At 46.9% G+C, this 72,089-nt stretch overlaps 2 protein-coding genes across 2 annotated transcripts; one reads left to right on the top strand and one right to left on the bottom strand.

Annotated features, from left to right (window-relative positions):
- The first annotated feature begins 20,452 nt into the window (after positions 1-20,452).
- LOC123069048 (uncharacterized) lies at positions 20,453-23,709 on the top strand. Its single transcript, XM_044491785.1, has 5 exons — positions 20,453-20,773; positions 20,876-21,110; positions 21,201-21,581; positions 21,682-22,057; positions 22,150-23,709. The coding sequence occupies exons 1-5, from the start codon at positions 20,606-20,608 to the stop codon at positions 23,507-23,509; spliced, it is 2,520 nt and encodes an 839-aa protein (XP_044347720.1). The 5' UTR covers positions 20,453-20,605; the 3' UTR covers positions 23,510-23,709.
- A 24-nt stretch (positions 23,710-23,733) lies between these two features.
- LOC123069049 (coleoptile phototropism protein 1) lies at positions 23,734-28,406 on the bottom strand. The gene is made up of 3 exons (XM_044491786.1): positions 27,347-28,406; positions 24,374-24,697; positions 23,734-24,296 (listed from the first exon to the last, which is right to left on the bottom strand). The coding sequence occupies exons 1-3, from the start codon at positions 28,127-28,129 to the stop codon at positions 24,048-24,050; spliced, it is 1,356 nt and encodes a 451-aa protein (XP_044347721.1). The 5' UTR covers positions 28,130-28,406; the 3' UTR covers positions 23,734-24,047.
- Positions 28,407-72,089: the final 43,683 nt, after the last annotated feature.

The raw sequence follows: 72,089 nt of genomic DNA on the forward strand, positions 1-72,089 counted from the left end.
TGCTCGAATTTCTTTTTGTAACCCATCGATGAAATGCGTGACAAAGTATGAGGGCTTCCAAGACTCATGGTGTGCTGTAAGGTTATGCATGAACTGGGTAAATTTTTCGGCGTACTCAGCCACCGAGCCACTCTGTCGCAGCCTGTTAAACTGACGCAAGAGGGACTGGAATTCCTCGCGCCCGAACTGCACACAGACCGCTTCGGCAAAAGTGCCCCAATCAGTGTATATCATGTGAGCCTTGGTAGATTGCAACCAAGATAAAGCCCCGTCGATGAAGTACATCGCGGCGCAGCTCACCCATGTATCTGGGCTAAGGGTACACACTCTGAAATACGCCTCGCATTTCAGCCGCCAAGCTCGAGGGCCATCCCCATCGAACAGCGGAAAATCGAAACGCGGTGGTGGTGGAAATCTGTGATAGTTGCGCTCCCCAAAGAATGAACTCTCCCCGAATGGAAACTGAGAATTGTGCGTACCCGTGACCGGAGGCGCCCTCGGGGTGTGCTCCCCCGGTGACATCCCCCGGTGGATGGTAGCCCTGTCGTGGCCCATTGGCCCGTGGCCGTCGCCACCCGCAGCCGGTAGTGGCTCCCCCACCCGATGGAAGGGCTCGTCCGCCACATGACCGGGAATTGGCGGCAGATCCACCAGCCGGATCGGAGGTGGTTGAAGGAGCAGGGGCGGCTGGTGCTGTGACGGCGCTTGCGAAGGGCCTGTTGGTGGAGGAGCGCGCAACAGCACGGCGGGATCCGTCGCCTTGCCCTTATCCCGCAGTTGCGCGCGCAGATCGCCCACCTCCGCTCGCAGATCCTCGACTGATTGCTCGATCGTCGGTCTCCATCCTTGGAACTCGAGGACGACCGGATGGATGTCGTCGATCTTCGCCGTCATCGCGGCGATAGCCGCCGTCAGATCGGCCAGCGCCTTGCTGTGCTCTTCCATGGTGATGGCCTTGCCGCTTCTCGTCTGGATGATCGAGGGAAAACGCCCCGCCAGGTTCGATCGATTGGTGGAGTGGTGGAAGAAGGCTCTGATTACCAAAATGTTACGCTCTCAGTGGATCTAATACAAGATTGTCTCGGAACTACACCAAATCTGAAGTAACTAGGGTTCTAAAGAGAGGGGGAGGGGAAGGAAGCCGCCGCCGCCGAAGAATTGCCAACTAAATCCTGCCTGCCTTCCTCCAGAGACTCCTCCCGATAAGTAGCCTAGGTCACCCACTTGTGGGCTGGGTAGCGCTCGCTGGGCCTTCTCACCCTCTTGCCTGGTTCCTGGGCCTCGTCTCCCGCTGGGCTCTTCATAGCAGTGGCAGGGTGGGCCGTAACATACAGTGAGTCTCACTCTCTCTCTCCTTGTCCAGCTACCATCTTAATAGGAAGATCAAATGAACCTAGCATATACGTACGTCCTTGAAAGTAGCATATACATGCAGCACCCTCTTATCAAACATCTCTGGACATCTTACATGCATGAAAATCTAGGAACCTTTGGTTTGTTGGCTATGTCTTGTCATGCTGAAAGTCTGACCACCCATCCAGCGCCACATGGATGTATTTTCCTTGGTCAATCTTTTCACATGGATGCCTCATTTTTGTGATAGGTTAAACTTTACAATCGTTTTTACGGCAGGGAATCAACCCATCACCCACAGGAAGTTAGCTTAGTTTCTCTCGGTGCTCCCGATTCAAAAGAATTAAAGGTGACCGCCTCAAAGTAGTCCAAAGAGAACCTTGCAAGTCCAAGAGAGAACCAGCAAGGTGTCTTGAAGAATATTTTTACCTTTACCATTAACAATATTGAATGGTTTCAGACACGCACACGAAGGGATAATCACCAGATATACCTAGCTAGCCGGGATGGGAATCACATCATCCTCTGCTACTTGCACTAACAAAAACCAAAAGGAGGCAAGCAAATTCATCATAAACCTAATTTATCACGTCCAAAGAAACCATATCATGCAGAGATGCTCGCACACACAGTGGCCACCTTTTGTTTTCTGGGGTTCCAGTTCCAGTGAATGATTCCTGCATGATTAATCAACGGAGAGGACATGGTAAAAGGGGTGCTAAAGCATATACTCCACACACAACTTCAAGCCCTCAAAGATATGCAAAGATTCTTCCCTCTTTGCTTTGAAAAGGGTGGCGCATCCCTTCACACACAAGCTCCTCCCCTTCTTCTTCCTCACTACCATGGCTCATATTAGCAGTTTGTGTGTGCAAGAACACATGTGTGTATATGCCTCAAGAACTACCACGTACTGGCACTGGCGGTGCACTTTGCATTCACAAGGGAATATATTAGCATGGGTGAAGCAAGGAATATCTTAGGCTTTGGAGGGTATCAACATACAGCACACACAAAGAAGGACAAAAGGGAGGAGACATGGGGTGTGCTTTAGAGAGAGAAAGAGAGCGGTGTGAGTGAGAATCTCCCCTGCTGCTACTACTCCTAGCTTTTTGAGGAAGTGGGCAGGAAGCTAAGAAGATTCCTCTCTCTCTCTCTCTCTCTCTCTCTCTCTGTCTAGATCTCTCTATTCCCATACACACAGCTTGTATGATACTACCAGGGGTAGAGAGAGAGTGAGAGGGGGGGGGGGGGGAGAAAGGTGTGTGTGAGAGTATTTGGATGGTGCATCGAATTCCCTGTGCAATAATTAGGGTTGGTCGCTTTCCTGGGGCAGTCTTCAGGTACAAGACTCCAATCCCTGCCTTTTCCCGGGATTCTCTATCTGTACGAACATTAGCTAGTATGGTACTTACGTATACCACATGCATGCATCCTAAGCTTGAAGACGTACATACCTACCTATGTACCCACCCATGAAATTACAAACTTAAATATCTTCTTTTAACCGCAAAATAAATTATGTATCTTTTATGCATGCAAACAAAGAGTCGACGTGTTCAGGAAAGGTCCTGAACACATTTTAAGCTGACGTTTGACAGTCTGTTTAGCAACATTTAGAGCATGCTAGCTGATTCTTTAAAAAACTTTAACTCCTTATATTTTTAAATTTGTGGATTTCAACCTGACAAACCCTTATCCGGTGTAACTCTTCAAAAATTATAAGTCCCGCGTTGGCTGGCCCTCAAATATACTCGGCCACAACCACTTCTCAGGATAATTTCGATCCGCGCCCGCGCCGGCCATCTCCCCCCGCTGGCACTGCATTGACGTTGGTGTTACCTCCGGCGTCCACATGTAGTAGCCTCCGCCGCCATCCCGCACTTCGATTCGCCCGCCGCTCGTCACCGTCACCGAAATTGACACATATCCCTGGCGTCGCCACTTTGAGCCCGTGGATGAAAAAACCAACCATCGAGCTTGTTGTTCCAAAATGGACCTAGCAAATAACGAATATGACGCAAATCAGCCACGGAGGAGCTAGGCGGCGTCAAAATCATAGCAAGGCTGGCGAAATTCCAAACAAGGCAATTCGGCCACGACGAACTTGGCGAGCGACCGGCGAGCACGGTTTCAGGAGAATCTTCCAGCTCAAAGCCCTGTCGTCCACCCCTAGCCTTGGCATCGCTTCAACCTCGCCGGCCAAGGCTCTCACCTCCTCCGCACGCAAAGTGTTTGAAGAATTTACTAGGTGCATTTTTTTTTGGCTTTTTCACTATTTTTCCCTGTTTTTGCTATCAAATTCAACCTAGAATGCGATGTTCTTTGACGAATCTTTGTCGGACGACAAGGAAGAAGACGATGATGATTTTAAAAGGCCATTATCATGATCGTTAACAAGAACTTTCAGTGATCAAGACTAGGACCACGGTTCGGTCATTTGTACATCAATCAAAATAGAGAAGCTTATGAAGGATTACTTCAATCCCAATTCAACCTATCCGAAGAAGTATTTCCTTCAGTGATTTCGAACGCATCGAAGTCTCTTCCTCACCATTGCAAAAGTTGCGGAGAAGCATGATCCATGGTTTAAACTAAGTAGGAGGGCATCGGGAGATAAGTGTGAGCCCATTGATGAAGTGTGTCGCAGTTGTTCAAGTGCTTGCCCGTGTTCGGTCGATGCCATTGATGACTATTTCTGCATTGAGAAAGATTCAATCTTCGAGGTCGTTCAAAGATACACACAAACCGTGATTGGGATCTATGAGCTGGAGTACTTGAGGGCACCCAATGATGAAGACACCAAGAAAGTCTTGGGTTTGAGTAAAGAACGAGGATGGTCTGGGATGCTTGGATCAATTGATTGCATTCACTATACATGGAAAAATTGTCTTGTGGGAAGGAAAAATCACTACAAAGGTCAGTCCAAAGATCAAGGAATCTCTTGAGGCAGTTGCATCAGAGGATCTATGGATTTGACATTCATACTTTGGATTGTCTAGCTCTCATAATGACCTAAATGTGTTGTCGAGATCAATAATGTTCGGAAGGCTTGTTGCTGAAGATACTCCTCCTTGCAGTTATGTTGGCAATGGTCATTTGTACAAGATGGGCTACTACCTTGTAGATGGTATCTATCCTCCATGGGCACTTTGTGAAGACAACCCCGCTTCCTCAAGGCAACAAGAGATCCCACTTTGCAATGTGTCAAGAGTCAGCAAGAAAGGATGAAGAGAGATCTTTTAGTGTGCTTCAGATGCTTTTTGCCATTATTCATGGCATTGTCGAGTATTGGAACCCACGAATCCTATCAAAAGTTATGACATGTTGAATCATCTTGCATAACATGAACATTGAAGATGATAGAGTCATGCCAGAAAACTTAAGGTACATTTCCAATGGAGATCCTGTTGAGGTGGAACACCATCCAAAAAGGATACAGAGATTTCCCACATCGCATAACGTACTAAAAACCAAGAAGTTCATACCTAACTCCAAGATGATTTTGTTGAGCATCAATGTGCACTCCATATCACTTGATGGTTGTGCTTCTGTCATGCTCTTTCTTCATTATGACTCGTTTGTGTGTTTGAATTTGAATAATTTGATTAGTAAACTTTAAATTTGTAATATCCATGAACTATGTGAAGCTTGTGTAAGATCGAAGTAGGTCTAGAGGGGGTGATTAGACTATGTGACAAACAAAAACCTAGCCTTTTCCCAATTTTAGTTGTAGGCAAGTTTTAGCAACAATCACAAGTCAAACAACAATCTACACATGCAAGTCTAGAGTAGTAGGTAGAAGAAAGTAAAGACTTTGCATATGAACGTAAAGGTTGGGATCAAAGATATCAAACGCAATGAAGACACGTGATTTTTGGCGTGGTTCTGATAGGTGATGCTAATTGTACATCCACGTTGATGGAGACTTGAACCCATGAAGGGTAATGGTTGTGCCAGTCCACAGAGGGCTCCACCCATGAAGGGTCCACGAAGAAGCAACCTTGTCTATTCCACCATGACTTACACCCAAGGACTAGCCTCACTTAGGGTGGATTTTCACGAAGTAGGCGATCTCCTTTCCCTTACAAACTCTTTGGTTCAACTCCACAAGGTTGGAGGCTCCCAAGTGACACCTCACCAATCTAGGAGACACCACTCTCCAAAAGGTAATAGATGTTGTTGTTGATGATGAACTCCTTGCTCTTGTGCTTCAAAAGATAGTCTCCACAACACTCAATCACTCTCTCACAAATTTGGCATGGTGATGGGAGAAGGATTGAAGTGGAAAGCAACTTGAGGGGGCTAGAAATCTAGGGTCAAATGGTTGGAGTGGAATGCCTTGATCTCAACACAAGTGTAGGTGGTTCTCTCTCAGAAAATGGATATGGCAAGTGTAGTTTTGTCTTGGTTGCTCTCTCTGAGAGTATGGTGTTTATGGGGTATTTATAGCCATCACCAAAGATCTAGACGTTATAAACTTTATGCATAACTCGTTGAGACCGAAAGTAAATCTCGGTGGGACCAACCTCTGCAAAAGATTCTAATATTAGACGTTTCGGTTTGACCGGATGAATCCACTCAGTCGGACTGATATGTGATGACCTAAGTAGACTCCTCATCTCGGTAATTTTAGTCGGTTCATCTCGATAATTCTGAGGTGAACACAATGGGTTAGAGAAACTTAGTCGCTGCACTTCGGTGGGACCGAATGTCATCTCGGTAGAACCGAGTTTCTAAGGTTAGGATTATGCCATTGTCTAGTGTATCTTGGTGGGTCCGGACAGGAGCATTTTGGTTGGACCGAGATTGGACTTAGGGTTCTAGACAGATTGGAATGTGGGAAAGTGGATGAGGGTTTTTGTCGTGGTTTTATCACGACAAATGCCCGTGAAAGGACTTAGGTGTGGAGCCATCGCAACGTATGTTAGCTTGAAGGGGTTGAACGGGACGAAGGACATGAGTTTACCTACATTCGGCCCCTCTCAACGAGGTAAAAGCCTACTTCCTGCTTTGTGTTGTATTGATTGAGTATCGATTACAATGGAGCGGAATCGCTTAACCTAGCTCTCGATCAATTGTAACTTGAGTTAACCCGCCGCAGGGTCTCACCTTTATATACACAGGTCGAGGCCCTGGCTTACAAGAGTCCCAGTCGGATCACACAACATGACCAACTTGGGTTCTAAGTCGCTCTGCCTTGCTAGGCAAGTCACCATCGGGCGGCTCACATCTCCGGGTCACAGCGCCCTCCTCCAGGTCTTGGGCCTTCAGTTGATCCTTCTGGTAAACCGCCTCCAGTCTTCACATCTTATCTCCTTGGGCCTATTTGGGCCTTCACTTATGAGTCGCCAGTAGTGTAACCTGACTTCTCCTGGGCGAGTCACACCTAGGGGTTATATCCCCAACAGTTTCGGAGCAATTTCTTCAAGCACTTGAGTGAATGACTCATGATCAACGCCTCATCCGCTTTTACTAGTATTGGCTTTCCTATGGATTCAATGTGATCTTTGATCACTTAGCCAAAAATGTAGAGTCTTCAAGCCTTTGCCAATGTATATCCTTAGCATTTTGACGGGTCTACAATAACATGTCCTTGCCATGCCTACATTGAACTTTCCTGAAATGATCTTTGAATAAGCATCAGCTCAATGATGTATATGTTGTTATCAATTACTAAAACCACCTGAGGATTAGTTGCACTTTGAGCTTCATTATTAAATTTGGATTTAATATGTGTGCAAATATGTAGTTGAAATGTAGTACGCAAACCAATACTTAGAAGAATTGATGAAGATATTTTTTAGAGAGTGAAGCTAAATTATAAGGGATTGTCTACAGATGCTCTTAGGCTAGGAAATTGCATAAGTGAATCTCTGGACAGAATAGGAGTGGCAAATAGATTTTTACTCCCATTTCCTTATTTGATTTATGATAGAAATTAATCTAGGATGGGGAGCAACCCAAGAATTACCAAGGTCCCCATGAGAATAGATCAATGTGAGTCGGCTCCCTCAACTCTCATTCCCCTTCCCACTTAAATTTTCATCCCACTAATCAATCGGTAGATTCTTAATAGCTTCACGCCTCAACTCCCATTCCCCATCTCTGATTCCCGCGAACCAAACACGTGATGATGACTTTTTTTCTCGCCAATTGAAGTGTAAAGACTAAAGACTAGTTAATTATTGAAAAAGAGTGAAAACCGAGATTACACATGCATAAAGACACAACATCCTCTTCTAAGCATGCCACCAGGGTACCAACGAATGCTCAACACACACGGTTAAGAAACTATCCATTGTGGCCATTGAGCAGCGTCATTGTCACCACCCACACTCTGATCTCTTGACTTTGATTTAACTTTATGAAAACACCAACACACCGATAACCACGACAAAAAATCCATGTCGCCCCTTCCAAAAAGTATTCAACTGATGTGTCAACCATGAGATAACTCCATTTCTGACAGCAAAATTTGCAAGAGGAAGTTGCAAGCCCCGCACCAACCTAGTCCGATCTAATAGATGGAGAGTGCTTCCGACCAAATGAACCTTCACAATCATCGACGCCTTGTTGTCTTTCCCACCCAACTCTCGAAGCATCATAAAATAGCAAAATCTAGCAACATGCATAGACCGAACTAACACACTGGACCACCGACATTGAAATCCATATCATGGTCTATGTTCGCTCACCAACATCGTCAATATCGCATAAATTGCGACATCATCTTTGACAGGGTACTCCCCACTAGTCCTTATGGCTAGTGCCATCTCCTAACAGGATGCCCCCGAGGAGGGGGCTATGCAGACGCACCAAAGCCACTCCTAGCGTAGGAAAGGAGCATGCTTCACCCCGACAATGCCAAAGACGGTAATGATAATCCCACGCATCATCAACATCATCTCCTATAGATACACGCCAAAGACAAGGCCTTCACCCCGACTTTCCATCGTATTGCTCGGACATGTGCCACTTAAATCCAAGCCCGACCAGTCCACCTATTTGCCACTAGCCTAAACCAGGAACGTCGCAAAAGCACCCTTGCTCCTTGAAGTTCTTCATCATGGCTTATAACTCGACCTAGCAAACGTATATAGACCATATCTAGAGCCCACATCCTGCCCATCTTGATGGTCATGCCTAGTCAGCAATGCTACTCGCAAGTCGAAACGAGTCGAGTTTGTCTAAATTTGCGAACCGCCGCCACCTACGATCAACCCAATGCTGGAGTGACATAGATTTCCATCCTGCTAGTTTTCGGTTCCGCGTGCAAGGAAGCCATGTAGGCTAGCAAGGCCCGCCGCCACCACGGCCAAACCATATGATAACTATGGTTTGCCGCCCCTAGTCGCTTTGCTGGAGCGACAAGGATCCATTGTAACTTTTGAAAGTCCACGTCCATATTTTCACCTAGAAATAAACATAAAATCCTCAAACCAAGAATTTAGTCAAGCTATCTACCAGAAAAGATGTGACTGACCGCGATGGCTAGCCAATTTCCCACACCCTCGTTTCCTCTGTCAAAATTACGTTGACATTTCTGCACGAAGAAGTGTGATCTGAGTTCGAAAAAAAGTGCATGCAGCCGTCGCGAAAGTTCTCTCTTCATTTTTTGACTGGTCATCCAAGTTCTCTAATTCAAGATGGGCAGGTTGGTCCATGATTCCAAGTCAAGAGGATCATCCAAGTACCTGTACAAGCACCGCAGGTACAGGAGCGGTGCGCTCTGACCGCCCGTTGTGCAGTGCGGTGCAGAGCGCGCAGAGCGGCTTTCGGCACTTTCTCCTCGTGACACGCGTCGTCCTGCGGATGGCCCCCACCAAATCGTCCCGTGAATAACTGAATATGCATCCCTTTTGTCCGGCGCCCACCACCGACCCCAGCGAATATTCTCCACGAGATTTCCCGCTGCCCCAACCCCATACCGACTGCTGCACTCTACCCTAGCGCTACGCCTTTGTCTCTCTCTCGTCTCGCAAAAAATTTCTCGCTCTCCTTTCCACGGCAATTTTTTCGCTTTGTTTTTTCCTTCCTATATACTCCGCCCATATCCCGAGCGCTTTGTATCCCCTTGAGGCTCGCGCCAGCACACGCCAACGCGATCTCGATCCTTGATTCGTCTCATCAGAGTTTCTTCAGTTTTATATCTAAACCGAGACGATCGACGTGGTGGCTCTGAATCTTGCTGATAATCTTACGTTGTGTGCCTAGAATTCAGAGTTCAGCCACCTCGGTTCCACAATGATACAACGTGCGGCATGCTCCCAAAAATGTTAGTTTTACATTACTATATAGGATAATGCGTCGGTGTTGCTTGTAGTGGCCCGTGGCATCGGTAGCGATACTCCCAAAAGTTGCACTGCTAGCTTGATGTGCTCACTTCCAAACCCATCAGTGTATGTGTGTGTGTGCTGCATGATCTCTTGGAAGATGGTGCATGGTACAGGCGAGCATATTCTGCATTTGGGCCAGTAAGTAATCTGACTGTCCGGTACACATGAAAAGGACAAGAAATTCTTCAGAGAGAGATATATACATATATTCCCTGCATGCACGCGTGTTTGCTAGCGGGCGAGATAAAGATGGAGAAAATTAGTTCATTATTCCATCTCATTATGCACGCGTGGGGCTGGCGGAATATATGTGGAATGGTGGGGATAATTCAGTGCCGCGGAGAAAAGCTGCGCGATTAGGAAAGAGAGAATGAGTGTGAGATGCAACCAGAGGAAAAGAACGGCCAGTGGTCATTAGGAATCTGATAGCCTGCAGGATGCTAATCCCTGCGGGGGTTAAGGTTCGATGAGGAGTGAAGCACCATCCGACTCGAGTGGACACAGAGAAAGAGATCCTGGAAAGAGTTGTTGTGAAATATCATATCTTGCCGGGCCGATTCGGATTGCGTTCTGAATGTTCCTCATATCCTCCAGCCCCATCCATCATCGTTGATTGACATTCATTCCCCTTTCCATGCAAATGGAGACCGATGATATTATCTAAAAGTAGGAGAGGTATGTGATTAGGTTTCGATTCGACCTCGAGGGATTTCGACAAATGCTGTAGAAAAATTGTCCATCAGAAATCTGAAGAGTTTGAAGATTTGCTTGGCTTGAATCTTCTCTGAGATTACTCAACCAACGCCTAGTTAACCTCGTTTCTTTTTGTCTGTATACATCTTTTCAAGCACGTGAAATTTTACCTCTCGTTAAGAAAAAACATCAGGACCATCTTAGGTTTCTTCAGAAAACAAAAGGAAAGACCTTGCCCTTGAGAACACACCCATCTTTTGTGGCATAACCGACACAATGCAATCATTTGGAAATTCGAACTCGAGTAGTTTCGTAGTCTTCCTTTCCATCCATAAAGAAACGTACTCACAAATGGTAGCCGACGCCTTCCCTCCGTTCCTCACACACTTCCATGCATCATCCACTGATTAAGCGACGGCTTTAAGCCTCCATCCACGGTTGGTTGGTTACCTTCGAGAACCCGCCTCTTTTCCCATGAAATGATCCACGTTGATTACTACACGAAGATGATGATCGACATGAAGATGCCGCCTCTTGCTCCGTACCCTCCGCAACGAGCTAGGTGTGGAGTAGACTTTACGGATGGATTCCACCCTACCGCAACGAGCCATGAACAATCCATCCAATCGTCCAATGCATGCGCCTCGATTTACGTTACAGGAACCATGGGAAGAAGGTCGAACTGGTAGTATAATACTGGCGAACTGGGAGTGACAGGTCAGGTCACTTCAGGGTTCAGATTTTACAATCAAAAGCAACTCATGTTCGTTGCTACGAAATTCACGTACGAGTACTACGGTACTGGTATGTTTTAGCATGACATGTAGTGGTCTTGGCGGTATCTTTTCTAGCTCAGCACTTTACAAATCCACAGGAGGAGTACTGGTAAAAGGAAAATCTCTGCACTGCACGCCAACAATTCGTCTGAACTCTGAACCCTGCCGCTCTGCAAAACTGCAGTTTTCCATGGGTGACAGGCTGAGAGTGCGTCGCATTGAGTTGAGTGACATGGAAGGCTAAATCTTTCCGTGGCCACTTTAACCTTTGCAGCCAAACATTTCAGGTCATACGTCGTGGTACTTCTGTTGTTTTCTCCGTTCAGAGTTCAGACCGCACCCTTACTTAGAGCAAAAACGGACAACAATTTTGTCCGTGTTTTTCCGTTTGGGTCGGCCCGGCGGACACCAACGTCCGCTTTCACGTTTGGATCGGCGCATGCGCCCAACGCTGGGCCAATCCATTTTAACGGTGCGTGAAAAAAAAAGAATACAAACATTTTGAAAATAAAAATAAACATTAATTAAACATTAAAGCCGGCCACGAAGGCCGGCAAGAGTCCATGTGTTCATATTTACATTAATTAACATAAAGAAAAGTTAACTACGAGACGGCGCGCTGCCCTAAGTGTCCTCGTAGTCGACGTCGGGGCCGGTGAGGTTGATGAGCGTCGACGCAGGGCCGGTTCAGGAGAACACCGTGTTCCAGGCGACGGCGATGTCGGGCGCGGGCTGTGCCGCTGCTGCTTGGGCCTGGCGCGCCTCCTCCTCCGCCTCGCGCTGCTCATCCTCGGCGTCGTGCTCGAGCTGCTCGAGTACCCGACCAGCCATCGCTGGCGCCATTGCTCGAGGTACGCTGCCTCCTGCGCCTCCGTCGCCCCGCGCCAGATCAGCGGCGCGCTCACCCACTCGCGCACTACTCGGTTCCAGGAGTAGCGCTCGACGGGCGCCGGCTCCGGCTAGGCCTTGACTGGGGACGGGGTGGCTATCGGCGGCACGACGGAGTCGCCCCCTGCGGACAACGCCATGGCCTCCGCCATGGCCGCCTGGTACGCCTCCTCCTCCTCCGACGTCGCCGCCGCCCTGCGCCGCTCCTCCTCCTCGCTCTCCCGGAGGACAGCCGCCATGGCCGCCAGGTAGGCGGCCTCCGCCTCCTGGTCCTCGTCGCGAACGACGATGGGGGGCGGCGACGAGCTGCGGGCGACTTCGTGGACGCCGCGTTGCCTCGCCTCCTCATGCTCGAAGGCGAACCAACGAGCCCAAGAGGGTGAGTCGACGTCGCATGCGGCGTCGCTGCGCTGCTCCGGCATCAGCAGTGCCCGTCGGCGCCACACCTCCTCCGCGTGCGCCCTAGCCGACCGCGGTGCCGCCGGCACTGGGATCCTCTCCGGATCCAAATGTCAGTCGTGCGGCAGGGTGACGTCCAGGTAGGGGAGAGGGATGCGGTGCTGCCAATGCCACTCCGCTTGGTGCACTGACATGTTCACGCGCTGCCTGGCCGGCGAGAAGGCGTCGGCGAAGGAGGCCGGGGGGGGGGGGGGGGGGGGGGAGAGGGTTGGCGGGGGCCTTGTCCTTGGCTTTGCCGATGCCGAAGGCAGAGAAGAACCCCATCTTTGCTTGGCTAGAGGTGGCTATGGTTGCCACCGATGGGGTAGTAGAGGGTAGCGAGATGGGGACGGGGGCTTTCTGGAAGCAGATGAGGATGGCCTCCCTGCACGCTCGGCTTAAGAAAGTACGATCGTTGTCGCTGACACGTGGGCCCGAGGTGGGCGATCCGCGGGGTAGTTGGACGGCCGCCAGGTGGGGACGAGGCAGACACCGAGAAGGCGCGCGAGGCGTCCGCTTAATTTGTGCCGAAATGCGTCAGCGCGGACGCATTTTGGGTTTGGGTCGACGCGTTGGGTCTCCACTTTTGTTCGCGCCGACCCAAACGGGCATAGCTGGACATTTTGGGTTGCTGCGTTGGAGTTGCTCTTACTGGCTGCACGTCGCTTTTACCCTGCCTCCAAGCTGCCAGCCGCCGATCACTGCGTGTTGTTACGTTGCCTCTTGGACTGGAACTGGCCCCCAACCCCAACGACCGGGCTAGCTGATGGAGCCGCCAAAGGGCAAAGACAACAATCGTCTGAACCCTGAAGGTACTAGCAGCGTCGATCACGCATGCAGCTACAATGGTACTAGCAGCCAGAGACCAAACGGATGGAAAAGAGACGGCGATGAGCATGCATGATACACGGGGGTCAGGTCATGGGGATAAGGTTTCTGAGAGTGAGAGCGGAGTTATGGAATCTATGCTCTTTGCTCTTGGGCTTTAAAGGGTTCAGGGGCGAAGGTGCTCACAGACAGCAAAGACAAGGGGGAAAGGGAAAGGGGATCCCGGGAAAGAGGCATCCTGGAGCGAGGAGAGGGACGGGGGGAATCCGGCGGCCATGCATACGGTGGAGATGGAGAGAGGGTGGGAGAGACAGAGGTTTGCTTTTAGGCGGGTCAAGTAAAGTGCGGGTGCGGCTGTTGGGATGCGAAAGGGGCTTCTCGGAGTAGTCTAGCGGGAGGGACGGGGGGTTTGATCCAAATCTTGCAAAGCGATGCTGCCCATTGCCCATTGGGAGGAGGAGGCTAGCTCTGCTAGGTGTAGTGCAGGGGAAATTTCCATGGGGATGCCAGTGCGACGTGTAAATGCTTGGAAATAGTATACGCTTCTTTTTATTTGTGTCCCTTCTCCCCTCGTTGCTCTGCTTGGTAATCTTGGGCATGTGTCATTTTCCTTCGTAGGATGAGTTTAAATTTCTTGTACGTGGCCAGTGATTTTGCTGACATGTGTGCAACGTGTCTGGTTTTCTTGGCGTGGCACTTATATGAAAAAATTAAAGAATTTTTTAGAGAAAAAACATTTCTTTTCAAGAACGAAAGATATTCTCTCAGGTGTTCTTGGTAATTTTCAGGCCGTGTCCTCCCTTTTTTTTCAGGAACCCGTAGATAATTAAAACCTTTCATAATTTCATTATATCTTGTTATAATTCAAATTCATTTGAGAATCCTTTGAATTAAAGACGACTTGAACCTTTTTTTAGAACAACTATTTTTAGGGTACTACTACTTCCACTTTATTTTTATTTATTTTTTGAGTAAAACTTCAACTTTATTTTTCGAGTGTGCTACTACTTCAACTGTCTGACATATATCACATGGGCTTTCTTTTGATAATATGGCCTCATCGCCCGAGCCCACTCGCAGCCACAAATTTGTTTGACATCGTGGTACAACTCTCTAGGCCAACCCAGCCGGGGACCTAATCGGCGCTGCAGACGCCGTTTTGTCGGTTTTTAGGATCACCAAGCTTTATTACTCCCCTGATCTAGAGAATTAGAACACTTGGCTAACCTATTGGGGTCGCGATTATCCACTCGGCCTTCAAAAGTAAACTTGCAATTAAACAAAAGAGCGCTATTATTTATGTCTGAGATGATGGCCCCATATATACCATTAGAGCCATTGTGTATCTCGCTCACAATCTGCTTCGAGTCCGAAGCTACCACAAAGCTCTGTATCATCAAGTCATTTGGTAAGGAGAGTGTCTCACAGCAGGCAATTGCTTCCATAGTTGCAGCATCGCTCACTCCATCAATAACCAGAGAAGAACTTCCAATGTAGTAACCATCTGCATCTCTACACATGGCCGAGGCCGCTCCCCAGCTCCGATTTCTTGCAATGCTTGTGTCGACATGGATTTTCATGAAGCCCAGTGAAACGCAGGCGTCGATTTTTCCTGCTGGCGCCACTGTTCAAGAATTCATCCGATTAATCAGTTAACAGGCCAGTTAATCGCTACTTGTATGGTGACCGAATCGAATAGCACATATTCATCAGTTTAACTTGTCAAGCCGATTAATTGGCCCGTTAGACCAACTAATCGGCCGTTAGGCCGATTAACCGTTGCCGACCCATTAACTTGTGGGCAAACGAAGACCAAAAAATTTCCCTGTAACACCTCCCATCCCCTCTCAATCCTCAATAGCTAGGGTTCGACCAACCAGTAGCATATTTTGGTATATTACATAGTTGAGAGCATGAGACTAAGGTATAATACATAGAAAAGTAGATATATGTTGGCAATTCCTATTTAATCTACTGACTAATCCAATTAATAGGCGGATTCACCAATTAATCACTACTCCCAAGCCGACCGAGCAGCTACAAGTTACAAATTTCCTGAACAATGGCTGGCGCACACTATAGATCTGGCTGGGCTGAGGCCCATTATATTTTCCTTCCTCGAGCGCTAGCGATGAGTGTTGCGTCTGTGGCATCACTCGCATCAACCAACTGGCTCGCTCACATTTCTCAGAAGAAAAAAAGCTCTTGCTCGTTCACTTTGTACCAAAAAACCTTGGATTTGAAAATAGTTCATTTATTTGCAAAACAAAAATCATAGATTTGGAAAATAGTTCACAAGTTTGAAAAAGGACCATCGATTTTGGAAATAAGTTCATCGAATTTCAAAAAAAAATCATCGATTCCAAAAAAAGTTCATCAATTTTGAAAACAATTTAGAAAAAGTTCATAAATTTTTTAAAAAATATCATCAAGTTTTTAAAAAAGTTCATCGATTCTGAAAAAGTTCATCGATTTTGAAAAAATAATCATTGATTTTGAGAAAAACACAAAATTTTAAAAATAATTTCATTGATTTTGAAAAAAAAATGTCAATTTGCAAAAAGTTCATGAGTTTTAAAAAAAGTTCATGTAGTTGAAGAAAAGAATTACCAATTTGAAAAAAGAAAGAAGAAAAGGTCAGAGAAAAAAGGAATGAATAAATGAAGGTAAAACACATATGTTATCACACCTAGTGAAGTCGTCGGGTTGGTTACGCGTCGATCACTGATATCGTGTGATGCGTGTTTAAATCTAGTTTAGAAAACAGAAGAAAAAATGAAATATGGACCGGCCTAACTAAGACGCGTGAGTAGCTGCTACAGGCGCCGGTTTGAAAAACTGTAGAAACCGGCGCCTACAGCGCCAAATAGAAATTGCCACGGCTATGTCACACCTTGTGCCAGACCGAACAGCCACTCGCTTCAAGACACCACTAAATTGGGCCGACCCAGTTTGCTTTGATTCCTTTTTTCGTTCATTGCTTGGTTTCTGTTTGTGTCTTTTTATTTTTTGTTTATATTCAAAAAAGTATTCAAAATATATATACTTCAAAAAAAAAGTAATTAAAACTATTAAGAAGTGTTCATAGTACATTTTTAAAAATATTAACATAGAGTAAATTTATTGTTCACGCGACATAAAAAAATGAAGCATTTCAAGAAAATGGTCTGTGGAATCTTTTAAAAAATGGTGCAATCTAAGAATATTTTCGCGTAATTCGAAAAATTAGTCGTGATAATTATAAAATCAAAATTTTCTAAAAAAATCCATGTGTTTTATAAATGTTTATATGACGTACAAAAATGTTCACGTGATTTTTGAAAAATATTTTGTGCCATTAAGAAAATATTCAACAAGTATAAAAAAGTGTTCCATGTGTATACAAAAAATGTACAATGTGTACTTAAAAAGAGATATGTCTTGTGAAAAAAAGAGAAAACAAATGAAAAGTGATGGAGAAACACACAAAAATATATAGAAGAAAAGAACGCCTAGAAGCTTCCTACGACCCGCTTCGTAGGAACCCATATTGGGTTGGGCCATCTATGCGAGGCGGAGTCGCAATATGCGAGACATTATAGCTCCCGCGAATCAGGAGCAATAGGAGGACATATAGCGACTTTCCTACTGGCCGATCATAGTCTCTCTATTTTTAGCGCAAGGATGGTCATGGTCTTTTTTTAGCGGGCTTAAAAGTGATTTTATTGCTCAAAATGGACAGAGAGCTCCGGACAAAGTTGTGGTACATTAGCAGGGCCAGATTAGCCAGACTGTTATCCTAGCTTCTACACGACCGAAAGAAGCTAACATATGATCGACCACATTTTGGTGCCGACTAATGTGAGTAATAGAGCAATCCCTTTCATCGAGAAGTGTCCTCATTTCCTGAATCAACATCGCATTCCGCAATGTGTCCTCACCTCGTGCCTGGATAGAGCCCATGGTAACTTGACTGTCCATCTCTACATCCACTGGGAGTGGTGACCATTGCATAACAACTTTCAGACCTTTCAAGTAGGTTGCTAATTCAGCTAGGGACTTGCGGAATTCTATAGGCTCTGCAAGCCGAAAGATGATCTCACCAATGCTATCTCACAACACCATTCCAGCGCCCGCCTCTCCAATAGTTGTGATGTACGATTCGTCAACATTAAGCTTCATGCCACCTTGGCCTGGGGGTTGCCAGACTAGGTCGCCGCCACATGTGAAACTGGCCCTGGCCGGCTTGCGTTAACATCTAACACCATTTTACCTTTCACAAGATCATCTGATGGGTACTGCTTGATAGCAAGCAAAGGTGCGTCATAGCTGAGCAAAAATCTGCATGTTGCTTCGACAGGGAGAGGCTTCTTATCATGGACTATTTCATTACGTACATGCCATGAGCGCCATAGGACCATCAGTAATCGCATGCAGTGAATGTCGCCTTGATCATGCAACACGTCGAAGAGCCATTCAACATCAGTATTCTGAATTTCGGCTATGTTCGGCAAGTTCCATTGTTTCGCCATAGCACGCTAAAGCCTAAAGATTCACCGCTCGAGGGCACCTATAGAATACATGAAGTGTATCATCTAGTTCCATCACACAGAGCGGACACACGTCAGTAGGCTCCAGCGTTCGGGTATTATTATTAGCCCAAGTGGCCAACGAGTTTGATACGAACTTCCACGCAAATATACACAGCTTTGGTGGAGCGGGGCACCTCCATATAAGTGCCCAGACGGCACGTCGCCCGTCCGGTGCCCTGCTCGCTGCGACAAATGATGGCAACAAAAATAAGGACAATCATAGTCAAGGTTTCACACAAGGGAATTGCGAGGTTGGCCGGCCTATATAGGTTACGTCGTCCTTGGTTTGCGAGCCTTCTTAAGTGTTTTTTGTCTGTTTTTACCCGTTTTTGAATCTTTCCAGATGTTTCCTGAATCTGTTTTGTTTAGTTTTTCTTACCGTGCTTTTGTTTTTATCTTTTCCTTTTCTAAGAAAATCAAAAATTGCAAAACATGTTAAATATGTTTTAAAAAAATTTGGACTTTCAGAAATTGTTCAGGTTCAAAAATTTTGTCTGTGTTTATAAAAATTGTTCAAAAGGGGTTCAAAAAATTAAAAGAATATTCAGAAAACGGGTTTAAAACATTTCACACGGAGAGCGTGGTGCCGCCACGATCCACGCAACTTCAGCCTCCTTGGCTCTAGAAAAAGAATTTCAGCCCCCTCGGCCATTCGTTTGGGCCATCGCGGTTGTCGTCGCTTGTCATTTCGCACGGACGATAGATAGGCTTGCGTGCGCGCGAGTTGGTGGCGTCGTCTTGGGCTCGTGCTCACCACGGACGGATTTCAAGCGGAAAAAGTCCAAAATGAACCTTGAATTAGTAGATGAAAGATAAATCGAACCCTGAACTATAAATCCCGAAAATTAGCATTCTGAACTTATCAATCCCGATCTATTTTGGACCCTAGACCTATTTGGGGCACCGGGAATATAACAATCACGGCCGATAAGGTACTACTCTCCCTGACGAGTATTTGGGCCGGCTCACTACTTGCGTTTTGCAGAGATGAAAAAATGTTCGTGTTTTAAAATTGTGTATTTTTCTAAAATGTTCGTCCTTTCGATCATAAAAAAATACATGCATTTCAAAATATGTACAGTAATTTAAAAATGTTCCTATTTTCGATTTTCTATCACAAATTGAAAAATAGTGTTTTCGACAATTGTTCAGAATTTTTTTAAAATATAGCGCAAGTATTTTGGACGTCATGAGAAAAAAAAATTAAACTATAAGATTTTTCCAATCTTGAACTGTTTTTGAAAGTTTGAACATTTCAAAATGTGAACATTATCTGAAAGATGAAAAAAAAACTAGGAGGAACCATAGCAAACATTTGTTGAAAAACTAGGAGCTACTGTAGCAGAAAGTATTTAAGACATGCTGGCCTGAACAATTTTTTGTACTGCGAACATTGTTTAAAAATTCTGAATAATTTTTCAAAAAATTGATTGTATTAAAACACAATCAATTTTTAAAAAGTGAACACTATTTTGGACATAAATATTTTAAACTAAAAACAGGTACGAATTCCGAAACCTGAACAATTTTTTAAAAATGTTTATACAATGTAAAAAAATGTTATTGTCATTAAGTATATGTTAAACGTGTAGTTTGCACAATGTTGTTGTGTCACATTGTTCAAAAAAGTTTTTGGAATTTCGTAAATTATTTTCTTTTAAAAATATTCTGTATTTCAAACTGTTCACAGTTTTTCCAAGAAAATGTTTCATAATTTTTCCGAAAACAATTCATATATGAAATACGATAAAAAATATCGGATCAATTGCATCCTTCAGTTGCGTTGGCTAGGTGCGGCCACCACTCCCGAGGTTACTAGTTTGAATCCTGTCAGGCACATTACGTACTGCTAGTATTTTTTATCGCTCCTGATACAAGACAAGTGGGTTCGCAGAAAACGAAAAATGAAAAACAGAACAGAGCGAGTGCCCAAGCAACTGCGTTGATGGGCTGGACCGATTTATCCTAGTATCCAGTCAGTCAAGTAGCTTTTTCTCAAAAAAAAAAAACAAGTCAGTCATGTATCCTTGCCACATCAGCGAGTATAGCAGCTAAACACCCTCAAGAAAATAGACCGGGAGCGGAGAATTTGGTGTGCTAATATTCGGGATTACAAGTTCAGGGTTTGATTTAGCTTTCCTCTATAAGTTCAAGGTTTATTTTAAACTTTCTTCATTTCAAACCGGCCGAAAGAAACAAAACCATGGATTTTAAATCCATCTGTGTGTGTGGACGGGCTGCCGTGCCGTCCTAAATAAAACTCCGCGGCCCCCACTCTGCATCTTGTGTCCTTCTGACACGCACGGATGAATCAATCAATGCCAACTCATCAAAGCATTTCCCCACATCAATCCGCAATTAATCGTCGCCATAAATAAGGAGAAATAATACATGTATACAATCTCGCGCTGTACCACGTACATGTACTTACTACTACCACGGTACGTGGTACGCCAGTTGTGCCTACAGCGAGCACAGGACGAAGAAATGGCGTCCTGCCGTCCACCGCCGGCCCACAAGCCAGCCTTACTCGCCCGGCCCCCACGTGGCCCTCACGTGCCGAGTTTGAACCAGCTCCAACCCAACGGCTCTCTCCTCCCCCTCCCCACTCACCTCAGTCATCACCGATCAGGCACCTGATCCCGATTCCCGACACATCAGTCAACATTGCTCCGTAGACTGTATTAGTACTAGGTTCGCCGGCGGCGTTCGCGGATCGATGGCGGCGTTCACGGAGGAGGAGAGGGCGGTGGACGACGCGCTGGGCTACCCCAAGGCCTACGCCAGGCTCTGCCGCGCCGCCGGCAGCGGCGGCGGCGCGCTCGGCCTGCCCTACGCCCACGGCCCGCCCGGCGCCTTCCTCCCCTACGTCCTCCAGCCCCACGAGGTACGTACCTGCCTGCCTTCTCTCCCGCAGATCCCGCTCGCCCTTCTCTCCTCCCCGCTTCCACGCCGCGTCGTGTGTCATGATCTGATCTGCTGCGTGCAGGCGCTGCGGGCCAAGGACCTGAACGAGACGTTCCCGGTGGTGGACGCGGAGGCGGCGCCCACCGCCAACCCGCGCGGCTTCGCCAACCTGCTCTGGAAGCAGCTCCACCACCTCGGCAACGCCGGCTTCGACCCGGCGCTCTTCCGCGTCGACGCATACGGGAACGTCCTCTACCTCCACGCCGACGCCGCCTCGCCCCTCGCCTGGGACGTCCACCACTGGTTCCCCTGCGCCAGTAAGAAGAATTTTACATGTTCTGAATTTACCACATGGTTCTAAGTTCTGACGAACGGTGGATGGATGCTTGGTCTTCGTCGATCTGCAGGGGGAGGGAGGACGGTTCCGAGCAACCTGCGGATCATGCAGCTGCAGGCGTCCAGGAAGAAGCACAACAAGCTCGAGTTCCTCGTCCCGTGGTGGGATCTGCAGCTCGGAATTTCCGTCAACCAGTTCCTCTCCATCTTCGCCTCCAAGAACACCGACTTCAGGAACAGAGCATTCGCGTTCCTCTTCGCCGATGGGGCCAACGAGGAGCTGAGCTCGCTGCAGGCGGTGGAGGCGCACGCGTTCCCGCACCATTTCGCCGACATGAAGAAGAAACTAGGCCTCGCGCCTGCCGCCATTGTCTCCGCCAGGGGCTCCGACAACTCGGTGCTCAAATCCATTGACGCCAACAGACCAGTGAGGTCCAATTACCCTTTGATCGGTATGCGCTTGTCAGAGAACTTACTTATTGAATTAATTTCCTCGTTTTTGCAACATCTTCATATGAGCTATGGATGATGCTGGGACTGCTTTTCCTGTAGCTGCAAAGAAGTTCTCCGGCGAAAAGGACGAGAACATGGCGGCAGCCCACGGCCATGGTGGTAACTCGATGATGAAAGAGAACAACAACCCAGATGTCGACGGCTACATCAGCAATCCTTACTTGTCCATAGCCATGGCTAGGGACTCGCTGAGGCAGAGGGAAGAGGCGAAGAAGAAGCAAGCTGAGCTCACTGAACTGGAGAAGGAGGCGGCGGAGATGCAGCAGAAGAATGAGGAGGAGAGGGTAGCCATCCAGGACCTGGAGGCCCAACTGATCAAGAGGCGTCGGCGGGTAGAGAAGTGCCGTCGCTTGGCAGACGCCCAGGCCAACTACAAGACAGTGCTCGAGAAGATGATCAGAGACGCCATGCACCAGTAAGAATGATCCTATAAAACCAAGAGCTACTAGTTTCTTTGCAGAATCTTGATTAACTGGTGCTAATTTTTCATTGTGGTGCAAAATGCAGGAGTGTTGTGTACAAGGAACAGCTCAGGCTGAACCAGACTGCAACCAGTACTCTGATGGCGAGACTGGAGGCCCAGAGAGCAATGTGTGACTCATCTGAAACCGAGCTCCGCAAGAAGTACCAGCACAGAGATGATCTGGAGAGGCAGGTGAAGCCATTCATTGATCAAGCAAGGAAGAGGTACCGGGTCGACGATGAAATCCCAGAGGAAAGGCACTGTGAGAGTTTCAGGTACTTGCCAGAAAGAGTATCGAGGAGCAGCCCTCTGAAACAGGAACTGAGGGTTTTCTTGGAGGAGGCTCAGAGGACTTCAGATGCATACAACATTTCCCTGGAGGGGGGAGAGATTGGAGAAGGGACTTCAACAATGAGTTATGTCAACACTGAACAACCTTCCAAGGTCATAAGCTTCCCAAGAAGGTCCATCTCCACCGATGAAAACATGAGTTACACTGAAAGAGGAAGAGCGTCAGTAAGGGAAAAACTAGAACAATCGGCGATCAGAGAGCGGCGTCATAGCAGGGGAAGGGAAAGAAAGGAGAGCATGGTCTCAAGGGGTGTTGGTACACCTATCAAGTCAAGAGATGGTAAGGGCAAGGCAGCCATGCTTGAGTCCGAGACCGAAAGATCTCATCATGCAAGCCAGACAGTCTCATTTCCAAGGACCCCCTCGGTTCCACCAAGTCCTCCATATAGAGCAACCGGCGTGTACGGGACGCCGAGGTACCACACAGAGCAGTCACTACCAGTGCAAAAGGATGATGAAATGCTTCATCCTCGACGTGTTGCCAGAGCAGAAGACAATGAAAACATGAACTACAGAGGCAAGGGACATGTTGATAAGTGGCTTCATATGCTCATGGAGGACCAACAAGAAGAAGGAAATGAAGTGGCATACCGTTCCTCGGAAGATCACAATGCCGCCGAGGAGAACGGTTCGGATGATGAGCAGGAAATCCAAAGTAGAATCGGTGACGAAGACGAGAGCTGCAGGAATGAGATCACTGAATGTGTTGATGAGATCACTGAATGTGTTGACGCGATCGTCGACGTTGGTGGTGAGGATGCTGCTACTCACCATGGCACCCCAAGATGCAGGGATAGCTTTGACATCAAGGAGGAGAAAGTGGAAAGGAAGATCTGGTTCCCGAGGTCGGACAGCGGTAGGGGTTTCCGGTCCCTCCCATCCTCTCCTTCCAAGATCCTGGGAATGAGAAGAGGCTCAGACTGTGCAGGCAGGAAACCTAAGGTGGGTGGCGACGATGATCGTAGATACGGCTATGAGGATTTGGTTTCTACGAGCAGCAGCAAGTTCCTCAGCAAATGCAAGCAGGCGATCAAGAAAGCGGTACACAAATGAGGCAATCTCAGCCCTGTGTTTATTCTTTTCCATGTGGTGTTTGTTACATTTGTCTGAAGTGCTATTATTTGTTTCTGTAGCTGAATAAGTTAGTGATGCATAGCTTGCAGACTACTACTGTCTGAGGTTCTGCCTGTGAAACATTTGTGGTTAGTTTAGTGATCACATTGGTGTGTGTGTGTGTACAACTATTTGTTGATCTGTGAAAAAAGGATAGTACCCAATTCTTACATTATAAGTATGTTTCTGTGAGTGAGGCATAGTCCGAAGCTCTGTTTCGAAAAGGTTTGAAGAACTCTGTCAGTAATCTCTGAAACATTTCTAGCAAGTGACCTGCAGCAATCAGATTGGACTTGTAAACATTACCACAGTACTATTTCATGATTTGTGAAGAAAGAGAGACTTATAAACTGTTAAATTCATATAGTTCTTGATCTATTAGTACCAAATTAGAAACTGTAATTCTGTAACCAAAGGAGAGACAAATTAAGAAGAACTCTTGTAAACATTGAGCGCCGCCGCGGGCTTCAGATTCCTCTCATGACATGGACTTGCGCCACTTGGGGGTCCGCCGCGTCGGCGTCGGCGTCGCCGTGGCCATGCCCCTGCCCTTCTTCCCGCTCGCCGGCGTCCGCCGCTCCATGCCGCTCTCCGAGTCCTCGATCCTCGCGACGTCGCCGCCGCCGCCGAACCAGAGCGTGCTCCACTTGAACCCGCCGACGCCGCCGCGGCGCCTCCTCTCCGAGCCCAGCCTCTCCACCTGCTCCTGCAGCGCGCTGCACTGCACCTGCAGCCCAGACGCGTCACCGTAAGCGCGCCTGATGAGAGCTGCCATAGGAGTTGGAAAACGCCCAACGAACGAACCTGGAGCCTGGCGACGTCCTCGCGCAGGCGGCGCATCTCCTGGTGCTGCGCCAGGGCCTCGCGCTTGGAGGGGCAGCGGCCGCTGCCGGAGTGGAGGTCCAGCGCCGCCGCCGGGCTGCAGGGGACCCTGGTGCCGCTGAAGGAGGCGCCCAGGTCGGCCAGGCGGTTCAGCTTGCCGTGCTCCGAGAAGAGCACCTGCATCACGGAGCGCACCGGCAGCCGGTCGTTCTGGACGGCGTGCGCCGCCGCCTCCGCCGACAGCTTCCGGGCGTCGATCAGCCTCCACAGCGACTTCCGCTCCTCTTTCCCGGCGCCTGGATGTGCCTGGTACATCAGTCGAAATTGGAAATGAACAACTTTTTGTCATCCGGTTTGCAGGAAATTCTGAACGAAGTAACACGCTACATTCAGATCCATAGACCACCCAACGGCAACTGCAAGCACCGGAATAAACGGAAGGCATGTCATCGTTGCGGCCCCTCCATCATCGGAGTCAAACAAGCCTTGTTGTAGATAGTCGACAAGTCACTGTACTAATTAAGAACTCAAAGGACTAGCACTAAAATAACAATCGTCGTTGATTAACATAAGCATAAAAAATCAAACTTATAGACACACAAATGCAGACGAACAAAACCAAATCTAAGCAAATCCACCGAAGACCAACAACGACTGAATCAGACGATACCGTCGTTGGAGACACATGTTTCATCGATGGACCAACGCGACGGGAGTGCTAGGCGAAAAGAACCATATTTCATCTTCAGAGAGTCATTGCAGTCTCATCTTTCTGAGTAAAACACCAACCCTAACCAAACTAAAAAAAACAACAAGAAGAAAAAAAACAAAGCCTTTCCGCCGCCAAGGGTCCATCGCCACCTCCTGGTCCTAAGACCACAGGAGATGAGGCAAATTGCCGCCGCCGCCGGGAGACAAGGAACCATGTCGCATGTTCGCTTCGAGTCGCCAACAGTCTGATTTTGCTAGAAAGTTTGATTATTTGGCACACATTTGCCCCCACCACTTTGATAATTTCTCTGTAGAAGGATTGGTGGGGCCCCGGATACCCTCCACTGACACAATATAGGGCAAATTATCAAACACCCGGATAATGTGAATGGTCCAAATGACGTGGAGTATGTGATCTCGATCTCCAGTGATCCATGATGAATAGTAAATTTCAAAAAATATTTTAAAAATTCAAAAAAAAACTGCTTTTTGACAAGAAGCATTGTTTTATGTTTACATGCATGCAAAATTTCATGATGAAATTGCTTTTGTGGAGGTGTGGACAAAAAAATTGATGTTCCAAAATAGTGTTTATGCAAGCACTTTGGAACATCAATTTTGTTTTCTTGCCCACACCTTCACAAATACAATTTCACCATGAAAAATTGCATGCATGTAGAAAAAACATCATTGTTTTTTAATCAGATTTTAAATTCATTTTTTTTACTATTTTTATGAATTTTACCGTTCATTCCGGATCACTGGAGCTCGGGATCACATGAGTACTTTCGTTGATCCAAAGCCCTAAGTTTTGCATGGTACACACAAGGAACGGACTATATGTAGGTCCTCTGGAAAAAAAATCATTGTAAGTGGATTTTGCCCTAGTGGTTGGATAGAAATTGAACTAGTGTGCACTCTTCTTCCTGCTCTAGCCCAACCCCTCAGGGGTTATTTGGATTGCAGGAATTTAGGAACGTAGAAATAGAAAAAAAAAACGTAGGATTGAGATGCCACGTCCAATGAATTCCAACATGATTTTAAATCACATGAATTTTATAAGATGTATCTTCGGATGGTGCAAGGAAATGAACGCAAGAATTGTGGAGAATTGAGGCGTTAGAGTAAAGAGAGATAAACCTGATGTAATATAAATTCAGAAGAGCCACCAACTAAGCGTTTACCTCCAGTTAAAAGACCGAGAAAACTTGAAATGCCAACATAGAACTGAGCATGCTTTATATATAGTCCAAAAAGTGAACATGAACATCTTTTGTTTGATACTAATTTTGCACGCGAATCCGTCCTGTGCAGAGCGCAGCAATGCCAAAGTTTGTGATGGATGTTATGACAGGGACAACACTATAAAACTGCACCGAACAATGGAGCAGCAGATGACACCCACTTTGATTTGTCGGGATGCATTTCGATCCGAAAAGCTCTGAACTTGTGATACGCATGCGGCAATGCCCATGAAACTAAAAGATGAATCATGTCTGCTATGGCAGCTACGTATATATGGCTGTAAATATCTACAGAACATGCTCTGGCCGTCTCTGCAAGATCCCCAGCCTGACAACTTCGTCCGCACATTATGAGATGAATCCGAAGGGAATATTGTACGGTGAGTGTGAGCACTGAAGTTGCTACTGCTCGGGAAAACAAAGGACAAACAGTGGCTTGGATGAGAACAAAAGGGCACCGGACTATAGACAAGAGGGATTAATTGGATATATGCGCCTATTCCCGTGCGTGACAACAGGTAACATTTTGTTGTCTAGCAGTCGGAGCTCCCGTGACCAAACACACCAACAGACATGGGAAGACATAGTAACTCCGGCTGATGATAAGGCGTTTTCAGTTTGGTTTTATGACAAAATCTCCTGGTGTCTGCGACAGATGAATGCGGACGAGGATGTAAAACAGTGTTTTCAATTGTGCGTACTTGCGCCATTCTCCCCCTTTCTGGTTTCCTGCCACATGTGATGTGTATACTTTGCATGCATATGATAAATGATGTTTGGTTCTCACAGTTTGACATCGTAAAGTTGGGTTATTTACCATATCAGTAAACTTTTTGTTTTTGCTAGTACAGCTGGTGCAGCGGTCAAACGCAAGAACACATGCAGTGCTACGCGCCTCGCAAGTTTTCACGCAGTCTTCTGGCAGTTGACCAAAAGTACAAAGCGCAACATCCTAGAAAGATAAAAATGGAAACGGAGTGAAGCATGCATGCATGGTCACCTTGAGGTAGGTGTCGACGGCGCGGTAGAGCGCGTCGTCGGCCGCGCGCGCGTGGGCGGGCACGGCGCGGGCGAGCTCCTCCAGCTCGGCGGGCCGCAGCTCAGCCTCCAGCGCCGCCTCCGCCAGGTACGCGTCCACCAGCTTCGCCACCCTCGCGCCGGCCCCGCCGCCGGCGCCCTTGCCGCCCTCCTTGAGGAACCCGCGCACCAGCCGCAGCACCAGCGGCACGTCCAGCAGCGTCGACCCGCCCGGCGCGTGCCCGAACGCCGGTATCATCACGGCCGCCAGCGTCGCCTGGTCCAGCCGCCGCGCCGCGCGGGACTCCAGATCCCGCAGCAGCGCCGCGTCCGCGCCCACCATGCTCCCCGCCCGGAGCAGCTTCAGCAGGAAGTCGCACGTGATGCCGTCGTCCGCGGCCGCGCCGTTGGGCGGGTCCGGCGGGAGCGCGGCGACCAGGGTCTCCAGGAGCAGGCGCTTCTTGAGCCACGTGGCCGTGGGGCTCTCCGGGGGCAGGAAGCGGCCGGACGCGGACGTGGCCACGTCCGGGAGCCACTTGGCGGCGTAGTGGGACAGCACGCTCGGGAGCAGGTCGGGGCGGGGCTTGGACTTCACGGCGGCGACGGTGCGCGCGAAGCTCTCCACGTCGTTGACGCACGTGTCGTCCACGCATGCCAGAACCCATGGCTCCGAGGAGGAGCGCGCGTGGTCGGCGGCTGCCGCCGCGGTGCCGCGAGCGCGCGGCGACGGGGTCCTGGGGCTGTGGCTCTGGGACGACGACTTCATGGCGGGGCAGGGCGGCGCGCGAGCTCGGAGCTCAACTACTTCAGCTGCTTCAAGTTCACGGTGCGTGCATCGGAGTATGGACCGAAGAGCAGGCGAGGCTGTGGGCGAGAGATGGCGACACCCACCTTTGGAGCTGCGTGTCGTACTATGTCATATGTGGCTGCCCATGATAATCGGGGGCTGTGTTTTCCGAGTAAAATTCATGGTGGTTGTACGTAGCACTACGTGCAAGCTACTGTCCATCAATCTCCGGTCCAGGTCCAACAGTAGCATGTGCGTCATCTGTCCTTGTTGGGCATGATCTACTGCTGGGTGTATGCACATTATTCAGCGCCGTTTGTACAGTATTACACATGTGTAATTAGGTTGCACGTTGCATAACTCTCATAGAAAATGTCAAGTGTATTTTTTTTTCCAGAAACACCGAGCACTGATGTAGTACGTACACGCACACAGTTATACCCATGCACTCACACGTTGTCTATACTAAAGCCGGAGTCGTGGAGCTTCAAATTTGACGAAATCACTGTGGAACAACAATGACTTCAATGTGATCCTTGAAGGGCTAGAGAGCAACACACACAATAAGCAATAACGTAGTCCCTCCGTCCCATAATATAAGAGGGTTTTTTTACACTAGACTAGTGTTAAAAACGTTCATATATTATGGGACGGAGAGACTACTTATTTGATATTTAAAACGCTGCATTAGCACTATTTTCACTTGAGGTATGCCTAGGTCTAACTTCTATGGCTCGATTTCATCAAAATAAGTAGTGGGGAGGACATTTTGGCTCCGAGGCTCATCTGCACCTAGAAGAACAAAATAATAGAAAGAAAAACATAAAAATTAATCAAAGAAATATGCTCTTTTTTAGCAACAAACATGTTCACGTGTTTGAACTCTGTGCAAATTTTCGTAAATAGATGAAATTTTTTATGTTCTAAAAAAATTGTTGCTATAAAAACTATTTGTGAATCTTTTTAGACGCTGATTTTGTTTTTTAGGGCGCCAAGAATGTAAAGATTTATAAACACCGATGTTCTTTCTTTTCTTTTCTGTAGAGCACCACAAATGTTATTTCTTCAAAAAAAATCATGAATTGAGACCACGTGAACTTGTTTGTTGCAAAAAATCAATTGTTTATATTTTTTTTACTATTTCTCGACTTCACTGTTCATCCGGGTGCACATGAGTTTTCACTCCAGTTTGAATATCTTGCATTGTAGATCTTTTTTGTCGCTAAAGCTAGTATGCATTAGATTTTTTTTAAACGATCTTGCTTATTTTGGCCCCACAAAAACATCATAGTTGTGCAAACACAAAATAAGGTTGTGTTATTATCATTAACATTGATTCAATATATTACGCTCACTTCGAGTGATATAATTTCCAAATTAAATAATAACATATATTCCCCCATTATTGTAGAGATAAGGAAATGTTTTTACCTAGAAAACTGGGTACATAATATAGAATGATGTTTCAAATAACTGGAATATCAAACAACATAGCAAGCATGTTCAGAGGAAGAACAAAAATTGTTGTAGTTACATCTGGTGCTCCAACTAAATATGTTGAGGTTCACTGCTATAGTTGGTGGGGGGGCTTGGTCATCACAAGGCAGGCTGGCCTAGAGGGCAAGTGTGTTTTATTTGCCAAATCTCTGCTCATTTGGTTGAGGTCTTCCTCTTAGGAAGAACCCTCGCCATATGGCCAAGTACATTGGAAGCGCTACAAATGGGTTGGGCTTTTACCATGTAGAGATTAGTGAAACTGATGTGATGCATGTGTTGTTCGCCAAGAATAGGGGAGTAGTTTATGTAGAGGATGGTGAGGCTACTAAGGAGGATCTAGCTAAGGAGATTTTCATAAGATATATATAAGACAAACTGGCCATGGAAAATAAGGGAGCTTAATGATTTATCATATTTGGTTAAGTCCCTCCACACATTAATGTTGTGCAAGTGGGAGGATATCATTGTTTTGGTCTGAAGAGAAAAGCGGTTGTGGTGAATGTGGATATCTGGGAAGATGATCCAGAGCCTTTTGATATCTTGAAAGATATTTGGAGCCAGATAAAAGGATACTTCTTCACCATCTTCTTCGTGCCATCCACCACCAAGGCGCACAATGCAATGATGGAGATGCAAGAGAATAAGGTGTTGCCAATTGTCCCAATCTACCAAGTGATCTTCATAATTAGAATTACCATGGATATATTAAATTTGAAACACAAGATGGGCAGGGGTGTTATTTTTACTTCGCATGTGATGTAGACTATCATGACCGTGCAGATGCAAATGAGGAAGGGTGGACAAAAGGCGAAACCGCATCGCTTGTTTGCCGCCCAAAGTGTGAAAACCAAAAGGTTTGTAATGGCAGCCGCATTGAGATGAGCAGATAGATAAATTGCTTCATCTATTAGCAATAACAAATAATACAGTTAATAAAATCCTAACCATCTTGAATATGTAGAGTAATATGACATACAATGTACATAGAGGGTTTTGGATCCCATCTTGAATGTGTAAAGTAATATGACATACAATATACTGAGATGTAGGGGCGTAGCTATGTGTATAACTCCCCCAGCCCAAGGAAAATCGTGGAAGGATTTTTTTTTGGAGGGATAGAAAGAGTTGCGGTGTTATATGCCGCATCTGAGTTCTGGAGCCCATCTCAAAACCCATTGTCTTCACAACGAAATAAACAAACAAATAAATCGATAAAAATAATTATTACTTGAGAAAATCTGAGCTTTCGCGAGGTTGCTGCCCATGTTGTAGTTGCAGATGGTGAAAGCAGCCAACATGGCCACATTCACAAGTCGTTTATGCGTATATTTGCGCAGGGTGAACAATACCAGCCACAGGGATAGGATGAGCTCATGAGTTTTCACTCCAGTTTGAATCTTGCATTGTAGATCTTTTTTTCGCTAAAGCTAGTATGAATTAGAGTTTTTAAAATGATTTTGCTTAGTTTTGCCCCACAAAAACATCATAGTTGTGCAAACACAAAATAAGGTTGTGTTATTATCATTAACATTGACTCAATATATTGTGCTCACTTCGAGTGACATAATTTCCAAATTAAATAATAACCTATATTCCCCCATTATTGTAGAGATAAGGAAATGTTTTTACCTAGAAAACTGGGTACTATATATAATGATGTTTCAAATAACTGGAATATCAAACAACAAAGCAAGCATGTTCGAAGGAAGAACAAAAATTGTTGTAGTTACATCTGGTAGTCCAACTAAATATGTTGAGGTTCACTGCTATAGTTATGGGGGGCTTGGTCATCAGAAGGCAGGCTGACCTAGAGGGCAAGTGTCTTTTATTTGCCAAATCTCTGCTCATTTGTTTGAGGCCTTCCTCTTAGGAAGAAGCCTCGCCATATGACCAAGTATATTGGAAGCGCTACAACAATGTTGGGCTTTTACCATGTAGAAATTAGTGAAACTGACGTGATGCATGTGTTGTTCACCAAGAATAGGGGAGTAGTTTATGTAGAGGATGGTGAGGCTACTAAGGAGGATCTAGCTAAGGAGATTTTCATAAGATATATATAAGAAAAATTGGCCACGGAAAATAAGGGAGCTTAATGATTTATCATATTTGGTTAAGTTCCCTCCACACATTAATGTTGTGCAAGTGGGAGGATATCCTTGTTTTGGTCTGAAGAGAAAAGTGGTTGTGGTGAATGTGGAGATCTGGGAAGATGACCCAGAGTCTTTTGATAACTTGAAAGATATTTGGAGCCAGATAAAAGGATACTTCTTCACCATCTTCTTGGTGCCATCCACCACCAAGGCGCACAATACAACGATGGAGATGCAAGAGAATAAGGTGTTGCCAATTGTCCCAATCTACCAAGTGATCTTCATAATTATAATTAACATGGATAGATTAAATTTGAAACACAAGACGGGCGGGGGTTTTATTTTTACTTCGCATGCGATGTAGACTATCTCGGCTGTGCAATTGCAAATGAGGAAGGATGGACAAAAGGTGAAACTGTATCGCTTGTTTGCCACCCAAAATGTGAAAACCAGAAGACTTGTAATGGCAGCCGCATTGAGATGAGCAGATAGATAAATCGCTTCATCTATTAGCAATAACAAATAATAAAGTTAATAAAATCCTAACCATCTTGAATATGTAGAGTAATATGACTAGATGTAAGGGCGTAGCTATGTGTATAGCTGAGGGGGCTATGCGCCCCCCCCCCCACCCAGCCCAAGGAAAATCCTGGAAGGATTTTTCTTGGAGGGATAGGAAGAGTTGCGGTGATATATGCCGCATCTGAGTTTTGGAGCCCATCTCAAAACTCATTATTGTCTTCACAACGAAATAAACAAACAAATAAACCGATAGAAATAATTATTACTTGAGAACATCTGAGCTTTTGCGAGGTTGCTGCCCATGTTGTAGTTGCAGATGGTGAAAGCAGCCAACATGGCCACGTCCACAAGTCGTTTATGCGTATATTTGCGCAGGGTGAACGATACCAGCCACAGGGATAGGTTTGCTTCTTCATCTTTATGGCGGACAGAATCACCCGTGGGATGAACGACGCCTTCTTGCTCCTCTGGTTTTGCCATTTGAAGTTCGCGTTCTCTATCTTGCTCACAATTAGAATGACCCGTGGGAAGAAGCACACCTTGTTCCTCCTCTGGCCCCTCCATTTGAAGCTCGTGTTCTTCATCTTTCAAGGGGAGCTTCTATTTGTAGGTACCTAGAAAACATTTGCATTAGCCACTTCTAACCTAGACCGCCAGATCTTCATCCAACAACCCAAAATAGAATAACAATGACTTCAATATGATCCTTCGTGAGCTAGGGAGCAACACACAAAATAAGCAATAATTTTTTTGATATTTAAAATGCCAAGTTAGTACTATTTCCGCTCGAGGTATGCCTAGGTCTACCTTTTACAGCTTGATTTCATCAAAATAAGTAGTGGGGAGGACGTTTTGGCTCCCGAGCTCATATGCCCCTAGAAGAACAAAACCTAGAAAGAAAAATGTAAAATAAATCAAACAATCTTCTTTTTAAGCAACAAACAATTTCGCGTGTTCGAACCATGTGCAAATTTTTGTAGGTAAGTGCACTTTTTGGTGCTCTAAAAAAGTCGTTGTTATACATTTTAATTTTTTTTATAAAAAACTAATTTTGTTTTCTAGGGCACCAAAAATGTCAAAGATTTATAAAACACCGATATTTTTTCTTTTCTTTTGTGTAGAGCACCACAAATGTTATTTCTTAAAAAATGCACGAATTGAGCACATAACATGTTTCTTGTAAAAAAAGATCATATTTTTTTTATTATTTCTCGATTTCATTGTTCATCGGGTGCACATGAGTTCGAACTTCAGTTTGAATAACTTGTAGTGTAGATATTTTTTGTCTCTAAATCTAGTATGCATTGGAAAAACAATTAAACGATCTGGCTTATTTTGGCCCCACAAAAATATGTTGTATGGACCTTTTTCCTTATCTCTACAAATAATAGGGGGAACTTATAGGTTATCATGTAATTTGGCAATTCTATCACTCGAAGTGAGCGCGATATTCTGAATCACATGTTAATGATAATAATGGAACCTTATTTTGTGTTTGCACAACTATGATGAAACCGAATGTAGCTAATAACAAGATGTTCTTACCTAGAAAACTGATATATATAATGATGTTTCAAATAACTGGAATATTAAACAACAAACTAAGAATGTTTAGAGGAAGAACACAAATGTTGTAGTTACATATGGTGCTCCAACGGAATATGCTAAGGTTCACTGTTATATTGCGGTTCAAAAAATGGTTCACTGCTATAGTTGTGGGGAGCTTGGTCATCACATCACTTCCTTTAGCGTCTTTATTCTCGAAAGGCAATGATTTTTTATTTGCGTGGTCATGTATCATTGTTTTAATGTCAAATTGATAGGCTATTTTCATGTATCATTGTTTTATTCTCGTGTAGAGAAGGTTCTAGAAAACATCGAAGGGAAGCAAGGGGACCCACAAGGCTTCCACGCGCCCAGGCCCTAGGGTGCACCCCATGGCCACGTGGGCCTCACGAGCACCGCCTTACATCCATTCCACAACCTATAAATCATGGAATCCTCTGTACCAATTTTACCTGATTTCTCCGCCGCCGCAAGTTCCTATTTCGAGGAGATTCAATCTGGAGGCCTGTTCTGGTACTATGCTTGAGGGGGAATCCACCACGGGAGGCTTTTTATCAACCTTGTTGCCTCCATGACCATGTGTGGGTAGTTCCCTTAGGACATTAGGGTCCATATCAGTGTTAGATGGCTCTCTCTATCTGATCTTCAATAGCAAGTCCCCATGAGCTGCCTCACATGATCGAGATTAATGCAATGTAATCAGTGTTCTGTTTGTTGGGATATGGTGAATTTTCACTTTATGATCAGACTGTTCATTGAATTCAATTGACTCTTTTGAGGTTTGGTTGCTTTATAATTAAATAGATTTGTATGCTTTTCGATCTATTTGTCTACTTTGTCCATGTTTGATGGGTATTTCTTCAGAGTGAGTTGTGCATTGTAGTGGGTTCTAATGTTGTGGTGATCTATATCCTAGTGACAAAAAGAGACAAGGCACATATTGTATTGTTGCCACTAAGGATAAAATAATGGGTTCTTATCATATTGCTTGATATCTGTCTACATTATGTCATCATGCTTATTGCAGTGCTCTATTTTTTGTAAACTTAATACTTTGAGATGCATGTTGGGTAGTTGTCTTAGAGTGGAATATTAGTTATAGATGCAATTGGATTACAGTCTACATATCACGAATGTAATGCTTATATGAGAATATACCATGAATGATCAGAGTCACAAATATAAAGAATACAATTTAATCGTTGCCTAACTGTAATTTGTTCGGCACACCATTTGCCTACTTAAGAGAGATGACACTCGTTTATTCCCCTTTACTGAAAACAAATACTTTCTTTGTTGCCCTGTTGCTTTTGCTTTTACTCACTACCTACTATATTTATCAGTTGTAGTCTAATCTTGTAACTAACAATATAAGGGGATTGATAAACCTCTTGCCGTGTCGGGGACAAGCTTGTTTTGTGTTTGCTGTGTAGGTACCAGTGACTCTGTTTGCTGGAAAAACTCCTTCTGGTTAGATAAACCTTGGTTCTCTAATTGAGGGAAATACTTATTGCTAGGTTACTTCACCCTTGTACTTGGGGTTATCCAAGCACTCTTAGGAGAGAGCAAGCAGATGGCTACAAACCATAAATAAGTTATATGTTTGTTTGAGAATATCTCAAGAATGAGGATTAACTACAATAAAAGTTCTTTAGTTTATATAAATATGAGTGATGTCGAGGTTGCGCCATTCTTAGAGATTTTTCCAATGTGTTGGAGTAAGCTTACCTATTAAGTACCTTGGACTTGCACGTCACATTGAGAAGCTGAGAAGGGAGGATCTGCAACCTTTGTTAGATAATGGCTAGGATTACTGGTTGGAGAGCCCATCTTCTTTCTTATAAAGCCAAGCCAGTGTTGATTACATCCTACCTTGCTAGTATACCAATTTACATGCTTTTTCTTTTTAAAAAATTGTCTAAGTGAGTGTTGAATCTAATTAATAATCAAATGGATAGTTGCATTTTTCGCAAAAAAAGGCTAACTGCTTATGGAATGACCCTGATGGGGATAAAAATCCATCTAGATAATTGGCCATCATTGTGTAGGAAAAATGAGTTTGGAGGTGTTGGTGTTCCAGACTTGAATGTGTGTTTATTAGGTTCTGGAGTAAAACAATTCATTAAGGCTGAGGGCTGTTTGTGGAAAAAGGTCATTGAGGCTAAATATAATGCCAGGAGTCCTAATATGTTTTGTTGTCATGATGCCTAGCCTTCTAAATCTTGGAAGGGGCCATGTGGACCTCTAGGGTTGTTAAACTAGGATATAAGTGGAAATTTGGTAATGGAAAACATGTAAGATCTTGGGAGGATATTTGGTTTGGTAATTCACCCCTTGCAACTCAGTTTTGGGATCTATATTTCTTTAGTTAATGAGCAAGGTAAAGTAGTAGTTGATGTTTGGGATGGTAGGCAGATCAAGTGCACCTTTAGGAGGACCTTTAATGTTGAGCTTATGTAGTGGTTTGAATTAGAGGCCATAGTCTAATCTATTGTTCGGGTAGAAGTGCATGCTTTAAGTTGACAATATGAAACTAAAGGTATATGCACATCCATGTATTTGTATGTTTTAGTTAATTCCAGAGGCGTCAAACCTATTTTCCTCTCTGCTATGTGGTCTTTAAAAATTACTCCTAGAGTGCAGTTTTTCCTTAGGTTGTCATCCCATAACAAGATAATGAGCAGGGACAATCTGAGGAAGAGAAGGATGCTCGAACCCACGGAATGTGAGCATTGCAAAGAAATAGAAGCAGTTTTTCATTTGTTTTCTGAGTGCATACTAGTCCAACAATTGTGGGCTAAGGTGGAGAAGTGCTTTTAACTGCATAGATCCACCGACGCGTGTATTTTAATTTTCTTTATGCGGGGATTTGTGGAACTGGGAGTACTAGCTGCATTGTCTTTTATTTTAAATAACCAGGGCTTGCATCGACATGGTTGTGTTTCTTACTTGCAATGGAATCGGGGACGATGATCCCTGGTGATCTAGAAAAGAAATCACCCAAAAATTTAAAGTAGATAAGTGTAAGATGACGATGCACGAACAGTGTCCAACATCTGGATGACTGGATCTATGAAGTTGAAAGCACCGTTTTTTCGCGCGGGGTGAGTATCATTTCATTGAGGTTTTATTTGAAAGAATTTCTCCACATTGCTCTCCAAAGATACCAAACAATCCGTATCTTCGATCCATCCCCGACGCATAGGAGGCCAAATTAGCAAGAAGTTGCCACACACTTGTCCTGTTGCAAATGCATGTGCACATAATCACCTTGGAAAAGTGCACGCAAAGTTGCACAGCGATATGAGTATAAGACCAGTGCCTAGTTTGTCACTGTGGTTTAACCATGCATGTCACGGGTGGCATGCACGAACGCAGGCATGGTCCTCGCCAACTGAGATACTACCCGCTGGTGCTGCGTTGTATATGCTCATACTCCTATTTGGCAGCAACGATCGAAGAGAGAAAGACGGATAAGCTGTCAGTGTCACAGGCCGTTGGCGTGCGAGTGAATTCGCGAAGGCGACAACGCACTGTACGTTCAAATGCATGCAGCGCAAATACTCCCGGTCTCACTATCAGCCCGTGTGCGAGCAGAGCAGAGCAGACGGGCAGTGCACAACTATACGCACGCAGAGCTTCCGCGGGCACGCGGCTGCGTCGGCCCCCGTGCACGTACCTGCAAAATCAGAGTGATAGCGCACCGTAACGTCGAGAACGGGTTGGCATAGAGGTGGTAGTACCTAGTATGTACCTGTTAGACTAAGTATATATTAGATATACGTGTTGTAACATAACTTATATTTATACGGTTCCCTTTTATAAATATATGACAGCCGTACCCACCAAGGGTATCGAGCATTGTTTCAAACCCTAATTTGTCTAACATGGTATCAGACGACGCGTTCGATCCGCGCCGTGCTTCCCCTTCCTCTGTCGCCGCCGCGCCGCCTCCGTCAACCCTGGCGACGGAATCGCCGTTCATGGCGTCCGCCCCGCTCGTCTGGGCTCGTCCGGCCGCATCGGGATCGCATCCAACGCCCCGATCGCCGCTCGCCCGTGATGCGTCGCTTCCTCGGGTAGCCCTGGCGCCAAACTCCTTCGTTCCAGCGCAGCCGCCCCGCGATGCATCCAGCGCAGCCGTCCCGCGATGCATCTCTGGCTGCAAGCTACGGTGCCCCTGCGCAGCTGCCTTACGGCGCGCCTCCATCGTATGCTGCGCCGCCGGCTTCAGGCCCTCGTGGTGCCCCCGCCCAGGTGCCCTACGACGGGCCGTATCCAGCGTCATACATCGCGCCGTCGCGCTGTACGTCGCGCCGGCGTCGTATGCCTCGTCCTCCGTGGTGCCCTACGAGGCGCCGTATGGCGCGCCCTACGCTGCCCCTACGGCGTACCTCCTACGGCGCCCTACGGTCATCACCAACACTACCGTACGTCTCCATCGGCCGATGCACTGATTCCGTACAGTGCTCCTCCAGTGTCCGACTGGCAGCTCTCCGCACCGGTGGCTGAACCAGGACCGTTCCACTTCGCTCATCTGGTAACGGTGAAGCTCTCTGCCGACAACTACCTCCTGTGGCGCGCTCAGGTGTTGCCGTTGATGTGTAGTCACTACCTTGAGGGGTATGTTGACGGTACGTTACCGTGTCCCCCTGCCATGGTCCCGGTGCCCTCGGCCGCTGGTGGCTCCGTCATGGTGTCCAACCCTGCTCATCGTCGTTGGATCGCTCAGGATCAAGCTATTCTGGGTGCCATTCAGTCCTCTCTCACTCCCTCCGTGGCCGGCATGGTGGTCTTTGCCGCGACGTCGAGGGATGAATGGGCCACGCTCGACTCTAGCTTCTCCTCGCAGTCGCTGGCCCGCTCCTCTGCCATTCGCAACCAGCTGGTTGAGGTCAAGAAAAAATGATCTCTCTGTCACGGCCTTCTTCAACAAGGTTAAAAGTTTGGCTGATACATCGTCGTCTATTGGGAAGCCTCTTCGTGATGAGGAGTTTACTTTGTTCATTCTCAATGGGCTTGATGAGGACTATGATTCTCTTGTTGAAAATATCAATGGACGTGACACGCCGATGCCGCCTCGCGATCTCTATGCACGCCTCCTCAACACCGAACAGAGGCTCGCTGCTCGCCGCTCCGTTGGCGTCTACACGGAGGGTCCTTCTGCGAACGCTGCTCTCCGCGGGGGCGCCCGCGGTGCCAAGCAGAAAGCGCCGCCGACCTCGGGCAACCAGCCCCGTCCGACCGCTCCACCTCAAACGGCTAGCCGCAAGCAGCTCCACTGCGAGGCATGTGGTGGTGGGGTTGAGTGTCAACTCTGCGGCATTGAGGGGCACTTGGCGTCTCACTGCCATCGTCGCTTTAAACGAGATTTTCTTGGCATTGGGAACAATGGGAAGGGCAATGAGAAGCAAGCTGCTCTCGCTACACCGGATCCCAGGTTCACTCCTTCATACTCGGTGGATCCTGCCTGGTACATGGACACAGGCGCTACAGACCATTTGACGAGCCAGCTTGACAAGCTGGCCACTCGCCAGCCCTACACCGGTCACGATCAGGTCCGCACGGCCAATGGATCAGGTATGCCCATCTCACATGTTGGTCAGGCATCTCTCCTTTCACGTACCACTAAAACCTTGCGTCTGCTTGATGTCCTTCGTGTTCCTTCAGTCACACGTAGTTTACACTCGGTTCCTAAATTAACTCGTGACAACAATGTGTTTGTTGAGTTTCACCCTTTCCATTTTTTTGTTAAGGATCGGGACACGAGGGACGTTCTTCTTAGTGGTCGAGCTCGCGACGGCTTATATGCGCTTGATGTGCCATGAGTCTCTCAAGTTTTCAGTGGTGTTCGGGTGTCATCGTCGCAGTGGCACTCTCGCCTTGGCCACCCCACTACTCCCATTGTGCGCCATGTGCTTCATCGTCATCGTCTTCCTGTTGAGTCGAGTAATAAGGAGTTTCTAGTGTGTGATGCTTGTCAACAAGGCAAGAGTCATCAGTTGCCTTTTTCTGTATCAAGTCGTGTTGTCACGGCTCCTCTTGAACTTGTGTTTGCAGACGTGTGGGGCTATGCCCAAACTTCTATTAGTGGTCAGAACTATTTTGTCAGTTTCATCGATGCTTTCAGTCGCTTTACTTGGATTTATCTTATTAAGCGCAAATCTGATGTGTTGCATGTCTTTATACAATTTCAAGCACATGTTGAATGATTGCTTAAGCACAAAATTATCCATGTTCAGTTAGACTGAGGGGGTGAGTATCATAACCTTAACACCTTCTTTCAGAAGCTTGGCATCTCACACCATGTGTCTTGTCCTCATACACATCAGCAGAACGATGCAGTTGAGCGCAAGCACCGTCACATAGTTGAAACTGGCTTGACACTTCTTGCACATGCCTTTGTCCCGTTTCGGTTCTGGAGCGATGCTTTTGTTATTGCCTGTTTTTTGATAAACAGGATTCCCACACGGCGTCTTCACATGAAGTCTCTGCTAGAAGTGTTGCTTAATGAAACTCCAGATTACTCCCTCCTCAAAGTGTTCGGCTGTGCGTGTTGGCCGCATCTTCGTCCATACAATAAGCATAAACTTGAGTATCGATCCAAACAAGGTGTGTTTCTTGGGTACATTCCTCTTCACAAAGGTTACAAGTGTCTTCACATTCCGACAAATCGTGTTTACATTTCTCGTGATGTTGTGTTCGATGAGACTGTCTTCCTGTTTTCCACGCTCACATCACCCATCGATACTCCCGTCACCGAGTTGCATTTTTTCCAGTTTTGCCTGATCAATTTGTGGATGCTGCATATTCTCCTCTGTTCTTGCCTAACCATGGTGCAAGGACTGGACGAGGCGCTCGACTTAAGCTTCTGGATGATGATACGACCACAACTGCGCCAGTTGCTGCTACGTCGGGCAAGGCGCTCGACGAGGCTGCCCCCGCCACTACTCTGCCTGACCCCGATGTTGATCACGCGTGCATGTCCCATGCACGTGGATCCGACGGGGTGCCCGAGTCGCCTGGGCCAGCGGCCTCGTTGTCGCCTAGGCCGGCCGAACATGCGGAGCTGTCGGCCGGGCCGGCTGGACCCGCAATGCTATCCCCTGGGCCGGTGGTCTCGCAGGTCACCGAGTCTTCGTCGCCTGGTCCGTCCACGCCGGTCACACCTGGTCTGTCTTCGTCGACCCTAATCGTGCCACCGGACTCGCCCGCCGGCACGTCCTCCTCGCCGCTGATGGACAGTGGCTCCTCTGGTGTGGCAGCTCCAGCACCATCTCCGCCTGTCATCCTGCGTCCCCATACTCGCAGCAAAAGTGACATCTTCCAACCGAAGAAGCGCACTGACGGCACTGTCGCGTGGCTTGCGGCCTGTGTGGCGCATGCCGAGGCTGACCCTATGACTGAACCACGACATTTTCGAGCAGCGCTTGGCATCCCACATTGGCATGCTGCGATGAAGCAGGAGATTCACGCTCTTCAAAGAAACAACATGAAAGGATCGATATGGTTGACTAGAGGGGGGGGGGTGAATAGGCAACTAACAATTTTTAAGCTTTTCTTTAACAATTTAAACCTTGCAACAAAATAGGTTGTCTAGATATGCAACTACGTGGACAACATATATGATGCAAAGACAACTAGCACACAAGCAAGCAATAGATACAACACAAGTAAGCTTGCAAAAGTAAAGGCACGAAATAACCAAGAGTGGAGCCGGTGAAGACGAGGATGTGTTACCGAAGTTCCTTCCTTTTAAACGGAAGTACGTCTCTGTTAGAGCGGTATGGAGGCACAATGCTCCCCAAGAAGCCACTAGGGCCACCGTAATCTCCTCACGCCCTCACACAATGCGAGATGCCGTGATTCCACTATTGGTGCCCTTGAAGGCGGCAACCAAACCTTTACAAACAAGATTGGGGCTATCTCCACAACACTTGGAGGCTCCCAACAACACCACGAAGCTTCACCACAATGGAGTATGGCTTCAAGGTGACCTCAACCGTCTAGGGTGCTCAACACCCGAGAGTAACCAGATCCGCTAGGGATAAGTGGGGGGAATCAAATTTCTCTTGGTCGAAGTGTAGACCGGGGCCTTCTCAACCAATCCCGAGAAAATCAACAAGTTTGATTGGCTAGGGAGAGAGATCGGGCGAAAATGGAGCTTGGAGAAACAATGGAGCTTTTGGGGGAAGAGGTGAGTCAACTTTGGGGAAGAAGACACCTTTATATAGTGGGGGAAACAATCCAACCATTACCCACCAAACAGCCACGCACAGAGCGGTACTACCGCTTGGGTAGGGCGGTACTACCGCTCCCTCCCAGCGGTACTACCGCGCTAGCGAGGGATGTAGGGTCCTGTCCCCCGAGCCATACTACCGTGGAAGTATAAGCGGTACTACCGCTTGGAGCGGTACTACCGCCGCTACTGCCGCTACTAGTACCGTAAAACCCGACACGAAAAACAGCGGTCGAGAATCGAGGCGGTAGTAGTCCGGAACCAGTGCGGTACTACGGCCAAAGTTCGCAAGCGGTACTACCGCTCGGGGAGCGGTACTATCGCTTGACGAGCTTCGGCGGTACTACCGCTGAGGACCGCGGTACTACCGCTGGAACAGGAAAGGCAGGCACAGATTTAGGAAAGATAGCTCCAATGAAGCGGAAAGAAGCATCGGGTGCGATAAGGATGTGTACGTGTTGATTCCACCCTAGCCTTACCAAAGCGGATCCCCTCTTGATAGTACGGTGACTCCTACGAAACTAGACCACCAGCAAAGAAACGAAGGAGCTACACCGTCTTGAATAAAACACCGAGGGGAAGTAATCGTCTCGTGCCAAAGGATGAATCTCTGAAAGAACTCAACGCACACGATTAGTCCGCGAAAGCATTGTCATCAATCACCAAAACATCTTGGGGATAAATATGCCCTTATAATCTCCCCCGTTTTGGTGGATTGATGACAATACGGGATTTGCACAAACAGGAAAGATATTGGATCGGCGAAAAGCCCCACCGTCCTAAAATGTAGAAGGGCTCCCCCTGGATGTGTGTTGTCTAGATAAGTGCTTTGGACTGCACGGCACAGATACCAGGATCAACGCTCCCCCTACATTTTAGAGACCAACTACCTAAGCATGATGTATGAGAGCAACATAGATAACATGATAAGCATGCAACTCATAAGCTAGATAGACATAGATAATGATACTCGAAAGATAAGGTAGCATATGTCTCTAAGCTAGATAGACATAGATAATGATACTCGAAAGATAAGGTAGCATATGTCTCACACCATATGACTGGAACTTAGGTCTCACTGACACAAACCAGACATAAACAAAACCAGGCAAACTGCGAGAAAACACAAACGGCAGAAGACACAACACAAATCCCTAAACTCTCTCCCCCTTTGGCATCGAGACACCAAAAAGGAGAGGGAGTGTTGCTACAGCTCTAGGTGATAGCAAGAGAATCAGGTCTCAGCGGGATCGTCTGCACCCCCATTGTAGGTCTGGAAGTGCTCGGCATCAGAATCGGTCCACAGGCAGTGCTGCTAAATTCACTCCTCCTCCTCAGTAAGCTGGTCCTCAGATCCACTGTTAACGGTGGCACCCAACTGGCGCATGAGCTCCTTGTGACGATGACAGGCCTTCTTCTCACCCACATGAGTCATGTACTGACCGTGAGCCTCCATGCAGAACAACTTCTTCATCTTGAGCTTGAGCTTCTTTGCCCAAGAGGGCTCTGCCGCAGAAGGCACATAGTCATCATCATCCTCAGCCTCGGCCTCAGCCTCCTCCTCGGTCTCCATGGCAGTAGCAGACGAAGGAACTCCAGATTTAGGGACCTGAGAGCCCCAGTTGTCCTTCTTCCTCAGACGCTTGATGTCATGAGAAACCAACTCCCCGGTCTCTAGCATCACTTGGGGATAGACACGACCCCAGGCCTTCTCAATAAGAAGCATGATGAACGGACCATAAATCGGGCACTTGTGCTCGGAGATAGCAGATAAGAGCTCAGACCACATAACATGGGATATATCCAGGGACTCTCCGGTGTTTTGTTCCTTCTCACGCTGGCAGAAGAGAAGCATGTCCACGAGATAAGAATGAACCATATCCAGATTCCCGATGCAAGAGAAAAGAGTCTCATGGAAGACACGGTGAAGAATGTCCAGAAAGGCAGGAAGCTCATATGTTTCCTTCTTCGTCTCAGGGTTGATCTTCAAAGTGCAGTATGGCCATAGAGCTTTCTTGTGAGTGGCGGAGGTGTTGCGGTGTGGGCGAAAGCCGACAGGAGACGCAAGCCCTTGATCTTCCACCCTAATCAATTCCATGAACGCCTTCCACTTGACTGAAAGCAACTTGCCATTGGTCATCCAAGTCAGTGTCCTGTCCTCATCAGTCCCGAGATGAACCGTGGCATAGAATTGGGCCACAATATCAGCATCATAATCTTTGTTGAATTGCATGACACCAAGAATGTTCAGTTGAGTGCACATCTGAAGAGCTTCACCAAAGTAATCAGGATCCTTCTCCATATGGTCGGTGTCGATGGAGTGCACGTTAACAAAGAGGTTCTTCTTGGCCTTGAGAACATCAAAGAAGATGGCAAACTAAAATCTGTTCCAGAAAGGACGGTTGACCAAAGTGGGATCTTGGTCTGCCTCATAGGGGTTGCGGCGACGTCTTGCCCAGAACTCCTTGGCTGGCATTTCTGGCACAGTTTTGCCAAGCTTTGGCTTGACACCAGGTTTCTTCTGGAGTTGGGGTGGAGGACGAGCACTTGAGGAACCTCCTGCAGACTTAGTTGTGCGGTACCGCTTGGACGTGGCACGACCGGGGTTGACACGCCGAGCCTGATGCTCAGGAAGCTCATCACCTGGAACCACACACAAGAACACGCAAACAACCAGAAAGAACGAGCATAAGCCACCAAACAAAACCAAAAAGGATCACTGATTAGTAAAAGTATGGTGGAACCTGGTAGAGGGCGGTAGTACCGCGACCTGTGAGCGGTAGTACCGCTCGAGACGAGAAACAACAGTTTCCTACTGTCGTGGTCAGATCTGGCACTACCGTCCTACCAAATTCAAAAATACTCCTACCAAACACCAATCCAAACTGCCTAGAAGCCTTCTCCATCCTACTCAAGCCTAGATTTGGCCAAAAATCTAGAGATGCAACTACTATTGCCCCTAAGATGCTAGATTGGAAATCTAGACAAGAAGAGAGAGAGAACGGGGGCAATACTGGCATCCATGGCAAGAGGATAAGGTGGGGATCGTCTCCACCGAAGGAAATGGAGAGGAGCGCCCCAGAGAGGGAGATCCGCCGGAGCCCTCCTACGGTGCCGGTTGCTGGAGAGACGAAGAGCGTGGGGGCGAGCGAATGGGTCTGGGGGAGAAGAAAACTCCCCCTGCCCCCGATATGACCCCCTGCCTCGCAGCGGTAGTGCCGCGCTGGTGGGCGGTAGTACCGCTTAGAGTGGTAGTACCGCGCACCACCAGCGGTAGTACCGCTCAGCAACCACAGGCCCCTAGACACACACACGGCTTAAGCTCAAAAAGAACAGAAAAAACCACACCCAAGAAAGAAGAAAGACCAACAAGGCCACAAACACACTAACAACGGAACAGAACACACCTCTTCAAGAGAGGGCAGTGGCCGAGGCCACCTATGTTTGAGTCAAGAGGTATGGCATCGCGAAGATTTTAACCTTGGACCCATGACCAAAACTCGTCCTTGAAGCACTAGTACCATAAAAATGGTTAAAGTGAAAGACTAGATCAATTTATGCAGAATGGGGGAGGGAGAGTTCATTGAGAGAACAACACTCCCCCTATGTCCATGCCTACATCTAAACTAGACAACAAGTTGAGTGTGGTGGGGGGTGCACGGGTTCAAGTCACGTTGCTCGAATCAATGATATTTAGCTCATGCCTTAACTCGCGAAATCTTGCTTCATCCAAGGGCTTCGTGAAAATATCTACAAGGTTATCATGAGTGTTGACATACTTGAGCTCGATCTCCCCTCATCTAATGTGATCCCGGATGAAGTGATACCGGATCTCAATATGCTTCGTCTTGAAGTGTTGCACCGGGTTGAGAGAAATCTTGATGGCACTTTCATTGTCACACCAAAGAGGCACTTTGTCACACATGACACCGTACTCCTTTAAAGTTTGCCTCATCTATAAGAGTTGTGCACAACAACTACCGGCCGCCACATATTCCGCTTCGGTGGAAGAGAGAGATACACAACTTTGCTTCTTAAAAGACCAACTTACCAAAGAGCAACCAAGAAATTGGCACCCTCCGGAAGTGGACTTCCTATCCACCTTGTCTCCCGCCCAATCAGAATCCGTGAATCCTTCAAGCTTGAAGTTAGCTCCTCTTGGGTACCATAGGCCAAAGTTTGGGGTATGAGCCAAATATCGGAAGATTCGCTTGACCGCCACAAAGTGGCTTTCCTTTGGTGCGGCTTGGAACCGTGCACACATTCCCACACTCAACATGATATCCGGTCTAGATGCACAAAGGTAAAGCAAGGAGCTGATCATAGAGCGATATACCTTTTGATCCACCGCTTTACCATTGGGATCAATGTCAAGTTGGCACTTGGTAGGCATCGGAGTAGATGCTGGCTTGACATAACTTAGCTTGAATCTCTTAAGCATGTCTTGAGTGTATTTGGCTCGGTTGATGAAGGTACCTTCTCTTCTTTGTTTGATATCGAAACCAAGAAAAACTTCAACTCTCCCATCAAAGACATCTTGAACTTAGAGGTCATGAGAGCGGCAAATTCTTCATTGAAAGCTTTGTTAGGGGAACCAAAGATAATGTCATCAACATATAGTTGGCACACAAACAACTTCCCTTTGACCTTCTTAGTAAAAAGAGTGGGATCGATTTGCCCAACTTCAAATCCACGATCTTGTAACAACTCGGTAAGGTGGTCATACCACACACGTGGGGCTTGTTTAAGGCCATAGAGTGCCTTATCGAGTTGATACACATGATCCGAGAAGTAAGGATCCTCAAACCCGGGGGGTTGCTTGACATAAACCAACTCATTAATAGGACCATTAAGAAAAGCACTTTTCACATCCATTTGTTGCAACTTAAAGTTGTGATGGGAAGCATAAGCAATCAACAATCGTATGGATTCAAGACGAGCAACGGGAGCAAAGGTTTCACCATAGTCGATACCCTCGACTTGGGAGTAGCCTTGTGCTACCAATCTTGCCTTGTTGCGAATGATGTTCCCATGAGCATCTTGCTTGTTCTTGAAGATCCACTTGGTTCCAATCTCCACACCTTGGCACCAATCTCCACACCTTGTTGTACTCGAAGTTGTTGAGTTCTTCATGCATGGAATTGAGCCAATCCGAGTCTTCGAGTGCCTCATAGACCTTTTGGGGTTCAACACAAGAGACAAACATGTGATGTTCACAATAGTTTGCTAATTGTCTACGAGTGCTTACCCCCTTTCTTAGACTTCCAACCACATTTTGTTGGGGAACGTTGTAGAAAATTAAAATTTTTCCTACGGTTTCACCAAGATCCATCTATGAGTTCATCTAAACAACGAGTCAAGGGAGTGAGTTTGCATCTACATACCACTTGTAGATCGCGTGCGGAAGCGTTCGAGGGAACGGTGATGATGGAGTCGTACTCGACGTGATTCAGATCACCGATGACCAAGTGACGAACGGACAACACCTCCACGTTCAACACACGTACGGTACGAACAACGTCTCCTCCGTCTTGATCCAGCAAGGAGGAAGGAGAGGTTGAGGAAGACAGCTCCAACGGCAGCACGACGGCATGGTGTTGGTGGAGAAGCAGTACTCCGACAGGGCTTCGCCAAGCTCGTGACGGAGGAGGAGAGGTGTTGGGGAGGGGAGGGGCTGCGCCTTGGTTGTGTGTTGCAACCCTCCCCTCACCCCTCTATTTATAGGGGAAGGGGCAAGGGGGCCGGCCCCTCTAGATGGGATCTAGAGGGGGAGCGGCGGCCAGGGAGGGGGGACTTGCCCCCCAAGCAAAGGGGGCGCCCCCTCTAGGGTTCCCCCCCAACCCTAGGCGCATGGGCCCAAGGGGGGGCGCGCCCAGCCCTCCAGGGGCTGGTTCCCTGCCCCCACGCGGCCCATGTGGCCCACCAAGAGGGGTGGCCCCTCCCGGTGGACCCCCGGAACCCTTCCGGTGGCCCCGGTACAATACCGATATGCCCCCAAAACTTTCCGGTGTCCGCATGACAACTTCCCATATATAAATCTTTACCTCCGGACCCTTCCGGAACTCCTCGTGACGTCCGGGATCTCATCCGGGACTCCGAACAACATTCGGTAATCACATACAAGTCTTCCTAATAACCCTAGCGTCACCGAACCTTAAGTGTGTAGACCCTACGGGTTCGGGAGACACGCAGACATGACCGAGACGGCTCTCCGGTCAATAACCAACAGCGGGATCTGGATACCCATGTTGGCTACCACATTTCCTCGATGATGTCATCGGATGAACCACGATGTCGAGGATTCAAGCAACCCCGTATACTATTCCCTTTGTCAATCGGTACGTTACAAGCCCGAGACTCGATCGTCGGTATCCCAATACCTCGTTCAGTCTCGTTACCGGCAAGTCACTTTACTCGTACCGTAATGCATGATCCCGTGACCAAACACTTGGTCACTTTGAGCTCATTATGATGATGCATTACCGAGTGGGCCCAGAGATACCTCTCCGTCATACGGAGTGACAAATCCCAGTCTCGATCCGTGTCAACCCAACAGACACTTTCGGAGATACCTGTAGTGCACCTTTATAGTCACCCAGTTACGTTGTGATGTTTGGTACACCCAAAGCACTCCTACGGTATCCGGGAGTTACACGATCTCATGGTCTAAGGAAGAGATACTTGACATTGGAAAAGCTCTAGCAAAACGAACTACACGATCTTATGCTATGCTTAGGATTGGGTCTTGTCCATCACATCATTCTCCTAATGATGTGATCCCGTTGTCAACGACATCTAATGTCCATAGTCAGGAAACCATGACTATCTGTTGACCAACGAGCTAGTCAACTAGAGGCTTACTAGGGACGTATTGTGGTCTATGTATTCACACGTGTATTACGATTTCCGGATAATACAGTTATAGCATGAATAAAAGACAATTATCATGAACAAGGAAATATAATAATAATCCTTCTATTATTGCCTCTAGGGCATATTTCCAACAGTCTCCCACTTGCACTAGAGTCAATAATCTAGTTACATTGTGATGAATCGAACACCCATAGAGTTCTGGTGTTGATCATGTTTTGCTCGCGAGAGAGGTTTAGTCAATGGATCTGCGACATTCAGATCCGTATGTACTTTGCAAATATCTATGTCTCCATCTTGAACATTTTCACGGATGGAGTTGAAACGACGCTTGATGTGCCTGGTCTTCTTGTGAAACCTGGGCTCCTTGGCAAGGGCAATAGCTCCAATGTTGTCACAGAAGAGTTTGATCGGCCCCGATGCATTGGGTATGACTCCTAGGTCGGTGATGAAATCCTTCACCCAAATTGCTTCATGCGCTGCCTCCGAGGCTGCCATGTACTCCGCTTCACATGTAGATCCCGCCACGACGCTCTGCTTGCAGTTGCACTAGCTTACTGCTCTACCATTCAACATATACACGTATCCGGTTTGTGACTTAGAGTCATCCAGATCTGTGTCGAAGCTAGCGTCGACGTAACCCTTTACGACGAGCTCTTCATCACCTCCATAAACGAGAAACATGTCCTTTGTCCTTTTCAGGTACTTTAGGATATTCTTGACCGCTGTCCAGTGTTCCTTGCTGGGATTACTTTGGTACCTTCCTACCAAACTTACGGCAAGGTTTACATCAGGTCTGGTACACAGCATGGCATACATAATAGATCCTATGGCTGAAGCATAGGGGATGACACTCATCTCTTCTTTATCTTTTTCCGTGGTCGGGCATTGAGCCGAGCTCAATGTCATACCTTGCAATACAGGCAAGAACCCCTTCTTGGACTGATCCATTTTGAACTTCTTCAAAAACTTATCAAGGTATGTGCTTTGTGAAAGACCTATGAGGCGTCTCGATCTATCTCTATAGATCTTGATGCCTAATATATAAGCAGCTTCTCCAAGGTCCTTCATTGAAAAACACTTATTCAAGTAGGCCTTAATGTTGTCCAAAAGTTCTATATCATTTCCCATCAAAAGTATGTCATCTACATATAATATGAGAAATGCTATAGAGCTCCCACTCACTTTCTTGTAAATGCAGGCTTCTCCATAAGTCTGCATAAACCCAAACGCTTTGATCATCTCATCAAAGCGAATGTTCCAACTCCGAGATGCTTGCACCAGCCCATAAATGGATCGCTGGAGCTTGCATAGTTTGTTAGCATTCTTAGGATCGACAAAACCCTCCGGCTGCATCATATACAGTTCTTCCTTAAGATGCCCGTTAAGGAATGCCGTTTTGACGTCCATCTGCCATATCTCAAAATCATAGTATGCGGCAATTGCTAACATGATTCGGACGGATTTAAGCTTCGCTACGGGAGAGAAAGTCTCATCATAGTCAATCCCTTGAACTGCCGATAACCCTTAGCGACAAGTCGAGCTTTATAGATGGTGACATTTCCATCCGCGTCCGTCTTCTTCTTAAAGATCCATTTGTTTTCTATTGCTCGCCGATCATCGGGCAAGTCAGTCAAAGTCCATACTTTGTTTTCATACATGGATTCTATCTCGGATTTCATGGCTTCTAGCCATTTGTTGGAATCTGGGCCCGCCATTGCTTCTTCATAGTTCGAAGGTTCACTGTTGTCCAACAACATGATTTCCAGGACAGGGTTGCCGTACCACTCTGGTGTGGAACATGTCCTTGTGGACCTAAGAAGTTCAGTAGCAACTTGATCCGAAGTACCTTGATCATCATCATTATTTTCCTCTTCAGTTGGTGTAGGCATCACAGGAACATTTTCCTGAGCTGCACTACTATCCCGTTCAAGAGGTAGTACTTCATTGAGTTCTACTTTCCTCCCACTTACTTCTTTCGAGAGAAACTCTTTTTCCAGAAAGGATCCATTCTTGGCAACAAAGATCTTGCCCTTGGATCTTAAGTAGAAGGTATACCCAATGGTTTCTTTAGGGTATCCTATGAAGATGCATTTTTCCGACTTGGGTTCGAGCTTTTCAGGTTGAAGTTTCTTGACATAAGCATCGCATCCCCAAACTTTTAGAAACGACAGCTTAGGTTTCTTCCCAAACCATAATTCATACGGTGTCGTCTCAACGGATTTAGACGGTGCCTATTTAAAGTGAATGTAGCTGTCTCTAGAGCGTATCCCCAAAATGATAGCGGTAAATCGGTAAGAGACATCATAGATCGCACCATATCCAATAGAGTGCGATTACGACGTTCGGACACACCGTTACGCTGAGGTGTTCCAGGCGGCGTGAGTTGTGAAACGATTCCACATTTTCTTAAGTGTGTACCAAATTTGTGACTTAAATATTCTCCTCCACGATCCGATCGTAAGAACTTTATCTTTCGGTCACGTTGATTCTCTACTTCATTCTGAAATTCCTTGAACTTTTCAAAGGTCTCAGACTTGTGTTTCATCAGGTAGACATATCCATATCTACTCAAGTCATCAGTGAGAGTGAGAACATAACAATATCCTCCGCGAGCCTCAACACTCATTGGACCGCACACATCGGTATGTATGATTTCCAACAAGTTGGTTGCTCGCTCCATTGTTCCGGAGAACGGGGTCTTGGTCATTTTGCCCATGAGGCATGGTTCGCATGTGTCAAATGATTCATAACCGAGAGACTCTAAAAGTCCATCAGCATGGAGCTTCTTCATGCGCTTGACACCAATGTGACAAAGGCGGCAGTGCCACAAGTATGTGGGACTATCGTTATCAACTTTACATCTTTTGGTATTCACGCTATGAATATGTGTAACATTACGTTCGAGATTCATTAAGAATAAACCATTGACCATCGGGGCATGACCATAAAACATATCTCTCATATAAATAGAACAACCATTATTCTCGGATTTAAATGAGTAGCCATCTCGTATTAAACGAGATCCAGATACAATGTTCATGCTCAAACTTGGCACTAAATAACAATTATTGAGGTTCATAACTAATACCGTAGGTAAATGTAGAGGTAGCGTGCCGATGGCGATCACATCGACCTTGGAACCATTCCCGACGCGCATCGTCACCTCGTCCTTCGCCAGTCTCCGCTTATTCCGCAGCTCCTGCTATGAGTTACAAATGTGAGCAACGACACCGGTATCGAATACCCAGGAGTTACTATGAGTACTGGTAAGGTACACATCAATTACATGTATATCAAATATACCTTTAGTGTTGCCGGCCTTCTTGTCTGCTAAGTATTTGGGGCAGTTCTGCTTCCAGTGACCCTTCCCCTTGCAATAAAAGCACTCAGTTTCAGGCTTGGGTCCATTCTTTGACTTCTTCCCGGCAACTGGCTTACCGGGCGCGGCAACATCTTTGCCGTCCTTCTTGAAGTTCTTTTTACCCTTGCCCTTCTTGAACTTAGTGGTCTTATTGACCATCAACACTTGATGTTCTTTCTTGATTTCAACCTCTGCTGACTTCAGCATTGAAAATACTTCAGGAATGGTCTTCACCATCCCCTGCATATTGTAGTTCATCACAAAGCTCTTGTAGCTTGGTGGGAGCGACTGAAGGATTCTGTCAATGACCGCCTCATCCGGGAGGTTAATGTCCAGCTGGGACAGGCGGTTGTGCAACCCAGACATTTTGAGTATATGCTCACTGACAGAACTATTTTCCTCCATCTTACAACTATAGAACTTGTCGGAGACTTCATATCTCTCGACCCGGGCATGAGCTTGGAAAACTAGTTTCAGCTCCTCGAACATCTCATATGCTCCGTGTTGCTCAAAAACGCTTTTGGAGCCCCGGTTCTAAGCTGTAAAGCATGCCGCACTGAACGAGGGAGTAATCATCAGTGCGAGACTGCCAAGCATTCATAATGTCTTGGTTCTCTGGGACGGGAGCGTCACCTAGCGGTCCTTCTAGGACATATTGTTTCCTGGCAGCTATGAGGATGATCCTCAGGTTCCGGACCCAGTCCGTATAGTTGCTGCCATCATCTTTCAGCTTGGTTTTCTCTAGGAACGCGTTGAAGTTCAAGTTGACATGAGCGTTGGCCATTTGATCTACAAGACATATTTGTAAAGGTTTTAGACTAAGTTCATGATAATTAAGTTCATCTTAATCAAATTATTGTAATGAACTCCCACTCGGATTACACATCCCTCTAGTCATCTAAGTGTTACACGATCCGAGTCGACTAGGCCGTGTCCGATCATCACGTGAGACGGACTAGTCATCGTCGGTGAACATCTTCATGTTGATCGTATCTTCCATACGACTCGTGTTCGACCTTTCGGTCTACGTGTTCCGAGGCCATGTCTGTACATGCTAGGCTCGTCAAGTTAACCCTAAGTGTTTTGCATGTGTAAAACTGTCTTACACCCGTTGTATGTGAACGTAAGGATCTATCACACCCGATCATCACGTGGTGCTTCGAAACGACGAACTTTAGCAACGGTGCACAGTTAGGGGAGAACACTTCTTGAAATTGTTGTAAGGGATCATCTTATTTACTACCGTCGTTCTAAGTAAACAAGATGCATAAACATAATAAACATCACATGCAATTATATAGTAGTGACATGATATGGCCAATATCATATAGCTCCATTGATCTCCATCTTCGGGGCTCCATGATCATCTTGTCACCGGCATGACACCATGATCTCCATCATCATGATCTCCATCATCGTGTCTTCATGAAGTTGTCATGCCAACGACTACTTCTACTTCTATGGCTAACGCGTTTAGCAACAAAGTAAAGTAATTTACATGGCGTTCTTCAATGACACGCAGGTCATACAAAATTAAAGACAACTCCTATGGCTCCTGCCGGTTGTCATACTCATCGACATGCAAGTCGTGATTCCTATTACAAGAACATGATCTCATACATCACAATATATCATTCATCATTCATCACAACTTCTGGCCACATCACATCACATGACAATTGCTGCAAAAACAAGTTAGACGTCCTCTAATTGTTGTTGCATCTTTTACGTGGCTGCAATTGGGTTCTAGCAAGAACGTTTTCTTACCTACGAATAACCACAACGTGATTTTGTCAACTTCTATTTACCCTTCATAAGGACCCTTTTCATCGAATCCGCTCCAACTAAAGTGGGAGAGACAGACACCCGCCAGCCACCTTATGCAACTAGTGCATGTCAGTCGGTGGAACCGGTCTCACGTAAGCGTACGTGTAAGGTTGGTTCGGGCCGCTTCATCCCACAATACCGCTGAAGCAAGATAATACTAGTAGCGGCAAGCAAGTTGACAAGATCTACGCCCACAACAAAATTGTGTTCTACTCATGCAATAGAGAACTACGCATAAACCTGGCTCTGATACCACTGTTGGGGAACGTTGCAGAAAATTAAAATTTTTCCTACGGTTTCACCAAGATCCATCTATGATTTCATCTAAGCAATGAGTCAAGGGAGTGAGTTTGCATCTACATACCACTTATAGATCGCGTGCGGAAGCGTTCGAGGGAACGGTGATGATGGAGTCGTACTCGACGTGATTCAGATCACCGATGACCAAGTGCTGAACGGACAGCACCTCCGCGTTCAACACACGTACGGTACGGACGATGTCTCCTCCGTCTTGATCCAGCAAGGAGGAAGGAGAGGTTGAGGAAGACAGCTCCAACGGCAGCACGACGGCATGGTGTTGGTGGAGAAGCAGTACTCCGGCAGGGCTTCGCCAAGCTCGTGACGGAGGAGGAGAGGTGTTGGGGAGGGGAGGGGCTGCTCCTTGGTTGTGTGTTGCAGCCCTCCCCTCACCCCTCTATTTATAGGGGAAGGGGCAAGGGGGGCCGGCCCCTCTAGATGGGATCTAGAGGGGGGCGGCGGCCAGGGAGGGGGGACTTGCCCCCCAAGCAAAGGGGGCGCCCCCTTTAGGGTTCCCCCCCAACCCTAGGCGCATGGGCCCAAGGGGGGGGCGCCCAGCCCTCCAGGGGCTGGTTCCCTGCCCCCACGCGGCCCATGTGGCCCACCAAGAGGGGTGGCCCCTCCCGGTGGACCCCCGGAACCCTTCCGGTGGCCCCGGTACAATACCGATATGCCCCCGAAACTTTCCGGTGTCCGCATGAGAACTTCCCATATATAAATCTTTACCTCCGGACCCTTCCGGAACTCCTCGTGACGTATGGGATCTCATCCGGGACTCCGAACAACATTCGGTAATCACATACAAGTCTTCCTAATAACCCTAGCATCACCGAACCTTAAGTGTGTAGACCCTACGGGTTCGGGAGACACGCAGACATGACCGAGACGGCTCTCCGGTCAATAACCAACAGCGGGATCTGGATACCCGTTTTGGCTACCACATGTTCCTCGATGATGTCATCGGATGAACCACGATGTCGAGGATTCAAGCAACCCCGTATACTATTCCCTTTGTCAATCGGTATGTTACAAGCCCGAGACTTGATCGTCGGTATCCCAATACCTCGTCCAGTCTCGTTACCGGCAAGTCACTTTACTCGTACCGTAATGCATGATCCCGTGACCAAACACTTGGTCACTTTGAGCTCATTATGATGATGCATTACCGAGTGGGCCCAGAGATACCTCTCCGTCATACGGAGTGACAAATCCCAGTCTCGATCCGTGTCAACCCAACAGACACTTTCGGAGATACCTGTAGTGCACCTTTATAGTCACCCAGTTACGTTGTGATGTTTGGTACACCCAAAGCACTCCTACGGTATCCGGGAGTTACATGATCTCATGGTCTAAGGAAGAGATACTTGACATTGGAAAAGCTCTAGCAAAACGAACTACACGATCTTATGCTATGCTTAGGATTGGGTCTTGTCCATCACATCATTCTCCTAATGATGTGATCCTGTTGTCAACGACATCTAATGTCCATAGTCAGGAAACCATGACTATCTATTGACCAACGAGCTAGTCAACTAGAGGCTTACTAGGGACATATTGTGGTCTATGTATTCACACGCGTATTACGATTTCCGGATAATACAGTTATAGCATGAATAAAAGACAATTATCATGAACAAGGAAATATAATAATAATCCTTTTATTATTGCCTCTAGGGCATATTTCCAACACATTTTCCATGAGATGGCCTTTGGTGGTGAGTTTGGAAGCAATCTTCATGGCATGACGCTCTAATTCCTCCTCGAAAGTGGAAGGAGGAGGGTTAACCTGATCATCTTGAGCGCCGTCTTGAGTTTGTTCTTGATCTTGAGCGTGCTCATGATCTTGAACTTGCTCGAGGGGGAGAACTTGACCTTGGGCATCAACTGGAGGTTCACCATCATCTTGAGATTGATCTTGCCCTTGGTCTTGTTCCCGAGGTTGAGGGCCTACATTTTGTTCTTCGGAAGCGTGTGGGTCTTCAGTAGATGAAGGCTCCACTTGAGTGGAGCATTGTCCTTCTCCTTCGGCCACAAGGGGTTCCTCAATGGGTAGTATATGACCAATACCCATTCTTCTTATGGCTTGGGGAGGAATTTCATCACCTACATCACAAGTACCACTTTGCTCCACTTGGGATCCGTTATTTTCGTCAAAATCCATGTTACACGTCTCCTCAATGAGTCCGGTGGACTTGTTGAGAACACGGTAAGCATGAGAGTTTGTAGCATAACCAACAAATATGCCCTCATAAGCTCTAGCCTCGAATTTAGACAAACGAACACCTTTCTTGAGAATGAAACACTTACACCCGAACACCCGGAAGTACTTGAGGTTGGGCTTGTTCCCGGTGAGTATCTCATAAGGAGTCTTGTTCAAGCCTTTGCGGAGATAGAGCCGATTGGATGCATGACATGCAGTGTTGATGGCTTCGGTCCAAAAGTTGTATGGAGACTTGAACTCCGCCATCATGGTCCTTGCCGCATCCATCAATGTCCGGTTCTTCCTCTCCGCAACACCATTTTGTTGAGGGGTATATGGTGCAGAATATTGATGCTTGATCCCCTCATCACTAAGAAACTCATCCAAGGTGTAGTTCTTGAACTCGGTGCCATTGTCACTTCTTATTGTCAAGATCTTTGCATTGTGTCGATGTTGAGCTTCATTTGCAAAGTCGATGACGGTTTGTTGAGTCTCACTCTTCCTCTTGAAGAAGTATACCCAAGTGTATCTTGAATAATCATCCACAATCACCAAGCAATACTTTCTACCCCCAAGACTATCAAAGGATGGAGGCCCAAAGAGGTCCATGTGCAGGAGCTCCAAGGGTCTCTTCGAGTAGATGATAGTCGTGGGAGGGTGAGCCGTCTCATGAAGCTTTCCTTTGATACAAGCACTGCAAGCACGATCTTTGGCAAAACTAACATTTGTTAGTCCACGAACATGGTCCCCCTTGAGAAGACTTTGCAAAGATCTCATATTGACGTGGGCTAAATGGTGATGCCAAAGCCATCCCACATCAACTTTAGTCATTAGGCATGTCGCGGTCTTAGTGGGTTGCTCCGAAAAGTTAATCACATAGAGACCGTTCTTGACATGCCCAACAAAGGCTACTTTAAGAGTCTTGCTCCACAAGAGGGCCACGGTATCATATCAAAGAAGGTGGCAAAGCCCATAAGTGCGAGTTGACGAACAGAAAGTAAATTGAACACAAGGGACTCAACAAGCATGACTTTCTCGATCATTAGATCATGAGAAATGACAACCTTGCCAAGACCCAATACCTTAGAATGTGAGGCATCACCCCACTCGACATTGGTGGGCATAGATGGGATCTTTTGCACGTCCACCACCAAGTCCTTGCTCCTGGTCATATGATTTGTTGCTCCACTGTCGAGCAACCATGATCCCCCACCGGAAGCAAACACCTACAAGAGATCAATGCTTGGTTTTAGGTACCCATTGAGTAATGGGTCCTTTGATGTTAGTAACAAGGGTCTTAGGAACCCAAATAGACCATTCAATGTACTCATAAGAAGAACCAACAAATTTAGCATAAACATGCCCATCACTAGCATGGCACAACACATAAGAGGGGTTAAAGTCGCCGGCTTTGTTGGGAGAGTTGGCTTTGCGCTCTTTGGCATCACCACTCTTCGCATTGTTCTTCTTCTCCTTAGGAGCACCCTCTCCCTCCTCCACAAAGGTTTGCTTGAGCGGGGGAGGTTGTTTGGTCTTGTTATTCTTCTCCTTGTTCTTCTTTTTGTTCTTGGACTTGGGTGAGAACCCAACTCCCTCCTTGCCCACAACTTCCTTTTGATTGCTCAAAAGGTCATTTAGGTTCTTCTCGCCTTGTATGCATGACACAAGACCTTTCTCGATTGTTCCTTCAACTTGGCATTCTCCTCCACAAGATGCACATGCTCACAGCATGGGTTAGTAGCATTTGCATTATCAATTAAGACCATGTGAGGAAATGTGGCCTTTTCCTTGGTTAGCTTAACTTGGAGTTGAGCATGAGACTCCTTGAGGTTTGCATGAGCACCTTTCAAGACCTTATGGGCCTTGTCAAGTACATCAAACTCCTCCTTGAGTCTAGCATGATCAACCCCAAGTTTAGCCTTCTCGGAAGTTAGAACACGAGACACAACAAGAGCATGATCAAGATCTTTCTTTAATTTGGCATGGTCATCGTTGGGTGACTCCTCAAGAGCCAAACGATGCCCACGCTCTTCCTCAAGAGCATTAGAGAGATCCGATATCTCATCGGCATAGTCAAGACTATGACCTTCCATCTTAGAGATGGTTTCTTCGTGAGCCTCGATCATGTCATTGGCTTCACCAAGTTGTTCCAAGAGAGCAACGAAGTGCTTCTTGGATTTTTCCCTTGAGCTTACTCATGAAGGACTCAAATTCATTTACCTCCTCATTATACCCCTTACCATTATCAAAGCCATCCGTTGAAGGAGGATTAGGAATAATGGTGGCTTTGATGTTGGGGGTTACCTTGTTGGTGGCTTTAGCCATGAGGCACTTGGCGGTGATGTTCTCGTTGGGTGAATCGAAGAGAGACACCCGAGGAGTTGTGGCAATGGCAACGGATGTCATAGCCGTTGCTTCACTATCTTCATCATCATCGTCATCCTCACGGTATTCTTCTTGAACTACCAACCCGCGTGTACGAGTCTTCTTGGTGAAGTTGTTCTTGTTTGGGAAGGACTTGGCTTTGTCTATTCGGATGAACTTGCCACCATTGTCTTCCCACTTCTCGTAAGGACAATCCGCAACGAAATGGCTCACATTGCCACAGTTGAAACAAGTTCTAACTCGTTGCTTGCCCTTGAGGCCACTTGAGTTGTTCTTGTTGAAGTTGGGTCTTGTATTCTTCTTACTCCAAAATTGTCTTGAGGCAAGAGCCATGTGCTCATGATAATCATACTTCGTGTCTTCGGGGTTGCTCTCCTCATCTTCCTCTTCTTCTTCTTCTTCTTCCACACTAACCTTGGCCTTCAAGGCAAGGTTGGGCTTCTTTGCCCTTTGAGAACGGAGCACCGCATTGTTGGCAGTCTTGTCCAAGATGCTCATTACAACGAACTCATCCAACACTTCACCTGAGGTCATGGAGTGGAAGTCCGGTCTTTGACGAATGACGGAGGACATTGTGACGCCCCCGATTCAATCGTACACTAATCATGCACGCAAATGTGTACGATCAAGATCAGGGACTCACGAGAAGATATCACAACACAACTCTAAAACATAAATAAGTCATACAAGCATCATAATACAAGCCAGGGGCCTCGAGGGCTCGAATACAAGTGCTCGATCATAGACGAGTCAATGGAAGCAACAATATCTGAGTACAGACATAAGTTAAACAAGTTTGCCTTAAGAAGGCTAGCACAAACTGGGATACAGATCGAAAGAGGCGCAGGCCTCCTGCCTGGGATCCTACTAACTACTCCTGGTCATCGTCAGCGGGCTGCACGTAGTAGAAGGCACCTCCATTGTAGAAGGAATCATCGTCGATGGTGGCGTCTGGCTCCAGGGCTCCAGCATCTGGTTGCGACAACCAGGTAGAAGGGAAAGGGGGAAAAGAGGGAGAAAAGCAACCGTGAGTACTCATCCAAAGTACTCGCAAGCAAGGAGCTACACTACATATGCATGGATATATGTGTAAAGGCCATATCAGTGGACTGAACTGCAGAATGCTAGAATAAGAGGGGGATAGCTAATCCTGTCGAAGACTGCGCTTCTGGCAGCCTCCGTCTTGCAGCATGTAGAAGAGAGTAGACTGAAGTCCTCCAAGTAGCATCTCCAAGTAGCATCTCCAGTAGCATCGCATAGCATAATCCTACCCGGCGATCCTCTCCTCGTCTCCCTGTTAGAGAGCGATCACCGGGTTGTATCTGGCACTTGGAAGGGTGTGTTTTATTAAGTATCCGGTTCTAGTTGTCATAAGGTCAAGGTACAACTCCAAGTCGTCCTGTTACCGAAGATCACGGCTATTCGAATAGATTAACTTCCCTGCAGGGGTGCACCACATAACCCAACACGCTTGATCCCATTTGGCCGGACACACTTTCCTGGGTCATGCCCGGCCTCGGAAGATCAACACGTCGCAGCCCCACCTAGGCACAACAGAGAGGTCAGCACGCCGGTCTAAACCTAAGCGCACATGGGCTGGGCCCATCGCCCTGAGCACACCTGCACGTTGTGTGGGCGGCCAGAAGCAGAACTAGCCCCCTTAATACAAGAGCAGGCTTACGTTCCAATCCGGCGTGCGCCGCTCAGTCGCTGGCGTCACAAAGGCTTCGGCTGATACCACGACGCCGGGATACCCATAACTACTCCCGCGTAGATGGTTAGTGCGTATAGACCAAATGGCCAGACTCAGATCAAATACCAAGATCTCGTTAAGCGTGTTAAGTATCCACGAACGCCGAACAGGGCCAGGCCCACCTATCTCCTAGGTGGTCTCAACCTGCCCTGTCGCTCCGCCACAAAGTAACAGTCGGCGGCCGTCGGGAACCCAGGCCCACCTCTACCGGGATGGAGCCACCTGTCCTTTCAGCCCCCCCATCAGAATCACTTGTGGGTACTCATCGAGCTGACCCGACTTTAGTCACCATCTGTATAGTATGTATGTATGTAAAGTATATACCCGTGATCACCTCCCGAGTGATCACAGCCCAATAGTATAGCGAGGCAGACTGACAAGAATGTAGGGCCAATGATGATAAACTAGCATCCTATACTAAGCATTTAGGATTGCGGGTAAGGTATCAATGACTGTAGCAACAATGACAGGCTATGCAACAGAATAGGAGTAACCGAACAGTAACATGCTACACTACTCTAATGCAAGCAGTATAGAGAAGAATAGGCGATATCTGGTGATCAAAGGGGGGGCTTGCCTGGTTGCTCTGGCAAGAGAGAGGGGTCGTCAACTCCATAGTCGAACTGGGCAGCAGCAGCGTCGGTCTCGGGGTCTACCAGAGAGAAGAGGGGGAAGAAACAGTAAATACATAGCAAGCAAGAGCATAATAGGACAACATGCAGAGCTAGACGTGTTCTAACGCGATGCTACACGTTACCGGCGAAGGGGGGAAACATCCGGGAAAGTATCCCCGGTGTTTCGTGTTTTCGGTCAGATGAACCAAGGTGCAATGTTGCAGGTTCACTATGCTAGGGACGCGTGGCGGATGAACGGGCTGCGTAGCTGGATTCGTCTCGTCGTTCTGAGCAACTTTCATGTACAAAGTTTTTCCATCCGAGTTATGGATTATCTTATATCAATTTCTAAAGTTTTAATTCATTTTTTAAATTATTTTAGTTCAATTTAAGTAGTAAAAGCTATGTGTACACAGCAGAAGCCAGCCACAGCCTATGACATGTGGGGCCAGGGGACCCTGTTGACCAAGTCAACGGTTGACTGGTCAAAGGTGTGAATAGGGCGTGTGAGACCCACATGTAATTGTCACAATTTAATTAAAATAGGCTTAAACACCTAAGCTAGTTAATTAGGTCAAATTAAGCAAGGTTAATTAATTAAACTAATTATATTACTAATTAATTAATTCACTTTACTATTTCCTTTTATTTTCCATTTTCGTTTTCCTCTACTCTTTTCTATTTATCTGATTTACAGGGGGAGGGCCCCACCTGTAAGTGGCTCAGGCCACCTCCCTTCTGTGCACGAACGCGCACAGGGAAGGGCAGGGGCGCGGTGGTCGAACCAGGCTCCGGCGAGGCCATGGTCGAGGCCGGCAGGACGAAGACGTGGGGCGGCGGGCGCGCGCCTGCAGTGGAGCGGCGCCGGGGGTGCTCGGTCGGAAGCAGCAGAGGGTGCGACCGGGGACGGTCGTGGGGGCAAGCGCTCAGGTTAGCGGGCGCAGGTGCCAGCGCGCTCCGGCAGAGTGCGGGCGCGGCCAAGTGGAGGCGGGTGCGTCTTGAGGCCGGACGGGGCAGGCACGGGCGGAGGCGTCGAGGGCACGGGGCGGCCGGCGTGGTGCGGCGCCGTGAGGTCAGGCGGGGACGCGGCCGGGCGAGGGAGAGAGAGGAGAGGAGGGGCTCACGATGGCAGTAGGGATTTCGGGCAGCGGGCTCGACGGAGTTCGGGGAAGTCCGACGAGGGAGATCCGGCGAGGACGACGAGGCGACGGCGATGTAGCTCCGGGAGGGGTCCCACGGCGGCGGCGCGGGCTCCAGGCAGCGTCCGCGAGGCGACGAGGCGATGGAGTCAGGGCACCGTTTTCGGGGGCGAGCGCCCCCGATCCAGATCCACGCGGGGGAAGGGGAAAGAGATCGGGGGGATCGTGGGGGGGGGGGATGTGGGGTGCGGCTAGGGTTTCGGTCGGGTGGACCGTGGGGTTAATGGGGGAGTGGGTGGCCGGTTGGGCCGGCCAGGCGGCCTAGTGGCCAGCTGGGCCACGGTCTAGCAGGGAGGGGTTCCCTCACTTTCCCTTTTTTCGTATTGTTTGGTTTTCTGTTTTTATTATTTTACTTCTTTACTGTTTTATTTTAGTTGCACTTTATTTTCGGTTTAGTAAAATACGAAAATAGCCCCAAAAATAGTGTGTCAAAATAATCCACTGTTCTAAGAAGTTTTACCTCAGAATAAAAGTAGTTTAGTATTTGGTAAAATATATTAGGAGTATAACTAATTGTTTTGATGTTGTTTTAATCACTTTAGTGTATTTTAATATCTTATAAAGATGTTGTTTTCCCACCAATAATATCCATGATTTATTTGTCACATTAAGAACATTTTAGTTTTGACTTTTGAAAACTTTAATTGTTTGACTTGATTTTAAATTTGAATTTGAATCGTTTTTGAACCATCGTGAGATTAACAACAGTAACCGAGGTTACGTGGCATCATTAGCATGGAATTACTGTAGCCTAAATATCCGGGCGTCACAATTCTCCTCCACTACAAGAAATCTCGTCCCGAGATTTAGGAGGGGAGTAAGGGGGGAAGACTTGGTTGCGAAATTCTAATGGGTCTTCTTGGTCTTGGTTGCTCTTCCTGAAGTACTTGATCCTCCTCGTTGGTGTCTTTATTTCTCTTCTTTTCAGGTCATCATGATGACGTCGTCCTACTTTCTTCGAAAATTATGTCGTACTCATGAATAGGTAAGGGGCTACTCTACAACGATGGAATGGTATAAGGGAAATTCATCTGGGGGTATCCCAAGAATGAACATATGAGTATCTCTCGAGTTGAACAAATTACACATATCGAGAGCAAAGTAAGACGGTGCAATAAGAAGTTTCAAGCGGATAGGCAATCGTTCATTGCCTGAAGCAGAGTGCGAAAGGGGTTCAAAGCAACGGGAATAAGTATTGTGTCCGATACCAGAATAGATCAACAGGCAAGTGGCCCGTGAATTACATACAAAGTCAAGCACGAGGAATAACTTTGACAACAAGTTGTACAGGAGAGTCAGGTTTCGTTCCTGGGACCTGTGGGTTATGGGCCCACCATGTGGGTTAAAAGTAGAAAGGGGGCTGACATCTTGTACGATCACGATAGCAAGGCATGTCAGAGAGTAGCATGTCAGTTATGTCGGCAACAATGTCGGTACCAAGGGCGAGGGACGAAGAGAACCATTCTCCTGCTCGTTGAACGAGGCAGACCATTAGGCAAAGTTCTCGTCCCTCGGTGGCTACCGGAATGTCATCAACAAAAGTAACAGGGTCTTACTGACAGAATTGTACACGAGGTGTTTACATAAGCAGGGAAATATTACTGCTTATATCATATAGATCACAAGAAGGTTTAAACAAACCAATGGAAAGGAAAAGTGGTTATCAGATTTAATCAAAACAATGGAAAGAAAAATGTGTTAAAACACATATATCAGGGGGTATATCCTTCCCAAGGGCAAGCAAAGCATGATATTCATGACGGGATATAACGTAGAAAACCCCTTTTGGAAAGGGAAGAGAAATTTTCATGACATTACCCATAGAACGGTGTTTGGATAATTGAGCAAGAAAACATTTAGCATTGGGCTTCAAATGTTTTTATTGATAATCGGAGTACCATAGACATGCTTCAAGATAGCACTGACATGGTGTTTCAATCAAGGGCCAGACTTTGGATACAGGAAGGATCCATCAGGAACAACTTGTATAATAAGTCTTACAATTTCCTCATAGAAGAATGGATAACCTTGCTAATAAGGAAACTATACAGTAGGTCATCTGGCCAGGTGTGCTGGGCATGCCATCACCTTACCGGGTTATAAAGGACCAGTGTTATAACTCTTGGAAAAATGTTCCAACCATCATATCTGACCGAGATTCAGCTCTGATCGGTGTTAGGATACCTCAAACTCACGATGCTTGAGGAGAAAAGGTGCGATACAAATTGACGAGATGACGTCGAAGATTCTCAGGAGATGAACTACGGAAGCCAGTTCCGAAACAAGAGTTCAGCGGTAAACCAACAAGAGGATGAGGAGGTGGCTGATGGAATCAGCGACAATTCATCAAGATTAACAAAAGATGGATTTCCACAATTATGTGAACAAGGAGGTAACATTTGTCAGATCAAAAGGCATAATGATGTATGCTCAAGGAAACATACACAATTAAACATTGGTTGAAATGTGCACCCGAAATATGGGCTGGGTTGCACAACCAACGTCAGAATGGTGATTCAATAATCAAATGTCTAAGAATGAACGGCCGACCATTAACTTCAAAACAATAGGGTTGCTAGAAGGGCGGAATCCAAATAGCACCGTTCATCTGTTGGTACCCTGGTTGGAATCAACTCGAGGACCCAAGAAAGAATGGTGATGGTGAGAAGTATCACCATACCAAGAATTCTTAAGAGGCGGTGAAATTCTCACGACATTCTTGACATAAAAGGTGGTAATATTCCAAGGTAAAGAAGAACAATGCTAGGCAGCAAGGGACTCAAGGTACAACACAAAACACGAACAAGTTTGTGTTGGAGGGAAGGTAATAAAGTGGCCGATGATAATACAAACCATCGAGAGGCAAGGATGGTATTTCCCATCAAGAATTCAATAAATATTTTGGAAGAGCTCAGAATGTTGATGATCACGACACCTTTGTCGAGAGATTTCATGAAGGTGTAATCGATAGGCGATGACATCAAGTCAAAGGAATGATGAAGCGAAAGGTTATTGGAGCCACGGGTACATCACAAACTCGAAATCAATTTTGGTGTTCAAGGAGAAAATTTATGACGAGGAAGATCGACGTAAGATTAGCTCACCGTCAAAATTTGTGCTTCGGAAAGAACCAGATAGCACAGTTAAATTTAGCACGATAATGATGTAGTCGATAAGGCTAGGAATGACATGGTGGAGTATTAAACTCGTAAGCAATGAAGATTAATAAGAGTTGTCGAATCGCAGTGCGGACTCGATTCACTATTCGGTGTTCTCGGTTGACTACAACCCAAAACTCGTGGAGTGACTATGACGGGGAAAGGTACTACTTCATCAGAAATTCATAAGATGTCGTGAAATGGGTTGATATCCTCGAGATACCGTGAGGTATTACTCGAAGGTAGATCAAAGTAAAGTTTGGACAGGTGCAATGATCTGCAGAAGACAAGTACTCCAACTTTTCCGAGAAATGGTATTTAAAAGGAGAACATGGCCGAAACAACGATTGCAAAATGCCAGATCCCAGATGTAAGATAAACTTATACCAAGGAAATATTTATTTGAAGAGAAGCTTTAATGATACGATCTACATCGTTTCCATGGGCATGAACACAAAGTTCAAGGTCGACTCCCACTTCTCCAATGCATAACCTATCATTCACTTCTCATTTTCGATGGAGTTGTAGTATTGAAATTTTATCTGGTAAATCACCAGGAGAATATGACTCGTGAAAACTCTCGGGTTTGCACAGAGTAGGGAAGGCATTGGTCCAACCCATCGGGTATCTTAGGAACATATACTACAAAGTTCAGAAATAAATAACTCAAGCTCGAAAGCAGAGCGTCATTGGCCATATCAGTGAATAGAATTTACCGATGGCATTATGTATCAGGGAAAGAACTTCTCGAGGTTTTTGTATACAAAGGACACTGTCAGACTGATAATTCAACAAAGGATCTGACGATCCACAACGGAGCTGATGTGAGCATCGGCACACAATCAGAGGAAGAATCAAGGCAAGGGCCTTAGATTATAGAAACAACTGACTAACTCAAGGCTCAAAGGCAAAGAATCATAATTTCCAAATCAAGGACTCAGAGGCAAAAACTCTGATTAAGGATGGATAAGTTGAGTAGGCTTAGGATACAATCGACGACAATTGGATTGCTTGAGAACCCGCTCACGTTTAAAATGATGTCCGAGCCAGAAGGAAATTTCCAGGGAATAACTGATGATTGTGTGCATTCACACACATGTTGAATCAACCGGATCAGAATGTCAATCACAAGGATTTTAATGGTTATTGCTAGACAAATGGAATTGTCTAGACTGCAAGAAGACAAGTATTTGCAGAGCAATAGTTGGCAAAGGAGTACCGGAAGATCGGGTAGTACTTCAATGCATCTAGTGAATCCTATGAATAACTAGTAATGAACGGTTCCTCGATAAGTGTAATAAAAATTGTAGGGATATTTTTGCGGCAAGGAACCGCAAGGCAGTGGCACAAGGGATTCTTGGAACAACGTCGAGTATTACAGGGTATCTTGTAATAATAAGAGCAACTGGGGATGAAGGTATGAATGAGAAGTTACCCATAGAGGTTTATCGATGGATGGGAATTGCAAAAGCAATGGCACAAGTCTCGAGAGAACATCATAGAGTATCTTTGGAATCTTCTGGTGCAGCAGGCAGTCATTTGTAACACGGGCTCTTCGGGTGGAAGTGACCACGAGATCCTAATGTTAGAGTTAGCAAAACTCATTTAACCCGAATAGAAGAGAGATCAGAGTCCCAGAGTATAGACGAGGAGTAAAAGATCCTAATACCACCCAATGGCGACGTGGGCCCGTAAGCCGCACAGCCATGTTAGTAAAAGTTTTTCAATGACTAGACTCGACTTCGGCCAAGGAGTTGGAAAGGGGGATTCCTACAGGCAGTTGGCTCTGATACCAACTTGTGACGTCCCTGATTCAACCGTACACTAATCATGCACGCAAATGTGTACGATCAAGATCAGGGACTCATGAGAAGATATCACAACACAACTCTAAAACATAAATAAGTCATACAAGCATCATAATACAAGCCAGGGGCCTCGAGGGCTCGAATACAAGTGCTCGATCATAGACGAGTCAGCGGAAGCAACAATATCTGAGTACAGACATAAGTTAAACAAGTTTGCCTTAAGAAGGCTAGCACAAACTGGGATACAGATCGAAAGAGGCGCAGGCCTCCTGCCTGGGATCCTCCTAAACTACTCCTGGTCGTCGTCAGCGGCCTGCACGTAGTAGTAGGCACCTCCAGTGTAGTAGGAGTCGTCGTCGACGGTGGCGTCTGGCTCCTGGACTCCAGCATCTGGTTGCGACAACCAGAAAGAAAGGAAAGGGGGAAAAGGAGGGAGAAAGCAACCGTGAGTACTCATCCAAAGTACTCGCAAGCAAGGAGCTACACTACATATGCATGGGTATATGTGTAAGGAGGCCATATCAGTGGACTGAACTGCAGAATGCCAGAATAAGAGGGGGATAGCTAATCCTATCGAAGACTACGCTTCTGGCAGCCTCCGTCTTGCAGCATGTAGAAGAGAGTAGACTGAAGTCCTCCAAGTAGCATCTCCAAGTAGCATCTCCAGTAGCATCGCATAGCATAATCCTACCCGGCGATCCTCCCCTCGTCGCCCTGTGGAAAGCGATCACCGGGTTGTCTGTGGACTTGGAAGGGTGTGTTTTATTAAGTATCCGGTTCTAGTTGTCATAAGGTCAAGGTACAACTCCAAGTCGTCCTGTTACCGAAGATCACGGCTATTCGAATAGATTAACTTCCCTGCAGGGGTGCACCACATAACCCAACACGCTTGATCCCATTTGGCCGGACACACTTTCCTGGGTCATGCCCGGCCTCGGAAGATCAACACGTCGCAGCCCCACCTAGGCACAACAGAGAGGTCAGCACGCCGGTCTAAACCTAAGCGCACAGGGGTCTGGGCCCATCGCCCTTAGCACACCTGCATGTTGCGAGGGCGGCCGGAAGCAGAACTAGCCCCCTTAATACAAGAGCAGGCTTACGTTCCAATCCGGCGCGCGCCGCTCAGTCGCTGGCGTCACGAAGGCTTCGGCTGATACCGCGACGCTGGGATACCCATAACTACTCCCGCGTAGATGGTTAGTGCGTATAGACCAAATGGCCAGACTCAGATCAAATACCAAGATCTCGTTAAGCGTGTTAAGTATCCGCGAACGCCGAACAGGGCCAGGCCCACCTGTCTCCTAGGTGGTCTCAACCTGCCCTGTCGCTCCGCCACAAAGTAACAGTCGGGGGCCGTCGGGAACCCAGGCCCACCTCTACCGGGATGGAGCCACCTGTCCTTTCAGCCCCCTCATCAGAATCACTTGCGGGTACTCATCGAGCTGACCCGACTTTAGTCACCATCTGTACAGTATGAATGTATGTATAGTATATACCCGTGATCACCTCCCGAGTGATCACGGCCCAATAGTATAGCGAGGCAGACTGACAAGAATGTAGGGCCAATGCTGATAAACTAGCATCCTATACTAAGCATTTAGGATTGCGGGTAAGGTATCAATGACTGTAGCAACAATGACAGGCTATGCAACAGAATAGGAGTAACCGAACAGTAACATGCTACACTACTCTAATGCAAGCAGTATAGAGAAGAATAGGCGATATCTGGTGATCAAAGCGGGGCTTGCCTGGTTGCTCTGGCAAGAGAGAGGGGTCGTCAACTCCATAGTCGAACTGCGCAGCAGCAGCGTCGGTCTCGGGGTCTACCAGAGAGAAGAGGGGGAAGAAACAGTAAATACATAGCAAGCAAGAGCATAACAGGACAACAGGCAGAGCTAGACGTGTTCTAACGCGATGCTACACGTTACCGGCGAAGGGGGGAAACATCCGGGAAAGTATCCCCGGTGTTTCGTGTTTTCGGTCAGATGAACTGAGGTGAAATGTTGCAGGTTCACTATGCTAGGGACGCGTGGCGGATGAACGGGTTGCGTAGCTGGATTCGTCTCGTCGTTCTGAGCAACTTTCATGTACAAAGTTTTTCCATCCGAGTTACGGATTATCTTATATCAATTTCTAAAGTTTTAATTCATTTTCTAAATTATTTTAATTCAATTTTAGTAGTAAAAGCTATGTGTACACAGCAGAAGCCAGCCACAGCCTATGACATGTGGGGCCAGGGGACCCTGTTGACCAAGTCAATGGTTGACTGGTCAAAGGTGTGAATAGGGCGTGTGAGACCCACATGTAATTGTCACAATTTAATAAAAATAGGCTTAAACACCTAAGCTAGTTAATTAGGTTAAATTAAGCAAGGTTAATTAATTAAACTAATTATATTACTAATTAATTAATTCACTTTACTATTTCCTTTTATTTTCCATTTTCGTTTTCCTCTACTCTTTTCTATTTATCTGATTTACAGGGGGAGGGCCCCACCTGTAAGTGGCTCAGGCCACCTCCCTTCTATGCATGAACGCACACAGGGAAGGGCAGGGGCGCGGTGGCTGAACCAGGCTCCGGCGAGGCCATGGTCGAGGCCGGCAGGACGGAGACGTGGGGCGGCGGGCGCGCGCCTGCAGTGGAGCGGCGCCGGGGGTGCTCGGTCGGAAGCAGCAGAGGGTGCGACCGGGGACGGTCGCGGGGGCAAGCGCTCACAGGAGGTTAGCGGGCGCGGGTGCCAGCGCGCTCTGGCAGAGCGCGGGTGCGGCCACGTGGAGGCGGGTGCGTCTTGAGGCCGGACGGGGCAGGCGCGGGCGGAGGCGTCGAGGGCACGGGGCGGCCGGCGTGGTGCGGCGCCGTGAGGTCAGGCGGGGACGCGGCCGGGCGAGGGAGAGAGAGGAGAGGAGGGGCTCACGATGGCAGTAGGGATTTCGGGCAGCGGGCTCGACGGAGTTCGGGGAAGTCCGATGAGGGAGATCCGGCGAGGAGGACGAGGCGACGGCGATGTAGCTCTGGGAGGGGTCCCACGGCGGCGGCGCGGGCTCCAGGAAGCGTCCGCGAGGCGACGAGGCGATGGGGTTGGGGCACCGTTTTCGGGGGCGAGCGCCCCCGATCCAGATCCACGCAGGGGAAGGGAAAAGAGATCGGGGGATCGTGGGGGGGGATGTGGGGTGCGGCTAGGGTTTCGGTCGGGTGGACCGTGGGGTTAATGGGGTAGTGGGTGGCCGGTTGGGCCGGCCAGGTGGCCTAGTGGCCAGCTGGGCCACGGTCCAGCAGGGAGGGGTTCCCTCACTTTCCCTTTTTTCGTATTGTTTTGTTTTCTGTTTTCATTATTTTACTTCTTTACTGTTTTATTTTAGTTGCACTTTATTTTTGGTTTAGTAAAATATGAAAATTGCCCCAAAAATAGTGTGTCAAAATAATCCACTGTTCTAAGAAGTTTTACGTCAGAATAAAAATAGTTTAGTATTTGGTAAAATATATTAGGAGTATAACTAATTGTTTTGATGTTGTTTTAATCACTTTAGTGTATTTTAATATCTTATAAAGATGTTTTTTCCCACCAATAATATCCATGATTTATTTGTCACATTAAGAACATTTTAGTTTTGACTTTTGAAAACTTTAATTGTTTGACTTGATTTTAAATTTGAATTTGAATCGTTTTTGAACCATCGCGAGATTAACAACAGTAACCGAGGTTACGTGGCATCATTAGCATGGAATTACTGTAGCCTAAATATTCGGGCGTCACAGACATGGCCTTGTTGTAGGGCATCATGGCCTTGAGGAACTTGCGCTTGATCCAATTGTCATCCGTGTCCTTGCTCCCATGATCTCGGAGTGCGACCGCGAGTTTGGTCACTCTTCGAAAGAGCTCACGAGGTTCTTCACCTTCTTTCATTGCAAACTCATCGGCTTCATCTTGCACCACTTCATAGTAGGAGCGTTGAATGCTAGCACTTCCTCGATAGAGAGACACAAAACATTTCCATGCGTCTTTAGCCATGGCATGAGGACGAAGATGAGGGAGATCTTTGGGAAGGATTGCATCTTGGATGATGAAGAGAGCACTCTCATTGAATTGATTATCCACGGCTTCTCGAGGGGTGAAGTTGCTTGGGTCATGTGGATAGAAACCTTCTTCTATAATTCTCCAAAGATTAGTATTCACATGTTTTAAATGACGCTTGAAACGATAAAACCAAGCATCAAAATCCTCATTTTTCACAATCTTAGGAGGGGGGCCGGCATGATTTAAATGAGTAGTAGGAATCGGTCCACCATAAGTAGGAGATTCCGCATGGGCAAAGATGCCGGAGCCATTTCTACCACTAGTAGAAGGACCTTTTTCACTATTAGCTTCCCCCTTGTCGGAGGTGGCATCCGTCACCTTGTTAGTGGGATAACCCACTTTCATCGGCGAGGTGGATAGTTTAAGTCCTTTTAGAAATTCAAAAAACATGCTTTTAACCTCGGCCGTCATGGAGGTTTTCAATGTGTCTAAAGCCACATTGAATTCCTCACGTGAGACCAAGGTTCCCCCATCG

The sequence above is a fragment of the Triticum aestivum genome, chromosome 3B (genome assembly GCF_018294505.1).
Source record: "Triticum aestivum cultivar Chinese Spring chromosome 3B, IWGSC CS RefSeq v2.1, whole genome shotgun sequence".
Classification (NCBI taxonomy): domain Eukaryota; kingdom Viridiplantae; phylum Streptophyta; class Magnoliopsida; order Poales; family Poaceae; genus Triticum; species Triticum aestivum.

Excerpts from the sequence above, each read along its gene's own strand:
- LOC123069048 (XM_044491785.1), top strand. The coding sequence starts at position 20,606 with ATGGCGGCGTTCACGGAGGAGGAGAGGGCGGTGGACGACGCGCTGGGC. Across the intron at positions 20,774-20,875 it reads ACGTCCTCCAGCCCCACGAG|GCGCTGCGGGCCAAGGACCT; the intron begins GTACGTACCTGC and ends TGCTGCGTGCAG. Across the intron at positions 21,582-21,681 it reads GTCCAATTACCCTTTGATCG|CTGCAAAGAAGTTCTCCGGC; the intron begins GTATGCGCTTGT and ends CTTTTCCTGTAG.
- LOC123069049 (XM_044491786.1), bottom strand. The coding sequence starts at position 28,129 with ATGAAGTCGTCGTCCCAGAGCCACAGCCCCAGGACCCCGTCGCCGCGC. Across the intron at positions 24,698-27,346 it reads CCGTCGACACCTACCTCAAG|GCACATCCAGGCGCCGGGAA; the intron begins GTGACCATGCAT and ends CTGATGTACCAG. Across the intron at positions 24,297-24,373 it reads AGGACGTCGCCAGGCTCCAG|GTGCAGTGCAGCGCGCTGCA; the intron begins GTTCGTTCGTTG and ends TCTGGGCTGCAG.